Source organism: Nerophis ophidion, linkage group LG05, assembly GCF_033978795.1.
Source record: "Nerophis ophidion isolate RoL-2023_Sa linkage group LG05, RoL_Noph_v1.0, whole genome shotgun sequence".
NCBI lineage: Eukaryota > Metazoa > Chordata > Actinopteri > Syngnathiformes > Syngnathidae > Nerophis > Nerophis ophidion.
This window is the reverse complement of record NC_084615.1, coordinates 1,077,444-1,149,532: the sequence shown is the minus strand read 5'-3', so window position 1 is coordinate 1,149,532 and position 72,089 is coordinate 1,077,444. Positions and strand designations below refer to the sequence as shown.

The window sequence follows — 72,089 nt, the reverse complement described above, 5'->3', positions numbered from 1 at the left end:
AAATATATATTGTGATAACAAGTTTACAATGTTATTATAGTTATGAGTTCAGGGCGCACTAGCTTCATAACACAAAATAAAACACGGTTTCAGGGTTATTCACGCTGTGAGCGATTTAAGAGCAGGAACTTCCACGTCTTCTTCTTGTTGGACCAATAAAGTCATTTGTCACTTGTGATGTTGTGTATTACAAATGGAGCAAAGTAACTATTAAAGTAGAACAAAGATCTGCCACGCCCCATTGAGTGATGTGGTTTTATGGGCTTTATAATTAAACTCTGTTGTAAAAGGCGAGCAGGAACTGAAGCAAATATTTAAGATGACATCATCTCGACTACAGGGAAGAAAAACACAGCTCACAAAAGCGTAATCGAGAGCAAAGTGAACAATAGCCACTTGATAACAGTAACAGATTATGCCAGATTCTGCAATATGAGGAAATACATACCATTCTTTACAATCACCGATGATTTATTCCATGCATCCATCCATCCAACCATCTTCTTACGCTTATCCGAGTTGGGTCGCGGGGGCAGCAGCCTAAGCAGGGAAGCCTAGACTTCCGTCCCCCCAGTACAAGTGGCAACTTAGCTGCCAGTTTGTTTGTTTTTTCAATAAAAACAAATGTACCGTCTTTCCATTTACACTAATACACCGTTAAAAACAAGATTTTACAGTAAAAAAAAGGCAGCTCAGTCAGGTGAATTTTAATGCAAAAAAACCTAGTTTTACCATTGTTTTGTTTTTTGTTTTTCATGGAAAAAGCTGGATTTTTGTGTTAAATTGACATTGCTTTTTATTTCATGATATTGTTAATGGAAAAACAGTACAAGTTCCTTTTTTATTCTGTCAACAAAGCTGCCAGTTTTTTTTTTCCATAAAACAAATGTACCATCTTTCCATTTACACTAATACACCGTTAAAAACAAGATTTTACAGTAAAAAAAAAAAGGCAGCTCAGTCAGATGAATTTTAACGCAAAAAAACCCCGTAGTTTTACCATTGTTTTGTTTTTTGTTTTTTACAGAAAAAGCTGGATTTTTGTGTTAAATTGACATTGGTTTTTTTTACATGATATTGTTAATGGAAAAACAGTACAAAATCCTTTTTTATTCTGTCAACAAAGCTGGCAGTTTTTTTCTTTCTATAATACACCGTTAAAAACGAGATTTTACAGTAAAAAAAAGGCAGCTCAGTCAACAGAATTTTAATGCAAAAAAACCTAGTTTTACCATTGTTTTGTTTTTTGTTTTTCATGGAAAAAGCTGGATTTTTGTGTTAAATTGACATTGCTTTTTATTTCATGATATTGTTAATGGAAAAACAGTACAAGTTCCTTTTTTATTCTGTCAACAAAGCTGCCAGTTTTTTTTCTCCATAAAAACAAATGTACCATCTTTCCATTTACACTAATACACCATTAAAAACAAGATTTTACAGTAAAAAAAAAAAAAGGCAGCTCAGTCAAGTGAATTTTAGCGCAAAAAAAACTGTAGTTTTACCATTGTTTTGTTTTTGTTTTTTTATTGAAAAAGCTGAATTTTTGTGTTAAATTGACATTGCTTTTTATTTCATGATATTGTTAATGGAAAAACAGTACAAGTTCCTTTTTTATTCTGTCAACAAAGCTGCCAGTTTTTTTTTTCTCCATAAAAACAAATGTACCATCTTTCCATTTACACTAATACACCGTTAAAAACAAGATTTTACAGTAAAAAAAAAAAAAGGCAGCTCAGTCAAGTGAATTTTAACGCAAAAAAACCCCGTAGTTTTACCATTGTTTTGTTTTTTACGGAAAAAGCTGGATTTTTGTGTTAAATTGACATTGTTTTTTTTTACATGATATTGTTAATGGAAAAACAGTACAAAATCCTTTTTTATTCTGTCAACGTAGCTGGCAGTTTTTTTCTTTCTATAATACACCGTTAAAAACGAGATTTTACAGTAAAAAAAAGGCAGCTCAGTCAACAGAATTTTAACGCCCAAAAAATTTTAGTTTTATCATTGTTTTGTTTTTTGATTTTTACGGAAAAAGCTGAATTTTTGTGTTAAATTGACATTGCTTTTTATTTCATGATATTGTTAATGGAAAAACAGTACAAATTCCTTTTTTATTCTGTTAACGTAGCTGGCAGTTTTTTTCTTTCTATAATACACCGTTAAAAACAAGATTTTACGGTAAAAAAAAAGGCAGCTCAGTCAACAGAATTTTAACGCAAAAAAACCTGTAGTTTTACCATTGTTTTGTTTTTTGTTTTTTACGGAAAAAGCTGAATTTTTGTGTTAAATTGACATTGTTTTTTTTTACATGATATTGTTAATGGAAAAACAGTACAAAATCCTTTTTTATTCTGTCAACGTAGCTGGCAGTTTTTTTCTTTCTATAATACACCGTTAAAAACGAGATTTTACAGTAAAAAAAAGGCAGCTCAGTCAACAGAATTTTAACGCCCAAAAAATTTTAGTTTTATCATTGTTTTGTTTTTTGATTTTTACGGAAAAAGCTGAATTTTTGTGTTAAATTGACATTGCTTTTTATTTCATGATATTGTTAATGGAAAAACAGTACAAATTCCTTTTTTATTCTGTTAACGTAGCTGGCAGTTTTTTTCTTTCTATAATACACCGTTAAAAACAAGATTTTACAGTAAAAAAAAAGGCAGCTCAGTCAACAGAATTTTAACGCAAAAAAACCTGTAGTTTTACCATTGTTTTGTTTTTTGTTTTTTACGGAAAAAGCTGAATTTTTGTGTTAAATTGACATTGGTTTTTTTTACATGATATTGTTAATGGAAAAACAGTACAACATCATTTTTTATTCTGTCAACGTAGCTGCCAGTTTTTTTCTTTCTATAATACACCGTTAAAAACAAGATTTTACGGTAAAAAAAAAGGCAGCTCAGTCAACAGAATTTTAACGCAAAAAAACCTGTAGTTTTACCATTGTTTTGTTTTTTGTTTTTTACGGAAAAAGCTGAATTTTTGTGTTAAATTGACATTGTTTTTTTTTACATGATATTGTTAATGGAAAAACAGTACAAAATCCTTTTTTATTCTGTCAACGTAGCTGGCAGTTTTTTTCTTTCTATAATACACCGTTAAAAACGAGATTTTACAGTAAAAAAAAGGCAGCTCAGTCAACAGAATTTTAACGCCCAAAAAATTTTAGTTTTATCATTGTTTTGTTTTTTGATTTTTACGGAAAAAGCTGAATTTTTGTGTTAAATTGACATTGCTTTTTATTTCATGATATTGTTAATGGAAAAACAGTACAAATTCCTTTTTTATTCTGTTAACGTAGCTGGCAGTTTTTTTCTTTCTATAATACACCGTTAAAAACAAGATTTTACAGTAAAAAAAAAGGCAGCTCAGTCAACAGAATTTTAACGCAAAAAAACCTGTAGTTTTACCATTGTTTTGTTTTTTGTTTTTTACGGAAAAAGCTGAATTTTTGTGTTAAATTGACATTGGTTTTTTTTACATGATATTGTTAATGGAAAAACAGTACAACATCATTTTTTATTCTGTCAACGTAGCTGCCAGTTTTTTTCTTTCTATAATACACCGTTAAAAACAAGATTTTACGGTAAAAAAAAAGGCAGCTCAGTCAACAGAATTTTAACGCAAAAAAACCTGTAGTTTTACCATTGTTTTGTTTTTTGTTTTTTACGGAAAAAGCTGAATTTTTGTGTTAAATTGACATTGGTTTTTTTTACATGATATTGTTAATGGAAAAACAGTACAAAATCCTTTTTTATTCTGTCAACGTAGCTGGCAGTTTTTTTCTTTCTATAATACACCGTTAAAAACGAGATTTTACAGTAAAAAAAAGGCAGCTCAGTCAACAGAATTTTAACGCCCAAAAAATTTTAGTTTTATCATTGTTTTGTTTTTTGATTTTTACGGAAAAAGCTGAATTTTTGTGTTAAATTGACATTGCTTTTTATTTCATGATATTGTTAATGGAAAAACAGTACAAAATCCTTTTTTATTCTGTCAACGTAGCTGGCAGTTTTTTTTCTTTCTATAATACACCGTTAAAAACAAGATTTTACAGTAAAAAAAAAAGCAGCCCAGTCAACAGAATTTTAACGCCAAAAAAAACTGTAGTTTTACCATTGTTTTGTTTTCGTTTTTTTACGGAAAAAGCTGGATTTTTGTGTTAAATTGACTGCTTTTTATTTCATGATATTGTTAATGGAAAAACAGTACAAAATCCTTTTTTATTCTGTCAACGTAGCTGGCAGTTTTTTTCTTTCTATAATACACCGTTAAAAACAAGATTTTACAGTAAAAAAAAAAGCAGCCCAGTCAACAGAATTTTAACGCCAAAAAAAACTGTAGTTTTACCATTGTTTTGTTTTATGTTTTTTTACGGAAAAAGCTGAATTTTTGTGTTAAATTGACTGTTTTTTCTACATGATATTGTTGATGGAAAAACAGTAGAAAATCCTTTTTTATTCTGTCAACGTAGCTGCCAGTTTTTTTCTTTCTATAATACACCGTTAAAAACAAGATTTTACGGTAAAAAAAAATAAATGGCAGCTCAGTCAACAGAATTTTAACCCAAAAAAAACTGTAGTTTTACCATTGTTTTGTTTTCTGTTTTTTACGGAAAAAGCTGGATTTTTGTGTTAAATTGACATTGTTTTTTTTACATGATATTGTTAATGGAAAAACAGTACAAGTTCCTTTTTTATTCTGTTAACAAAGCTGCCAGTTTTTTTTTCTCCATAAAAACAAAAGTACCATCTTTCCATTTACACTAATACACCGTTAAAAACAAGATTTTACAGTAAAAAAAAAAAAGGCAGCTCAGTCAGGTGAATTTTAACGCAAAAAAACCTATAGTTTTACCATTGTTTTGTTTTCTGTTTTTTACAGAAAAAGCTGGATTTTTGTGTTAAATTGACATTGTTTTTTTTACATGATATTGTTAATGGAAAAACAGTACAAAATCCTTTTTTATTCTGTCAACGTAGCTGGCAGTTTTTTTCTTTCTATAATACACCGTTAAAAACAAGATTTTACGGTAAAAAAAAATAAATGGCAGCTCAGTCAACAGAATTTTAACCCAAAAAAACCTGTAGTTTTACCATTGTTTTGTTTTTTGTTTTTTACGGAAAAAGCTAAATTTTTGTGTTAAATTGACATTGTTTTTTTACATGATATTGTTAATGGAAAAACAGTACAAAATCCTTTTTTATTCTGTCAACAAAGCTGCCAGTTTTTTTTTTCCCTGAAAAAAAATGTACCATCTTTCCATTTACACTAATACACCGTTAAAAACAAGATTTTACAGTAAAAAAAAAGGCAGCTCAGTCAACAGATATTTAACGCAAAAAAACTGTAGTTTTACCATTGTTTTGTTTTCTGTTTTTTACGGAAAAAGCTGGATTTTTGTGTTAAATTGACATTGCTTTTTTTACATGATATGTGAATGTTGTCTGTCTATCTGTGTTGGCCCTGCGATGAGGTGGCGACTTGTCCAGGGTGTACCCCGCCTTCCGCCCGATTGTAGCTGAGATAGGCGCCAGCGCCCCCCGTGGATGGATACATATATATGTATATATATATATATATATATATATATATATATATATATATATATATATATATAATCCATCAAATCATTGTTAGGATTGTGATAAGGAAGTAAATATAACCATTTATTATTAGTTTCATTTCCTCAAAGGAGTGATTGACCCCCCTGAAGTAAATCAAATAAACCAGGAAGCTGCTGATTATGAAAACATCATCCGTCATTGATCGCAACAGATTAAGCGTTTTTTGTTTTTTTCTGCAGTTGTTTTGTTTTAAAATAATTGTTATAATTTTGTCTAATTATTTTTGTTACTTTAGTATGTCATGTGACATTGTTGAAATAAACGCTATGTTTTAGTCGACTTAATGTTTGTTTTCGTCGCAATGACATATATAAATAGATATTGTGATAACAAGTTTACAATGTTATTATAGTTATGAGTTCAGGGCGCACTAGCTTCATAACACAAAATAAAACACAGTTTCAGGGTTATTCACGCTGTGAGCGATTTAAGAGCAGGAACTTCCACGTCTTCTTCTTGTTGGACCAATAAAGTCATTTGTCACTTGTGATGTTGTGTATTACAAATGGAGCAAAGTAACTATTAAAGTAGAACAAAGATCTGCCACGCCCCATTGAGTGATGTGGCTTTATGGGCTTTATAATTAAACTCTGTTGTAAAAGGCGAGCAGGAACTGAAGCAAATATTTAAGATGACATCATCTCGACTACAGGGAAGAAAAACACAGCTCACAAAAGCGTAATCGAGAGCAAAGTGAACAATAGCCACTTGATAACAGTAACAGATTATGCCAGATTCTGCAATATGAGGAAATACATACCATTCTTTACAATCACCGATGATTTATTCCATGCATCCATCCATCCAACCATCTTCTTACGCTTATCCGAGTTGGGTCGCGGGGGCAGCAGCCTAAGCAGGGAAGCCTAGACTTCCGTCCCCCCAGTACAAGTGGCAACTTAGCTGCCAGTTTGTTTGTTTTTTCAATAAAAACAAATGTACCGTCTTTCCATTTACACTAATACACCGTTAAAAACAAGATTTTACAGTAAAAAAAAGGCAGCTCAGTCAGGTGAATTTTAATGCAAAAAAACCTAGTTTTACCATTGTTTTGTTTTTTGTTTTTCATGGAAAAAGCTGGATTTTTGTGTTAAATTGACATTGGTTTTTTTTTTACATGATATTGTTAATGGAAAAACAGTACAAGTTCCTTTTTTATTCTGTCAACAAAGCTGCCAGTTTTTTTTTCTCCATAAAACAAATGCACCATCTTTCCATTTACACTAATACACCATTAAAAACAAGATTTTATAGTAAAAAAAAAAAAGGCAGCTCAGTCAGGTGAATTTTAACGCAAAAAAACCCCGTAGTTTTACCATTGTTTTGTTTTTTGTTTTTTACAGAAGAAGCTGGATTTTTGTGTTAAATTGACATTGTTTTTTTTACATGATATTGTTAATGGAAAAACAGTACAGCATCCTTTTTTATTCTGTTAACGTAGCTGGCAGTTTTTTTCTTTCTATAATACACCGTTAAAAACAAGATTTTACAGTAAAAAAAAAGGCAGCTCAGTCAACAGAATTTTAACGCCAAAAAAAATTTAGTTTGATCATTGTTTTGTTTTTTGATTTTTACGGGAAAAGCTGGATTTTTGTGTTAAATTGACATTGTTTTTTCTACATGATATTGTTAATGGAAAAACAGTACAAGTTCCTTTTTTATTCTGTCAACGTAGCTGGCAGTTTTTTTTTCTCCATAAAACAAATGTACCATCTTTCCATTTACACTAATACACCGTTAAAAACAAGATTTTACAGTAAAAAAAAAAAAAGGCAGCTCAGTCAAGTGAATTTTAACGCAAAAAACCTGTAGTTTTACCATTGTTTTGTTTTGTTTTTTACAGAAAAAGCTGGATTTTTGTGTTAAATTGACATTGGTTTTTTTACATGATATTGTTAATGGAAAAACAGTACAAAATCCTTTTTTATTCTGTCAACGTAGCTGGCAGTTTTTTTCTTTCTATAATACACCGTTAAAAACAAGATTTTATAGTAAAAAAACAAAGAAGCAGCCCAGTCAACAGAATTTTAATGCCAAAAAAAACTGTAGTTTTACCATTGTTTTGTTTTTTACGGAAAAAGCTGGATTTTCGTGTTAAATTGACATTGTTTTTTTTCATGATATTGTTAATGGAAAAACAGTACAAGTTCCTTTTTTATTCTGTCAACAAAGCTGCCAGTTTTTTTTCCATAAAACAAATGTACCATCTTTCCATTTACACTAATACACCGTTAAAAACAAGATTTTACAGTAAAAAATAAAAAAAGGCAGCTCAGTCAGGTGAATTTTAACGCAAAAAAACCCCGTAGTTTTACCATTGTTTTGTTTTTTGTTTTTTACAGAAAAAGCTGGATTTTTGTGTTAAATTGACACTGTTTTTTTTTACATGATATTGTTAATGGAAAAACAGTACAAAATCCTTTTTTATTCTGTCAACGTAGCTGGCAGTTTTTTTCTTTCTATAATACACCGTTAAAAACGAGATTTTACAGTAAAAAAAAGGCAGCTCAGTCAACAGAATTTTAACGCCCAAAAAATTTTAGTTTTATCATTGTTTTGTTTTTTGATTTTTACGGAAAAAGCTGAATTTTTGTGTTAAATTGACATTGTTTTTTTACATGATATTGTTAATGGAAAAACTGTACAAAATCCTTTTTTATTCTGTTAACGTAGCTGGCAGTTTTTTTCTTTCTATAATACACCGTTAAAAACAAGATTTTATAGTAAAAAAACAAAGAAGCAGCCCAGTCAACAGAATTTTAACGCCAAAAAAAAACTGTAGTTTTACCATTGTTTTGTTTTTTACGGAAAAAGCTGGATTTTTGTGTTAAATTGACATTGTTTTTTTACATGATATTGTTAATGGAAAAACAGTACAAAATCCTTTTTTATTCTGTCAACGTAGCTGGGAGTTTTTTTCTTCCTATAATACATCGTTAAAAACGAGATTTTACAGTAAAAAAAAAGGCAGCTCAGTCAACAGAATTTTAACGCCCAAAAAATTTTAGTTTTATCATTGTTTTGTTTTTTGATTTTTACGGAAAAAGCTGAATTTTTGTGTTAAATTGACATGGCTTTTTATTTCATGATATTGTTAATGGAAAAACAGTACAAATTCCTTTTTTATTCTGTTAACGTAGCTGGCAGTTTTTTTCTTTCTATAATACACCGTTAAAAACAAGATTTTACAGTAAAAAAAAAGGCGGCCCAGTCAACAGAATTTTAACGCAAAAAAACCTGTAGTTTTACCATTGTTTTGTTTTTTGTTTTTTACGGAAAAAGCTGAATTTTTGTGTTAAATTGACATTGTTTTTTTACATGATATTGTTAATGGAAAAACAGTACAAATTCCTTTTTTATTCTGTTAACGTAGCTGGCAGTTTTTTTTCTTTCTATAATACACCGTTAAAAACAAGATTTTACGGTAAAAAAAAAGGCAGCTCAGTCAACAGAATTTTAACGCAAAAAACCTGTAGTTTTACCATTGTTTTGTTTTGTTTTTTACGGAAAAAGCTGAATTTTCGTGTTAAATTGACTGCTTTTTTCTACATGATATTGTTAATGGAAAAACAGTAGAAAATCCTTTTTTATCCTGTCAACGTAGCTGCCAGTTTTTTTCTTTCTATAATACACCGTTAAAAACGAGATTTTACAGTAAAAAAAAAGGCAGCTCAGTCAACAGAATTTTAACGCAAAAAAACCTGTAGTTTTACCATTGTTTTGTTTTTTGTTTTTTACGGAAAAAGCTGAATTTTTGTGTTAAATTGACATTGTTTTTTTTACATGATATTGTTAATGGAAAAACAGTACAAAATCCTTTTTTATTCTGTCAACGTAGCTGGCAGTTTTTTTTCTTTCTATAATACACCGTTAAAAACAAGATTTTACAGTAAAAAAAAAAGCAGCCCAGTCAACAGAATTTTAACGCCAAAAAAAACTGTAGTTTTACCATTGTTTTGTTTTCGTTTTTTTACGGAAAAAGCTGGATTTTTGTGTTAAATTGACTGCTTTTTATTTCATGATATTGTTAATGGAAAAACAGTACAAAATCCTTTTTTATTCTGTCAACGTAGCTGGCAGTTGTTTTCTTCCTATAACACACCGTTAAAAACAAAATTTTACAGTAAAAAAAAAGGCAGCCCAGTCAACAGAATTTTAACGCAAAAAAAACTGTAGTTTTACCATTGTTTTGTTTTCTGTTTTTTACGGAAAAAGCTGAATTTTTGTGTTAAATTGACATTGTTTTTTTTTACATGATATTGTTAATGGAAAAACAGTACAAGTTCCTTTTTTATTCTGTCAACAAAGCTGCCAGTTTTTTTTTTGTCCATAAAAACAAAAGTACCATCTTTCCATTTACACTAATACACCGTTAAAAACACGATTTTACAGTAAAAAAAAAGGCAGGTCAGTCAACAGATATTTAACGCAAAAAAACTGTAGTTTTGCCATTGTTTTGTTTTCTGTTTTTTACGGAAAAAGCTGGATTTTTGTGTTAAATTGACATTGTTTTTTTTTTCATGATATATTTATTGGACAAACAGTACAAGTTCCTTTTTTATTCTGTCAACGTAGCTGGCAATTTTTTTTTTCCATAAAAACAAATGTACCATCTTTCCATTTACACTAATACACCGTTAAAAACAAGATTTTACAGTAAAAAAAAAAAAAAAAGACCCGCAACATCATCTTTGTATACAAACTCTGCAAGACATTCCTACACTCAACAAAGTGTCCAGATTTTACACAGCAGTTCATGACCCTAGATGAGGAAAAGTCACCACATTTCAGCAAGAAAAAGAAAGGATAACCAGTACTTTGATCAACACAAAAACTGAAATGGGTCAAATTGACCCTCAACATAATAGAGGGGTTAAATATCATGTCTTTGCAGTCCATTCAACTGAATGTAAATAGAAAAGGATTTGGAAATCATTGTATTCTGTTTTTATTGACGTCTTATTGACGGGTTTTGTAACGGCCGTGTGCCTTTAAGAATGATCCATTGCGTTATCTTGAAAGCTGTTGTGCAGACATAATCATCCAATTCACATTCATCGTTTCCTGGAACAGATCATACGTTTGGAGTTTCCTGCCCGGCAACTGTTAGTAATCAGTAACTTCACGGAGAAAAGCCGACGACCAGTGAAACTGTGGTTTCAGGAAAAGTTATTTTTAATGTGAAATCCCAACAGAGGACAGTCGCTCCATGACAGACTTTTTACAACACAAGGAAGTGTTTGAAATGTGGACTAGAAACACAACAGGACCCCTTTTCTAGTTGCACGACATCAGAAGTGTGAGGCTAGCCAGGCTTCAACTACAGCAGGAACATTTGTGACTTTTATTGATGTATTCGATTTGTTCATTTGAGGTTTTATTGCTTTTCACTTTTAGCTCCAATCCACAACTCCCATTGAAATGATTGAAACTACAATAAGTTGATTGGCGCTTGGCCCGACAAGAAAACACCCCGTGAACATGTCACATGCCTTTTGAACAGAACAAACAAACTTTTACACAAATATATATGATGTACAATATCAACAACGATACAAAAAAATGCACGATAACAACTACAATCATTTGAATTAGTAATGTGTGCCCGATTGTAGCTGAGATAGGCAACAGCGCCCCCCCCCCCCCCGCCACCCCAAAAGCGAATAAGCAGTAGAAAATGGATGGATGGATAATAATGTACAGCATTTACCTTGGAACGTGGTATCTCTGTCAAACACACCATCAGCAGCTCTTCCATTTCTGCCTAGATAAATGTCTGCCTTTTTTTGATATTATTTTTAACATTCTTGGGTGCCGTTACTCATTTTGTTTCAGGGATATTTTGAATCGCCTCGGTAAATTAGTATATTTTTGATTATTTATTTCATTAATTCAATGAGTATCATCCACTTAATCTTCTCAGCAGTATACATATACATATGTATATACATATACATATGTATATGTATATATATATATATACATACACACACCATATTGCCAAAAGTATTTGGCCACCCATCTAAATGATCAAAATCAGGTGTCCTAAAAAAAAAAAATATATATATATATATATATATATTTATATATATATATGGCAAAATGATGAAGTATGACACATAGAATGGAGCTGCTATCCCCGTGTAAATAAGAAAATCTCATTTCAGTAGGCCTTTAAAGATCTAATCCAATCTAATCCACTTTATTTATATAGCACATTTAAACAAAGTGAAGTGAATTATATTTATATAGCGCTTTTCTCTAGTGACTCAAAGCGCTTTACATAGTGAAACCCAATATCTAAGTTACATTTAAAGCAGTGTGGGTGGCACTGGGAGCAGGTGGGTAAAGTGTCTTGCCCAAGGACACAACGGCCATAACTAGGATGGCACAAGCGGGAATCGAACCTGCAACCCTCAAGTTGCTGGCACGGCCACTCTACCAACCGAGCTATACCGCCCCAACAATAAACAACAATAACGTTTCCAAAGTGCTGCACAGCCGTGTTAAAAACAATTGTAAAAAAATAAATCAATATAAAACCAATAAAAACAATAGAAAAACGAATATGATTAAAAACTATTTTAAAGGGTAAAATCAATTAAAACAGTAAAATAGAAATCAAAGTGTATAAAAAACACAGAGGACCACACAACTCACGTAGTGTTAAAAGCCAAAGAATAAAACCAATAAAAACAATATAAAAACAAATATGATTAAAAACTATTTTAAAGGGTAAAATCAATTAAAACAGTCAAATAAAAAATCAAAGTGTATAAAAAACACAGAGGACAACAGAGGACCACACAACTCACGTAGTGTTAAAAGCCAAAGAATAAAACCAATAAAAACAATATAAAAACAAATATGATTAAAAACAATTTTAAAGGGTAAAATCAATTAAAACAGTAAAATAAAAAATCAAAGTGTATAAAAACCACAGAGGACAACAGAGGACCACACAACTCACGTAGTGTTAAAAGCCAAAGAATAAAACCAATAAAAACAATATAAAAACAAATATGATTAAAACTATTTTAAAGGGTAAAATCAATTAAAACAGTAAAATAAAACATCAAAGTGTATAAAAAACACAGAGGACAACAGAGGACCACACAACTCACGTAGTGTTAAAAGCCAAAGAATACAACCAATAAAAACAATATAAAAACAAATATGATTAAAACTATTTTAAAGGGTAAAATCAATTAAAACAGTAAAATAGAAATCAAAGTGTATAAAAAACACAGAGGACCACACGACTCACGTAGTGTTAAAAGCCAAAGAATAAAAGTGGGTCTTAAGACGAGACTTAAAAGAGTCCACTGTGGAAGCAGTTTGAACATGGAGGGGCAGAGTGTTCCAGAACTTAGGGCCGACCACAGAGAAGGACCTGTCTCCCCTGGTCTTAAGTCTGGTCTTGGGTACCACGAACTGGAACTGGCTCTCGGACCTCAGGAGTGTACATTTGGATGATGTCCGAGATATACTGAGGTGCCAGTCCATGTAAAGATTTAAAAACAAACAGCAATGTTTTAAAATCAATTCTAAAATGAACAGGGAGCCAGTGCAAACTCTGAAGAATTGGGAATCTAAGAAAATTTTTGGGGAATGTCCGGCGGGCCTTAATTAGCCCAGGTCTGGTTACCGTGGTTACCAAGGCAAGACACAGCAAACATGAATAAATACATTTTTTAAAAACGGCCATAGTTCGGCCCATTATTGATCGGCCCACCTAAAAGACTGAGTGTCGTCAATAAAGTGAGACAGCTTTTTTTTTTTCTCATTCAGGTGGGGGCGGGGGGGAATAACAAACATGTGGTCTGTTTTTATTTTGCTGAGCGTGGGTTGATTTTTATGGTGAGGCAAAAAAAAACACAAACATGTTTTCGTGCAAATACAAAACACTGCAGTGAGAAGCTAATTGAATGTTCTTGGCAGGGACCCCCAACATACCCCCCCATCCCCCCCCACCAAAGTGTGTCATGGCGGTCAGGCGTGTTAGTGGAACACTTGGGAGTCCAGACGCAGGGTTTAGGTCATGATGAGGAGAAAATACTTGCTGGTCTGCATGCCGTTGCTCAACATTTAATTGTTCATTTCAAAGCTGGCTTCCTGTCAAGACAGTTCAAGGCTGAGGACCAAGGAAATACTTTTCTTTCCCGCTAATGCAAGGCGACAATACATTCCGACTGATTAAGAAATCGCTGACGATAACAACGTTGATCGGAATATCTAATTGTGTGCTTCTCTCTTTTTTCCACCGAGCATCACCTCAAAAAAAAGCTCTCTGTGAAGACCAACCTTAAAAACACGGTAGCGTAGTAGCATGACTTGATTAACTTGAGTTGATACCAAAGTGGATACATGGATGATACAGCAGAGGATTGGGAGAATGTCATGTGGTCAGATGAAACCAAAGTAGAACTTTTTGGTGTAAACTCAACTTGTCGTGTTTGGAGGAAGAAGAATACTGAGTTGCATCCCAAGAACACCATACCTACTGTGAAGCATGGGGGTGGAAACATCATGCTTTGGGGCTGTTTTTCTGCTAAGGGGACAGGACGATTGATCCGTGTTAAGGAAAGAATGAATGGGGCCATGTATGGTAAGATTTGGAGCCAAAACCTCCTTCCATCAGTGAGAGCTTTGAATGGTTGACCAAATACTTATTTTCCACCATAATTTACAAATAAATTATTTAAAATTCCGACAATGTGAATTCCTGGATTTTCTTTTCACGTTCTGTCTCTCACAGTTGAAGTGTACCAATGCTGAAAATTACAGACCTCTGTCATCATTATAAGAGGGAGAACTTGCACAATCGCTGGCTGACTAAATACTTTTTTGCCCCACTGTATATATATATATATATATATATATATATATATATATATATTAGGGGTGTAACAGTACACACACATTTAGGTACGGTACATACCTCGGTTTAGAGGTCACGGTTTGGTTCATATTCGGTACAGTAAGAAAACAACAAAATATACATTTTTTAGTTATTTATTTCTTAAATTTGCAACATTTTCCACCAAAAATATTTTTCTTAGTGTAATATTTGATGTGAAGTAATAGGAACCTTGGATAGGTCAATAATTCATAATAACATTGATTTTGATTCAATATTATGTTTTTGAGCAATGACCGCTTTGTTTTATTAGTCAACGTTGCAACTTTTTCTAAATTACATACAAGTTTTAAGCTTTTTTACTTCACTTTTGTTATGTTTTTGTTTATTTTAATACTATTTGTAGAATGTGCCGTGGGCCTTTAAAACCGCAAATGGCCTCCGGGGCACACTTTTGACACTATAGATAATATTAAATAAAATCTGATAAATCAATGGGTAAAAAGTACAGCCTGGTGACACATGCGCATTCATCATAACTTTCTCGCTCTCTCTGTCTCTGCCCCTCCCTCACCTATGCTGCTGCGTGCACAATTTGTTTTGTTTTCAACCCCTTCTTAACCCTGAACGTACATTGAAAATACACGCAACCCTAACTTAAAACGCCGGACATTTGAAGCATTTAAGAAACTCCACCCGGACAGCCCGGCAAAAGAGGACATATCCGGTGAAAAGAGGAGGTATGGTCAGTCTGTCGTAGCTCGGTCGCTGCTAGCATGCAGTGTGTGTGCCTCGGTGTGCATTGTTAACACAACGTGCAGTACGCTACTTAAAATGTCCATGTGGAAACTCGTTCGGTACACCTCCGAACCGAACCGAAACCCACGTAACGAAAGGTTCAATATTAATACATGTACTGTTACACCCCTAATATTAGGGGTGTAACGGTACCCACACATTTAGGTACGGTACATACCTCGGTTTAGAGGTCACGGTTTGGTTCATATTCGGTACAGTAAGAAAACAACAAAATATACATTTTTTAGTTATTTATTTCTTAAATTTGCAACATTTTCCACCAAAAATATTTTTCTTAGTGGAATATTTGATGTGAAGTAATAGGAACCTTGGATAGGTCAATAATTCATAATAATATTGATTTTGATTCAATATTATGTTTTTGAGCAATGACCGCTTTGTTTTATTAGTCAACGTTGCAACTTTTTCTAAATTACATACAAGTTTTAAGCTTTTTTACTTCACTTTTGTTATGTTTTTGTTTATTTTAATACTATTTTTAGAATGTGCTGTGGGCCTTTAAAACATTAGCTGTGGGCCGCAAATGGCCTCCGGGGCACACTTTTGACACCCCTGCTAGAGATAATAAAAAATTAAATCTGATAAATCAATGAGTAAAAAGTACATATATATATATATATATATATATATATACATATATATATATATATATATATATATATATATATATATATATATATATTAGGGGTGTAACGGTACACACACATTTAGGTACGGTACATACCTCGGTTTAGAGGTCACGGTTTGGTTCATATTCGGTACAGTAAGAAAACAACAAAATATACATTTTTTAGTTATTTATTTCTTAAATTTGCAACATTTTCCACCAAAAATATTTTTCTTAGTGGAATATTTGATGTGAAGTAATAGGAACCTTGGATAGGTCAATAATTCATAATAACATTGATTTTGATTCAATATTATGTTTTGAGTTGCAACTTTTTCTAAATTACATACAAGTTTTAAGCTTTTTTACTTCACTTTTGTTATGTTTTTGTTTATTTTAATACTATTTGTAGAATGTGCCGTGGGCCTTTAAAACCGCAAATGGCCCCCGGGGCACACTTTTGACACTATAGATAATATTAAATAAAATCTGATAAATCAATGGGTAAAAAGTACAGCCTGGTGACACATGCACATTCATCATAACTTTCTCGCTCTCTCTGTCTCTGACCCTCCCTCACCAATGCTGCTGCGTGCACAATTTGTTTTGTTTTCAACCCCTTCTTAACCCTAAATGTACATTGAAAATACACGCAACCCTAACTTAAAACGCCGGACATTTGAAGCATTTAAGAAACTCCACCCGGACAGCCCCGCGAAAGAGGACATATCCGGTGAAAAGATATGGTCGGTCTATCGTAGCTCGGTCGCTGCTAGCATGTAGTGTGTGTGCCTCGGTGTGCATTGTTAACACAACGTGCAGTACGCTACTTAAAATGTCCATGTGGAAACTCGTTCGGTACACCTCCGAACCGAACCGAAACCCGCGTAACGAAAGGTTCAATATTAATACATGTACTGTTACACCCCTAATATTAGGGGTGTAACAGTACACACACATTTAGGTACGGTACATACCTTGGTTTAGAGGTCACGGTTTGGTTCATTTTCAGTACAGTAAGAAAACAACAAAATATACATTTTTTTAGTTATTTATTTCCCAAATTTGCAACATTTTCCACCAAAAATATTTTTCTTAGTGGAATATTTGATGTGAAGTAATAGGAACCTTGGATAGGTCAATAATTCATAATAACATTGAGCTCCCTCCATCAGTGTGTGAATGTGTGTGTAAATGTGTGTGTGAATGTGGAAGTAGTGTCAAAGCGCTTTGAGTACCTTGAAGGTAGAAAAGCGCTATACAAGTACAACCCATTTATCATTTATAATATTGAATCAAAATCAATGTTATTATGAATTATTGACCTATCCAAGGTTCCTATTACTTCACATCAAATATTACACTAAGAAAAATATTTTTGGGAGAAAATGTTGCAAATTTGGGAAATAAATAACAAAAAAATGTATATTTTGTTGTTTTCTTACTGTACCGAATATGAACCAAACCGTGACCTCTAAACCGAGGTATGTACCGTACCTAAATGTGTGGGTACCGTTACACCCCTAATATATATATATATATATATATATATATATATATATATATATATATATATATATATATATATATATGTACTTTTTACCCATTGATTTATCAAATTTTATTTTTTATTATCTATAGCAGGGGTGTCAAAAATGTGCCCCGGAGGCCATTTGCGGTTTTAAAGGCCCACGGCACATTCTACAAATAGTATTAAAATAAACAAAAACATTACAAAAGTGAAGTAAAAAAGCTTAAAACTTGTATGTAATTTAGAAAAAGTTGCAACGTTGACTAATAAAACAAAGCCGTCATTGCTCAAAAACATAATATTGAATCAAAATCAATATTATTATGAATTATTGACCTATCCAAGGTTCCTATTACTTCACATCAAATATTCCACTAAGAAAAATATTTTTGGTGGAAAATGTTGCAAATTTGGGAAATAAATAACTAAAAAATGTATATTTTGTTGTTTTCTTACTGTACTGAAAATGAACCAAACCGTGACCTCTAAACCGAGGTATGTACCGTACCTAAATGTGTGTGTACCGTTACACCCCTAATATATATATATATATATATATATATATATATATATATATATATATATATATGTATATATATATATATGTGTACTTTTTAACCATTGATTTATCAGATTTTATTTTTTATTATCCATAGCAGGGGTGTCAAAAGTGTGCCCCGGAGGCCATTTGCGGCCCACAGCTAATATTTTAAAGGCCCACGGCACATTCTACAAATAGTATTAAAATAAACAAAAACATAACAAAAGTGAAGTAAAAAAGCTCAAAACTTGTATGTAATTTAGAAAAAGTTGCAACGTTGACTAATAAAACAAAGCGGTCATTGCTCAAAACATAATATTGAATCAAAATCAATGTTATTATGAATTATTGACCTATCCAAGGTTCCTATTACTTCACATCAAATATTCCACCAAGTAAAATATTTTTGGGGGAAAATGTTGCAAATTTGGTAAATAAAAAACTAAAAAAATTTATATTTTGTTGTTTTTTTACTGTGCCGAATATGAACCAAACCGTGACCTCTAAACCGAGGTATGTACCGTACCTAAATGTGTGTGTACCGTTACACCCCTAATATATATATATATATATATATATATATATATATATATATATATATATATATGTGCTTTTTACCCATTGATTTATCAAATTTTATTTTTTATTATCTAAAGCAGGGGTGTCAAAAGTGTGCCCCGGAGGCCATTTGCGGCCCACAGCTAATATTTTAAAGGTCCACGGCACATTCTACAAATAGTATTAAAATAAACAAAAACATAACAAAAGTGAAGTAAAAAAGCTTAAAACTTGTATGTAATTTAGAAAAAGTTGCAACGTTGACTAATAAAACAAAGCGGTCATTGCTCAAAAACATAATATTGAATCAAAATCGATGTTATTATGAATTATTGACCTATCCAAGGTTCCTATTACTTCACATCAAATATTCCACTAAGAAAAATATTTTTGGTGGAAAATGTTGCAAATTTGGTAAATAAATAACTAAAAAAATGTATATTTTGTTGTTTTCTTACTGTACCGAAAATGAACCAAACCGTGACCTCTAAACCGAGGTATGTACCGTACCTAAATGTGTGTGTACCGTTACACCCCTTATATATATGTATATATATATATATATATATATATATATATATATATATATATATATATATACATATATATATATATATGTGTACTTTTTACCCATTGATTTATCAGATTTTATTTTTTATTATCCATAGCAGGGGTGTCAAAAGTGTGCCCCGGAGGCCATTTGCGGCCCACAGCTAATATTTTAAAGGCCCACGGCACATTCTACAAATAGTATTAAAATAAACAAAAACATAACAAAAGTGAAGTAAAAAAGCTTAAAACTTGTATGTAATTTAGAAAAAGTTGCAACATTGACTAATAAAACAAAGCCGTCATTGCTCAAAAACATAATATTGAATCAAAATCAATGTTATTATGAATTATTGACCTATCCAAGGTTCCTATTACTTCAAATCAAATATTACACTAAGAAAAATATTTTTGGTGGAAAATGTTGCAAATTTGGGAAATAAATAACTAAAAAAATGTATATTTTGTTGTTTTCTTACTGTACCGAAAATGAACCAAACCGTGACCTCTAAACCGAGGTATGTACCGTACCTAAATGTGTGTGTACTGTTACACCCCTAATATATATATATATATATATATATATATATATATATATATATATATATATATATGTATATATATATATATATATATATATATATATAAAAATATGTACTTTTTACCCATTGATTTATCAAATTTTATTTAATATTATCTATAGTGTCAAAAGTGTGCCCCGGAGGCCATTTGCGGTTTTAAAGGCCCACGGCACATTCTACAAATAGTATTAAAATAAACAAAAACATAACAAAAGTGAAGTAAAAAAGCTTAAAACTTGTATGTAATTTAGAAAAAGTTGCAACGTTGACTAATAAAACAAAGCCGTCATTGCTCAAAAACATAATATTGAATCAAAATCAATGTTATTATGAATTATTGACCTATCCAAGGTTCCTATTACTTCAAATCAAATATTACACTAAGAAAAATATTTTTGGTGGAAAATGTTGCAAATTTGGGAAATAAATAACTAAAAAAATGTATATTTTGTTGTTTTCTTACTGTACCGAAAATGAACCAAACCGTGACCTCTAAACCGAGGTATGTACCGTACCTAAATGTGTGTGTACTGTTACACCCCTAATATATATATATATATATATATATATATATATATATATATATATATATATATATATGTATATATATATATATATATATATATATATATAAAAATATGTACTTTTTACCCATTGATTTATCAAATTTTATTTAATATTATCTATAGTGTCAAAAGTGTGCCCCGGAGGCCATTTGCGGTTTTAAAGGCCCACGGCACATTCTACAAATAGTATTAAAATAAACAAAAACATAACAAAAGTGAAGTAAAAAAGCTTAAAACTTGTATGTAATTTAGAAAAAGTTGCAACGTTGACTAATAAAACAAAGCCGTCATTGCTCAAAAACATAATATTGAATCAAAATCAATGTTATCATGAATTATTGACCTATCCAAGGTTCCTATTACTTCACATCAAATATTCCACTAAGAAAAATATTTTTGGTGGAAAATGTTGCAAATTTGGGAAATAAATAACTAAAAAATTTATATTTTGTTGTTTTCTTACTGTACTGAAAATGAACCAAACCGTGACCTCTAAACCGAGGTATGTACCGTACCTAAATGTGTGTGTACCGTTACACCCCTAATATATATATATATATATATATATATATTTTCTCTATTTTTTTTGTCTACCGGTTATGAATTGGTGACGTTATAACACAGAATCAAATACGTTTCTTCCTCCTAATTTTCAGACACAATCAATCGAGCAAGAGTAAACGTCAACATGCAGCCTGTTCAGCATTTTCAAAACAACTGAAACCTCCATTGAGATGAAAACAGACGACTCGGCAAAAATGAAGACTTTTCTGGATTGCAGCTGCATGCTTTATTAGTAACGACAAATGCTCTTCCTTCCATTCTAAATTCTATGACATAATCCGAAATGATGTCATTCCATTTCTTAATACACTAATAAGTCTGCATCACACTCTGGTAGAGCGGTGATAACAACAACAAAAGAAGTGCACTAATTTAAAGCTCACAGTTGTGTTAAACATTTATTGCATTACTGTTTGTCCACGGCTAGAAATATACATTTGGAGCCAAGTTCTGCCTCAGCGCCGTAACAACAACAAAAGAAGAAAAAAACGTTTTATTACCGGGTTTTATTCATTGAGTTCTTCTTTATTAGCCCGTGTTCATCAAATGGATGTGAAAAAAAAAAAGAAGCAGATATTTACCTCGCCTTTTCAAATATTTAGTTGAATGTAAAACATCTAAACAGATTTGGATCACCGGACAGACAAAACAAAAGTAGTTCCGAGGATGCAATAATCCATCCATTATGAGGCTTAAAATGTGTGTGTGTGTGTGTGTGTGTGTGTGTGTGGCCTCAAAAGTGGACTTGGGGAGAAGAAGCGCTTTCCGGGTCGTTCTCACTGATTCCAGGTCACTAAATGGCGGTCAAGATTTGGCGGATTATGTTCTCAGTCATCTACTTTCCAGGTGAGAATCATGACTTATTTGTTTTATCTCCTGCTGGCCCTCTTATGGACTGGACTCTCACTAGTATGTTAGATCCACTATGGACTGGACTCTCACTATTATGTTAGATCCACTATGGACTGGACTCTCACTATTATGTTAGATCCACTATGGACTGGACTCTCACAATATTATGTTAGATCTACTATGGACTGGACTCTCACTATTATGTTGGATTAGATCCACTATGGACTGGACTCTCACTATTATGTTAGATCCACTATGGACTGGACTCTCACTAGTATGTTAGATCCACTATGGACTGGACTCTCACTAGTATGTTAGATCCACTATGGACTGGACTCTCACTAGTATGTTAGATCCACTATGGACTGGACTTTCACTATTATGTTAGATCCACTATGGACTGGACTCTCACTATTATGTTAGATCCACTATGGACTGGACTCTCACTACTATGTTAGATCCACTATGGACTGGACTCTCACACTATTATGTTAGATCCACTATGGACTGGACTCTCACTATTATGTTAGATCCACTATGGACTGGACTCTCACTAGTATGTTGGATCCACTATGGACTGGACTCTCACTATTATGTTAGATTAGATCCACTATGGACTGGACTCTCACTAGTATGTTAGATCCACTATGGACTGGACTCTCACTAGTATGTTAGATTAGATCCACTATGGACTGGACTCTCACTAGTATGTTAGATTAGATCCACTATGGACTGGACTCTCACTATTATGTTAGATCCACTATTGACTGGACTCTCACTATTATGTTAGATCCACTATGGACTAGACTCTCACTATTATGTTAGATCCACTATGGACTGGACTCTCACTATTATGTTAGATCCACTATGGACTAGACTCTCACTATTATGTTAGATCCACTATGGACTGGACTCTCACACTATTATGTTAGATCCACTATGGACTGGACTCTCTCTATTATGTTAGATCCACTATGGACTGGACTCTCACTATTATGTTAGATCCACTATGGACTGGACTCTCACACTATTATGTTAGATCCACTATGGACTGGACTCTCACTATTATGTTAGATCCACTATGGACTGGACTCTCACTATTATGTTAGATCCACTATGGACTGGACTCTCACTATTATGTTAGATCCACTATAGACTAGACTCTCACATTATTACACTAGACCCCCTGGACGTCCATTGCATTTGGTCTCCTAGATGTGGGTCACCCACATCAGCGGTCCTCTCCAAGGCTTCTCATGGTCATTCACATTGACATCGCACTGGCTTGTGAGTTTTTCTTTGCCCTTATGTAGGATGTGAACCGAGGATGTTGTTGTGGCTTGTGCAGCCCTTTGAGACACTAGTGATTTAGGGCTGTATAAATAAACATTGATTGATTGATTGATTATTATGTAGAATAGGCATGGGCAATTATTTTGATTCAGGGGGGCCACAAAAAAAAAAAAAAAAAGGTGTCCTGGGGGCCGGTATATCTGATTTTTAGGAACATTAATACAAAACCTCACAATAATGTCTGATTGAATGCTAAAAATGTTATGACAGATTGCCTTAAAAAAATGGAATGGAATTTTATGTTTGTTTTTTTTTTACTGAATGAGACACACAGAACATACATGAAAATAATGTGGTATTTACAATATTAACTATGAATGATAAAACAGTGAATATTGACAACATATGAACTTCACAGTGGGGCCAAAAAGTATTTAGTCAGCCAGCGATTGTGCAAGTTCTCCCACTTCAAATGATGACAGAGGTCTGTCATTTTCATCATAGGTACACTTCAACTGTGAGAGACAGAATGTGAAAAAAAAATCCAGGAATTTTTAATAATTTATTTGTAAATTATGGTGGAAAATAAGTATTTGGTCAACCATTCAAAGGAGGTTTTGGCTCCAAATCTCAGGATACATGGCCCCATTCATTCTTTCCTCAACACGGATCAATCGTCCTGTCCCCTTAGCAGAAAAACAGCCCCAAAGCATGATGTTTCCACCCCCATGCTTCACAGTAGGTATGGTGTTCTTGGGATGCAACTCAGCATTCTTCTTCCTCCAAACAGGACCAGTTGAGTTGATACCAAAATGGATACATGGATGATACAGCAGAGGATTGGGAGAATGTCATGTGGTCAGATGAAACCAAAATAGAACTTTTTGGTATAAACTCAACTGGTCGTGTTTGGAGGAAGAAGAATACTGAATTGCATCCCAAGAACACCATACCTACTGTGAAGCATGGGGGTGGAAACATCATGCTTTGGGGCTGTTTTTCTGCTAAGGGGACAGGACGATTGATCCGTGTTAAGGGACAATGTTGATTGTCATGTCATGTTCGGATGTACATTGTGTACGCAGGCTTCGCTCCACAGTAAGTCTTTGCTGTCGTCCAGTATTCTGTTTTTGCTTACTTTGTAGCCAGTTCAGTTTTAGTTTTGTTCTGCATAGCCTTCCCGAAGCTTCAATGCCTTTGCTTAGAACAGGGGTCACCAACCTTTTCAATCAATCAATCAATGTTTACTTATATAGCCCTAAATCACTAGTGTCTCAAAGGGCTGCACACCAAGAAAACCAAGAGCTACTTCTTGGGTACTGATTAATGGAAAGGGCTACCAGTTTGATACACACTTCAATAAATTGCCAGAAATAACCAATTTGCTCAGTTTACCTTTAATAAATAAATCCATCTATATATAAAAATGGGTATTTCTGTCATTCCGTCGTACATTTTTTTTCCTTTTATGGACGTTTTTTTAGAAGAGAATAAATGATGAAAAAAAAACGACTTAATTGAACGGTTTAAAAGAAGAGAAAACACGAAAAAAATAAAAAATACATTTTGAAACATAGTTTATCTTCAATTTTGACTTTTTAAAATTCAAAATTCAACCGGAAAAAAAATGAAGGGAAAAACTAGCTAATTCGAATCTTTTTGAAAAAATAAAAAAAACACTTTATAGAACATCATTAGTAATTTTTCCTGATTAAGATTCATTTTAGAATTTTGATGACATCCAATCTGCACTTTGTTAGAATATATAACAAATTGGACCAAGCTATATTTTTAACAAAGACAAATCATTATTTCTTCTAGATTTTCCAAAACAAAATTTTTAAAAGAAATTCAAAAGACTTTGAAATAAGATTTAAATTTGATTCTACAGAATTTTAATCATGAATTTGAAGACATTTTTCACAAATATTCTAGTGAAGAATTCAATTAAAATGTATTTATTATTCTTTACAATAAAAATTTACTTGAACATTGATTTAAATTGTCAGGATTTCATTATTAACAATTTCATTATTTAAATGGTTTAAATAATGAATTCATTCAAACAATTGAAGGTCAAGTCTTTAAAATATTTTCTTGGATTTTCAAATTCTATTTGAGTTTTGTCTCTCCTAGAATTAAAAATGTCAAAATGAGCAAAGCGAGACCAGCTTGCTAGTAAATAAATACAATTTAAAAAATAGAGGCAGCTCACTGGTAAGTGCTGCTATTTGAGCTATTTTTGGAACAATCTGGTCCTTACGGGCTACCTGGTGCTCGCGGGCACCGCGTTGGTGACCCCTGGCTCAGGGCATTAGACACCTTTTTACCTGCACACTGCCTTCCACTGTTTCCGACATCTACAAAGCCATTAACTACCGGCTGCCACCTACTGATATGGAAGAGTATTACACGGTTACACTGCCAAGTTCTAGATAACACCAACACTCAACAAAAACAACAACACATCATTTGCAGATTATATTTACTGGTTTGCAAAAAAAAAACATTTTTAACCCAAATAGGTGAAAATAGAATATCTCCCACGGCACGACAGTTGTTGAAAATAATAATAATATGCATGGGTGTCAAACTCTGGCCCGCCGTGTAATTTCATTTGGCCCTTGAGGCAATATCTAATTAACATTAGAGCTGGCCCACCAGTATTATACAGTGGTGGTGTTGCTGTAGCACCGCATTCAACGCTAATTCTCATACTTGCCAACCCTCCCGATTTTTCCAGGAGAATCCCGAATTTCAGTGCCCCCCCCCCCCCGAAAATCTCCCGGGGCAACCATTCTCCCGAATTTCCACCCGGACAACAACATTGGGGGCGTGCCTTAAAGGTACTGCTTTTAGCATCCTCTACAACCTGTCGTCACGTCCACTTTTCCTCCATACAAACAGCATGCCGGCCCAGTCACGTAATATATGCGGCTTCTACACACACACAAGTGAATGCAAGCACACTTGGTCAACAGCCATACAGGTCACACTGAGGGTGGCCGTATAAACAACTTTAACACTGTTACACCACACTGTGAACCCACACCAAACAAGAATGACAAACACATTTCAGGGGAACATCCGCACTGTAACACAACATAAACACAACAGAACAAATACCCAGAAGCCCTTGCAGCATTAACTCTTCCGGGACGCTACAATATACACCCCCGCTACCAAAAAAACTCCATCCATCATCTTCCGCTTATCCGAGGTCGGGTCGCGGGGGCAACAGCCTAAGCAGGGAAACCCAGACTTCCCTCTCCCCAGCCACTTCGTCTAGCTCTTCCCAGGGGATCCCGAGGCGTTCCCAGGCCAGCCGGGAGACATAGTCTTCCCAACGTGTCCTGGGTCTTCCCCGTGGCCTCCTACCGGTTGGACGTGCCCTAAACACCTCCCTAGGGAGGCGTTCGGGTGGCATCCTGACCAGATGCCCGAACCACCTCATCTGGCTCCTCTCCATGTGGAGGAGCAGCGGCTTTACTTTGAGTTCCTCCCGGATGGCAGAGCTTCTCACCCTATCTCTAAGGGAGAGACCCAAACTCATTTGGGCCGCTTGTACCCGTGATCTTATCCTTTCGGTCATGACCCAAAGCTCATGACCATAGGTGAGGATGGGAACGTAGATCGACCGGTAAATTGAGAGCTTTGCCTTCCGGCTCAGCTCCTTCTTCACCACAACGGATCGATACAACGTCCGCATTACTGAAGACGCCGCACCGATCCGCCTGTCGATCTCACGATCCACTCTTCCCTCACTCGTGAACAAGACTCCTAGGTACTTGAACTCCTCCACTTGGGGCAGGGTCTCCTCCCCAACCCTTTTCCGGGCGAGAACCATGGACTCGGACTATGAGGATAGGTGGAAGGAATACCAACAAAACTGGATTTTACATGTCACTATAAAGTTATATAAGCCTTGGTTGTTCAATATTCGATGCAAAACTTGTTTGGGTCCCTATTAAAAGGTTAAGTTGTTCAACTTTGGCACTCGGCTTTGTTCTGTTTAGAATTTTGGCCCACTCTGTATTTGAGTTTGACACCCCTGCCTTAGAGAATCTGCACAATAAAACATGTTATGAAAATATATGACCTAAATATGCATTGTTTATTTCCAAAATAAAACATGACAAACGCGGTGCTTGACTGCTATCACAAAGCAACATTAAACTGTGTTCGGTGTCCAACTTTTCACACCCTGTTGTCTGTTGATGAAGGGTTTTCCACCTCTGTTTCTGAATGATGGGTTTCAAACGCTGGGTTGGTCTGCCCCCGCGTGTGCCGCTTCTGAACCTCCTCGAAAATTTGAAGAACCTTTGGGGCGCAGAAAGACCAATTAGTCTGAGGGCTGACGGGCCTGAGAGAAATGTATACGGAGATATGCAAATGACCTTGGATTTCGGGATGAGACCCACTCGGAAGAAGCCGATGTGTCCCGTGTCAATCTTAGTGCAATCCACCACAGTGGACGCGATGTTCTCCGGGGAGGGCCCGTCACATAAAACACCGTCCACCTGACCCAAGTAAATAAACACACACGCCGTTTGTCTTTATGTCACCAAAAGGAGGGCTCGATTTACGGCGTTCACCTTCTTGCCCAACTTGGCGTAGACCTGGTTGTGGTGAGTGGTGTCTGCTTCTCCTGTGGGGTTGGCTGAGGTCACAGCCACGGGTCCCACCTGAAGGGAAAACACTTTCAATGGCACCCAATCATCAATAGAGCTTAACCTTCCTCTTGTGTTAGCGTTCTCTTACCATCTGTTATGTTAATGCAGGGGTGTCAAACTCAAACACAGAGTGGGCCAACATTTAAAACTGAACAAAGCCGCGGGCCAAGGTTGAACTAAGTCACTTTTTAATAGGGACCCAAACAAGGTTTTTGCGTTGAACATTGAACAAGCAAGGCTTATATAACTTTACAGTGACATGCAAAATCCAGTTTCAAATAATAATTAAAGCTGCAAGCAGCGTTGGTCGGGTCCGCCGTTGGCCGCCGCCGCCGCCGCCGTGTCCCGAGTCCTGATCTTAGTCAGACCAACATAGAGGTCTTTGTTTCATGTCTCTACGACATTCCTAACAGAAGTTACAAGCAGTTTTGTCTGGAAAAAGGTGACGGCTTTTTACAAAACTTTTATTTTGAAGGGGTCATTGCCAACTTCCTGTTGATTTTAACTGAAAGATGCCACCTATCAAAATGTAGGTCCAAGTGAGACCAACATAGGGGTTTTTGTTTCATGTCTGTCCGACATTCCTACCAGAAGTTACAAGCAGTTTTATCCGTTTCCTCTTCCTAGGAGCAGTTTTTTCTGTGTTTTTTTCAAAAATTGCAATAGAGCGCAATTTTGAGTTTTAAGGTTTGGTTTTTTCACTAGATCGCAATTTCTGCCAGTCCTGATGTGTGTGCCAAGTTTGGTGAGTTTTGAAGCATTTTAAGGGGGTCAAATTACAGCTCAAAGAGGCAAAAATAGCATTTTTCGCGTAAATGTTGCTTTGAATGAGTTTTTGCAAAATTTCTGTTGATTTTTCAGACCTACACAGAAGTTTTTGTTTCATGTCTCTACGACATTCCTATCGGAAGTTACAAGTAGTCTGTGTTTTGTGTCTTACTAGGGGGCGCTAGCGCGCAATTTTCATTTTTGGGGTTTGGTTGCTTAATAAGTTGGTCTGCCGCTCCATACCGATGTGAGTGTCAAATTTGGTGAGTTTTGAAGCATGTTAAGGGGGTCAAATTAGGGTGCGAAGGTGCGAGCGCGCCTTGGGTTGCTGCCCCCGAGCCCCAGGGCTTAAGACGCCTTCGTCCCACTATTTAATGCATTGTGAAAGTAATGCAGTTGTTGTATTGAAGTGAAAATATCAAACTTCCTGTTGATTTTTGCTAAATTATGTTGATTATTAAAATGTAGGTCTAAGTGAGACCTACATAGTGTTTTTGGTTTCATGTCTCTCTGACATTCCTACCGGAAGTTACAAGCAGTTTTGTCTGTGTTTTCTTCCTAGGAGCAGTTTGTCCGTGTTGTATTCCTAGGGGGCGGTAGAGCGTAATTTTGAGTTTTGAGGTTAGGTTTTTTCATCAGATCGCAATTTTTGCCAGACCTGATGTGTGTGTCAAGTTTGGTGAGTTTAGAAGCATTTTAAGGGGGTCAAATAACAGCTCATAGAGGCAAAAATGACATTTTTTAGGAGACTTTGCACAGGAGTTCTTTGAAGGCGCGTAAAATCAAAACCTGAGAACTTATCAAAACTCTGTTCTATACTTTTAATCAGAAGGGTTCAATCTCTCTCCTGTGCGAGTTTGAAGCCAAAACAACAAACGCACTCAGAGGAGATAATGTTTGAAGAAAGTTGACCGGTTTTTACAAAACTTTTGTTTTGAAGGGGGGATTGCAAACTTCCTGTGGATTTTTGTTGGGGGTTGTCAATCTATGAAATGTAGGTCTAAGTGAGACCTACATAGAGGTTTTTTGTTTCATGTCCCTCCGACATTCTTACCGGAAGTTACAAGCAATTTTGTCTGTGTTTTCTTCCTAGGAGCAGTTTTTCTCAGTGTTTTATTCAAAAAAAGCGCTAGAGCGCAATTTTGAGTTTTGGGGTTTGGTTTTTTCATTAGATCGCAATATTCGCCAGTCCTTATGTGTGCGCCAAGTTTGGTGACTTTTGAAGCATTTTAAAGGGGTCAAATTACAGCGCAAAGAGGCAAAAATTGCATTTTTTTGCGAAAATTTTATCTTGAAGGGGTTTTTGCCAACTTCTTGTAGATTTTTGCTGAAAAAAGTGAGTGTATGAAAATTGGGTCTAAGTCAGACATACATAGGAGTTTTTGTTTCATGTCGCTATGACATTCCTAACAGAAGTTACATGCAGTTTTGTCTTTAATTTTTTCCTAGGGGGCGCTAGAGCGCAATTTTCATTTTGGGGGATTGGTTGCTTAATATGTTGGGAAGGTTTGCTATACCGACGTGTGTCAAATTTGGTGAGTTTTGAAGCATGTTAAGGGGGTCAAATTACAGCGCGTAGGTGCGGAATAATAATAAAACACAGCAGTTTCAATAGGGTCCTTGGACCATGGCAAAGGACTCCACAGGAGTCCTTTGCCATGGGCCAAGGACCCTAATAATAATATTCAAAAAATATCAATGGCATATCAAATAAAATTTAAATACAAATTTAATGCCCATTTTCTATTTGCAGCCTTCTTAGGTAAATATCAAAATATATTGGAGCGTGCCGAAAAAGTTAGTGCTGCAAGGGCGTCTGGCTATTTTTTCTGTTGTGTTTATGTTGTTACAGTGCAGATGTTCTCCCGAAATGTGTTTGTCATTCTTGTTTGGTGTGAGTTCACAGTGTGGCGCATATTTGTAACAGTGTTAAAGTTGTTGATACGGCCACCCTCAGTGTGAGCTGTATGGCTGTTGACCAAGTATGCCTTGCATTCACTTATGTGTGTGTAATAGCCGCAAAAATGATGCGAGTGGGCCTGTTTGTATGGAGGAAATGCGGACGTGGGGACAGGTTGTAGAGAATACTACAGGCAGTGCCTTTAAGGCACGCCCTCAATATTGTTGTCCGGGTGGAAATCGGGAGAACGCTTGCCCCGGGAGATTTTCGGGAGGGGCACTGAACTTCGGGAGGATTGGCAAGTGTGAGAAAGTGCGGTGTTACAGCTGTAATGTTAAGTAGATATTGCTTCCAGGGCCAGAGTTTGACACCCGTGTGTTCATGGGTCAGTTTAGACCCATGTCTTAAATCAGCTGTGAAATACACTAAAAACAATGATCTAACATCCAATTTGTTTCTCATCTCTTGGTTACCTTGTTAGGCTTCCTTACCCATGAAGATATTGGTTTTAATATTTTTGGTGTGGGCCATTGGGCCTTTTATTTGTCAGTATAACAGCTCGATTTCAATTTAAAAAATGGTCAAATGAACCTCAAGAGAATCGTGTAAATAAATAAAAGGTTGTTGTGTTACCTGACTATTACTGAAGGGTATTGGAACACATCCCTTCAATACATTATTTGTATTCCATCCATCCATTTTCTACCGCTTATTCCCTTTTGGGGTCGCGGGGGGCGCTGGCGCCTATCTCAGCTACAATCGGGCGGAAGGCTGGGTACACCCTGGACAAGTCGCCACCTGATCGCAGGGCCAACACAGATATTTTTCATTTGAATAATTTTGTGCTGAATTGACCTCATATGTCTTGAAATGCCCACGTCTTTGTTTGTTTTGGTACTGGATAAGAAGGTCAAATGAGAATCCCCTGGAACTCACATGGTTGGTAGAGGAGTGGGTTCAGTTCTGGCTCTAATTATTGCTTGATAATCTTGTTTTTAGAACTGGGTCAAAACCGACCTTTACAACACCAAGGTAATCATTTTAACCAGAGCATTTTATAAGTTAGTGAAAAAAAACATAATAATACATTTTATTTTGTTGAAATAAAAGTTCCTGACAAAACGGGTCGGACACAAGACAAAGGTTATTCTGACTCTGTGTCAAACTCCTTCTTGTCAATTATGGCTGTAATTATTTATGACTATAAACACATAATAGTCTGCTTACGCAATTTTCATAGGCAACTGTGTTTACTATTATTATATTATTGGTTTTAAATTGCAAGTTAAATTATGCTTGTTTTCAGAATAAAATACTTATTTCTCATGTAAAAGTCTTGCTAATTTCTGGATATCTTGCCGACTGTATTGTACCATATGTCCCGGCAAGAAATCTGCGTTCAAAGGACTCCGGCTTATTAGTGATTCCTTAAGCCCAAAAAAAGTCTGCGGGCTATAGAGCGTTTTCCATTCGGGCTCCAGTACTCTGGAATGCCCTCCCGGTAACAGTTCGAGATGCCACCTCAGTAGAAGCATTTAAGTCTCACCTTAAAACTCATCTGTATACTCTAGCCTTTAAATAGACCTCCTTTTTAGACCAGTTGATCTGCCGCTTCTTTTCATTTTCTCCTCTGTCTCCCCCTCCCTTGTGGAGAAAGTCCGGTCCGATGACCATGGATGAAGTACTGGCTGTCCAGAGTCGAGACTCAGGATGGACCGCTCGCCTGTGTATCAGTTGGGGACATCTCTACGCTGCTGATCCGACTCCGCTTAGGATGGTTTCCTGTGGACGGGACTCTCGCTGCTGTCTCGGATCCGGTTTGAACTGAACTCTCGCGGCTGTGTTGGAGCCACTATGGATTGAACTTTCACAGTATCATGTTAGACCCGCTCGACATCCATTGCTTTCGGTCCCCTAGAGGGGGGGGGGGGTTGCCCACATTTAAGGTCCTCTCCAAGGTTTCACATAGTCATCATTGTCACTGGCGTCCCACTGGGTGTGAGTTTTCCTTGCCCTTTTGTGGGTTCTTCCGAGGATGTCGTAGTCGTAGTGGTTTGTGCAGTCCTTTGAGACATTTGTGATTTAGGGCTATATAAATAAACATTGATTGATTTGATATAGAAATCTTGTTAAGTCAAATTAATTAACTGCACAGAGAAATAATTTCACCATTTTTTTTAGTAATTGTTTCTCCTAAAATCTGGTCTTTTTATCATCTATTTTGTCAGATCTTTTTTTGCAGTGGGGGCTTCACGGTGGCAGAGAGGTTAGTGCGTCTGCCTCACAATACGAAGTTCCTGCAGTCCTGGGTTCAAATCCAGGCTCGGGATCTTTCTGTGTGGAGTTTGCATGTTCTCCCCGTGACTGCGTGGGTTCCCTCCGGGTACTCCGGCTTCCTCCCACTTCCAAAGACATGCACCTGGGGATAGGTTGATTGGCAACACTAAATGGTCCCTAGTGTGTGAATGTTGTCTGTCTATCTGTGTTGGCCCTGCGATGAGGTGGCGACTTGTCCAGGGTGTACCCTGCCTTCCGCCCGATTGTAGCTGAGATAGGCGCCAGCGCCCCCCGCGACCCCGAAAGGGAATAAGCGGTAGAAAATGGAATGGATTTTTTGCAGTGTAAAAATATCAATACTACATCAGACCAAAACTACGCAGTACTGTACAGTACCTGTTTACATAGTTTACAGCAGTGGTTCTCAAATGGGGGTATGCGTACCCCTGGGGGTACTTGAAGGTATGCCAAGGGGTACGTGAGATTTTTTTTTAAATATTCCAAAAATAGCAACAATTCAAAAATCCTTTATAGATATATTTCTTGAATAATAAAATATGAATGTAAGTTCATAAACTGGGAAAAGAAATACAACAATGCAATATTCAGTGTTGACAGCTAGATTTTTCGTGGACATGTTCCATAAATATTGATGTTAAAGATTAATTTTTTTGTGAGGAAATGTTTAGAAGTAAGTTGATGAATCCAGATGGATCTCTATTACAATCCCCAAAGAGGGCTCTTTAAGTTGATGATTACTTCTATGTGGAGAAATCTTTATTTATAATTGAATCACTTGTTTATTTTTCAACAATTATTTATTTATTTTTATACCTTTTTTTCCAAATAGTTCAAGAAAGACCACTACAAATGAGCAATATTTTGCACTGTTATACAATTTAATAAATCAGAAACTGATGACATAGTGCTGTATTTTACTTCTTTATCTCTTTTTTTTCCAACCAAAAATGCTTTGCTGTGAAAAAAGGTTGAGAACCACTGGTCTACATCTTCACTATAGCACAAGATAGAACAAGTTGCAGTACTTCCACAGGTCAGTGGTGGAGTTAAAGAACCGTGCGTGCTAGAGTCTTAGTATGTCCTGCTTTCTATTAGTATGTCAACCATAATGCATATTGAATTAAACCTCGGGCTTTAGTGCCGCCCCAGTGGCTCCCTGGAGCATTTTTAAAAAAAGATTGAAAATGGAGGAGACCCTGCCCCAAGTGGAGGAGTTCAAGTACCTAGGAGTCTTGTTCACCAGTGAGGGAAGAGTGGATCGTGAGATCGACAGGCGGATCGGTGCGGCGTCTTCAGTAATGCGGACGTTGTACCGATCTGTTGTGGTGAAGAAGGAGCTGAGCCGGAAGGCAAAGCTCTCAATTTACCGGTCGATCTACGTTCCCATCCTCACCTATGGTCATGAGCTTTGGGTCATGACCGAAAGGATAAGATCACGGGTACAAGCGGCCCAAATGAGTTTGGGTCTCTCCCTTAGAGATAGGGTGAGAAGCTCTGCCATCCGGGAGGAACTCAAAGTAAAGCCGCTGTTCCTCCACATGGAGAGGAGCCAGATGAGGTGGTTCGGGCATCTGGTCAGGATGCCACCCGAACGCCTCCCTAGGGAGGTGTTTAGGGCACGTCCAACCGGTAGGAGGCCACGGGGAAGACCCAGGACACGTTGGGAAGACTATGTCTCCCGGCTGGCCTGGGAAAGCCTCGGGATCCCCCGGGAAAAGCTAGACGAAGTGGCTGGGGAGAGGGAAGTCTGGGTTTCCCTGCTTAGGTTGTTGCCCCCGCGACCCGACCTCGGATAAGCGGAAGATGATGGATGGATGAATGAAAATGTTAAAATATGAAGGGAAAATCTTTTTTTTTTTTTACTATGTTTTTTGTTTGAGAACAAACATGAGACAAACCTTCCCAATTGTTAGAAAGCCCAATGTTTAACATGTTTGTGAATATGCTTCACTGATGAGAGTATTTGGTGAACATCGTTTTGTCCTACCAATTTTGGCGGTTCTTGAACTCACCATAGTGTGAACTGTGAGGCAACAGTTTGTTTCCATGTAAAATCTTCCACTGCTTCCTTGTCTCATTGTGTCCACCCCAAAGTTTTATGCTGTGCGTGAATGCACAAAGGTGCGCTTTGTTGAGGTTATTGACTTGTTGGCGTGCTAATCAGGCATATTTACACTAGCTGTATGTACATAATGCATCATCATTCCTCTTTTGTTGGTATATTTGAGCTCATTTAATATCCTTTACTTTTATCCTCTTTATATACTGTACAATTTAGTTTTGCATGTCTCTCGACACATTATCTGTATGTAACATTGGCTGCATTTCGGATGGTTGTTGTTCCAGACCACAGCAAACGTTACTTAGCTTGCCAAAGATTGTAATAAATCCATTTAAAAGAAGACAGCCTTCCATTTCCTTTAACTTGGTCACACACATCTTTTACCTTTTGACCATTAAAGGCCAGTCATTTCCAAGAGTTATCTTACCTTCTAAGTAGCTTCTGATTTACTAATGTTTTTAGTGTTGTAAAAATGTGTAGAATAAATATTACATTTCAACATTTCTGTCAACAAAGATTTGCTTCAGCCAGCAACACATAGTCATTTTGATAGTAGGCTGTTATAGCTAATAGACACTTACGTCATGTGTTATCATTATAACACTTATACCAGACTTTTAAAGTCATTTTGATAGTAGGCTATTATAGCTAACAGACACTTACGTCATGTGTTGTCATCATTATAACACTTATATAAGACTTTTAAAGTAATTTTGATAGTAGGCTAATATAGCTAATATAGACACTTACGTCATGTGTTGTCATCATATTAACACTAATATAAGACTTTTAAAGTCATTTTGATAGTAGGCTATTATAGCTAATATAGACACTTACGTCATGTGTTGCATTCATTATAAGACTTATATCCATCCATCCATTTTCTACCGCTTATTCCCTTTCGGGGTCGCGGGGGGCGCTGGCGCCTATCTCAGCTACAATCGGGCTTATATAAGACTTTTAAAGTCATTTTGATAGTAGGCTAATATAGACACTTACGTCATGTGTTGTCATCATTATAACACTAACATAAGACTTTTAAAATCATTTTGATAGTAGGGCTATTCTAGCTAATATAGACACTTATGTCATGTGTTGTCATCATTATAACACTTATATAAGACTTAAAATCATTTTGATAGTAGGCTATTATAGCTAACATAGGCACTTACGTCATGTGTTGCATTCTTTATAAGACATATAAGTCTTATATAAAAGACTTAAAAAGTAATTTTGATAGTAGGCTATTATAGCTAATATAGACACGTCATGTGTTGTCTTCATTATAACATTTATACAAGACCTGCAAAGTCATTTTGATAGTAGGCTATTATAGCTAACATAGACACTTACGTCATGTGTTGCATTCATTATAAGACATATAAGTCTTATATAAAAGACTTATAAAGTAATTTTGATAGTAGGCTATTATAGCTAATATAAACACTTATGTTATGTGTTGCATTCATTATAAGACTTATATAAGACTTTTGAAGTCATTTTGATAGTAGGCTAATATAGCTAATAGACACTTATGTCATGTTTAGCATTCATTATAAGACTTATATGAGACTTTTAAAGTAATTTTGATAGTACGCTATTATAGCTAATAGACACGTCATGTATTGCATTCATTATAAGACTTATATAAGACTTTTAGAATCATTTTGATAGTAGGCTATTATAGCTAATATAGACACTTACGTCATGTGTTGCATTCATTATAAGACTTATATAAGACTTTTAAAGTCATTTTGATAGTAGGCTATTATAGCTAATATAGACACTTATGTCATGTGTTGCATTCATTATAAGACTTATATAAGACTTTTAAAGTCATTTTGATAGTAGGCTATTATAGCTAATATAGACACTTACGTCATGTGTTGCATTCATTATAAGACTTATATCTGGCTTTTAATTTTTCGCGGCTCCAGACAAATGAGTTTTTTTGTATTTTTTGTCCAATATGGCTCTTTTCAACATTTTGGGTTTCCAAATAGGAACGTAAAGTCAACTATGTGGGTGCTATTTTATATCCAGAAGGCACTCAAAATAGGTTGTTTTGATGTTTCAGCTCCAAAAATATTTGATTTATGACCAATAATACCTACTTTGCAGAAATACATTTACCAGGGCCAGGCCAATTAACCGTGATAAACGAGGGTTTACTGTGATGAGGACAGAGTAAAACAACTTGCACTGAGCCTAGTTTATAAAATCCGCTACACCTCCTTGATCCCGAAGTACATGTCAAACTACTTCCTTAACGTAAATGACCGCCATAACCACAACACCAGGGGGAGCTCCACAAACCACGTTAAACCCAGATTTCGATCTAACAAAGGTCTTAACTCATTCTCTTTCTATGCCACATCAATGTGGAATGCACTCCCAACAGGTATAAAAGTAAGTGCATCTCTATATTCCTTCAAAACCGCTCTAAAACAACACCTCCAGGCAACTTCAACACTTTACTAATACCCTCCTCCATTCACATCCCATCTCCACGGATTATAAACAACTCAAATGTACTTCTAATGTATATACTTGTTCTTATGCTATGTGAACTCACTATGTTCTCTGCTGGCTGTACATATCCTACTAAATAAGACCTACACTGTTTCAATGTCCACATTTCTCTGTTGATGCAATTGTTGATGACTGAAGTTCTGATATCAACCAAAGCTCCTCATCCCACCCCCCGGATTGTAAATAATGTAAATAATTCAATGTATATACTATGATGATTAACTTGTGTGATGACTGTATTATGTTGATAGTATATATTTGTACCATGAATTGATTAACGTGGACCCCGACTTAAACAAGTTGAAAAACGTATTGGGGTGTTACCATTTAGTGGTCAATTGTACGGAATATGTACTGAACTGTGCAATCTACTAATAAAAGTATCAATCAATCAATGAGTTTTTAAATTTTGCCTGCTCCCAATTAATTTCCCATCCTTTTTGCACTAAAATGCGTTTATGGACTATGAATTATGTGGCTGTTTTTTTTTTTTTTTTGCAAGTGGTCAGTGATTCCTGCCCTTGGCCCCTTACTAGATCGATGAGGTGGGTGGCCACAGCACAGTCTGGGTTCCTGATAGCAATGCTTTGGGGAGTCCCGATGTGTTCGGCAGCGTCTCCTAAACCAAACGTGTCCATCCATGGGCCTGAGAGGGAGAGAACACCAGATGATGTTTAATTCATTTCAATGGGCTTTAACACATTGACCATCACTATTACTCTACTTCACCTATTTCTCCATTCCATTACGAAATGAGGGTTTGGTATCAAATATAAAAACAATTAAAGCTGCAAGCAGCGATGGACGGGACCACTTTGGTTGATGCCCCCGCGACCCAAGCCCGGATGAGCGTTAGCTAGCCGGCAGCCATCTTAACAAATATTTCACACGAGGGCGAAGCACAACTAATGTTAATATTATTCAAATATTGTGTCACTGGCGCGTTTATGCCATTGATAAGATTAAATACTGGGAGCGGTAGGAAAAAAAAAGAAAAACGTCTAACTCTCAGTGTGAGCGCACGGCGGTTCTTTGAAGGCTAATAAAATCAAAACCATCGTCTTTACCGTAGCATACAAAGTGCAGATGGCCTTAAAGGGGAACATTATCACAATTTCAAAAGGGTTAAAAACAAAAATAAATCAGTTCCCAGTGGCTTGTTTTATTTTTCGAAGTTTTTTCAAAATTTTACATCTCCCGGAATATCCCTAAAAAAAGCTTTAAAGTGCTTGATTTTCGCTATTTGCGACGCGGCTGTCCATTTCCCTGTGACGTCATACAGTGTTGCCAATACGAACAAAAAATGGCGGATACCACAGCAAGATATAGCGACATTAGCTCGGATTTCAGCGGCTTAAGCGATTCAACAGATTACGCATGTATTGAAACAGATGATCGGAGTATGGAGGCAGATAGCGAAAACGAAATTGAAGAAGAAACTGAAGCTATTGAGCCAATAGCTATTGACGCTATTCGGCCATAGCATGGGTGTACCTAATGAAGTGGCCCATAGCATGGCTGCCTTATTAGCATCGCCGGTAAAATGTGCGGACCAAACGATCAGGACTTTCGCATCTTGTGACACTGGAGCAACTTAAATCCGTCGATTGGTAAGTGTTTGTTTCGCATTAAATGTGGGTATCTAGTTTCAAATGTACATACAGGTAGCGTAAATAGCATGTTAGCATCGATTAGCGTAGCATGTTAGCATCGATTAGCTGGCAGTCACGCTGCGACCAAATATGTCTGATTAGCACAGAAGTCAACAACATCAACAAAACTCACCTTTGTGATTTTGTTGACTTTATCGTTGTAAATGCATCTGCAGGTAATCCATACATCTCTGTGCCATGTCTGGCTTAGCACCGCCGGTAAAATTAGCAGACACTCCAGCACATTCAATGGGGGTCTGGCGGAAGATTTCTTGCCACTTTGGCATCTTCGGGCCAGTGGTGCAACTTGAATCTCTCCCTGTTAGTGTTGTTACACCCTCCGACAACACACCGACGAGGCATGATTTCTCCAAGGTTCCAAACAATAGTGGAAAAAACGGAAAATAACAGAGCTGAGACCCGGTGTTTGTAATGTGAAAATGAAAATGGCGGCTGTATTACCTCGGTGACGTCACGTTCTGACGTCATCGCTACAAGACCGATAAACAGAAAGGCGTTTGATTCGGCAAAATTCACCCATTTAGAGTTCGGAAATCGGTTAAAAAAAATACATGGTCTTTTTTCTGCACCATCAAGGTATATATTGACGCTTACATAGGTCTGCTGATAATGTTCCCCTTTAAAACGCCACAACAGTCAGGCACCATATGTAAGTACCCAAAATAAGGAATGGTTGTTTTTACGATATGCAAATTTAAAACATACCGGCTTAGCAACATCTTGGTATAGACGATCACAACCCCTATCCCTCGAATGTTGGTGCGTGCGCAACAGCAGCAGACAGTAGGGGAAAAAAACTAAAAAAAAACCCGTCTCCCTCACTGTCTGCGCACGGCGGGCATCTTTGAAATAGTTTTCAGCGCAGCCGTTCTTTGAAGGCTGATAAAATCAAAACCGTAGCAGTGATTAAAACTATTTAATCAACTTTTAATCAGAAGGGTTCAATCTCTCTTCTCTTGCCCATTTAAAGCCGAAACAACAAACGGCCTCAGGGGAGATAATGTTAGAAAAAAAGGGACATTTTTTTAGCCATCTTTTGTATTCAAGGGGGAATCGCAAACTTCCTGTTGATTTTAGCTGGGAGATAAGAGTGTAGGCCCTGCGATGAGGTGGCGACTTGTTCAGGGTGTAACCCGCCTTCCGCCCGAATTAAACTGAGATAGGCTCCAGCGCCCCCCCATAACCCTGAAGTGGTAGAGAATGGATCCAAACATCCCAGAATAAGCTAGTCCGGTTACTTTTAGACCTCCACCCCAGATCACACCTCAATCCAACCCACTTCTCCAAAGTGGGCTGGCTCAGGGTGGAGGACAGAGTCAAACAACTTGCACTGAGCCTGGTCTATAAAATCCACTACACCTCCTTGATACCGAAGTACATGTCAAATTACTTCCTTAACGTAAATGACCACCATAACCACAACACCAGGGGGAGCTCCACAAACCACGTTAAACCCAGATTCCCATCTAACAAAGGTCTTAACTCATTCTCTTTCTATGCCACATCAATGTGGAATGCACTCCCAACAGGTATAAAAGTAAGTGCATTTCTATATTCCTTCAAAAGCGCTCTAAAACAACACCTCCAGGCAACTTCAACACTTTACTAATACCCTCCTCCATTCACATCCCATCTCCCCGGATTATAAACAACTCAAATGTACTTCTAATGTATATACTTGTTCTTATGCTATGTGAACTCACTATGTTCTCTGCTGGCTGTACATATCCTACTAAATAAGACCTACACTGTTTCAATGTCCACATTTCTCTGTTGATACAATTGTTGATGACTGAAGTACTGATATCAACCAAAGCTCCTCATCCCACCCCCCGGATTGTAAATAATGTAAATAATTCAATGTATATACTATGATGATTAACTTGTGTGATGACTGTATTATGTTGATAGTATATATTTGTACCATGAATTGATTAACGTGGACTTAAACAAGTTGAAAAACTTATTGGGGTGTTACCATTTAGTGGTCAATTGTACGGAATATGTACTGAACTGTGCAATCTACTAATAAAATGATCAATCAATCAATCAATGGATGGATAAGAGTGTATGACATATAGGTCTAACTGAGACCTACATAGTGTTTTTTGTTTCATGTTTCTACGACATTCCTACTGAAAGTTAGTGACAGATTCGTCTGTGTTTTCTTCCTAGGGGGCGCTACAGCGCAATTTTGAGTTTTGTTTTTTTGATTAGATCGCAATTTTCGTCAGTCCTGATGTGTGTCAAATTTGGTGGGTTTTGAAGCATGTTAAGGAGGTCAAATCACAGTCAATCATCAATCAATGTTTATTTATATAGCCCCAAATCACAAATGTCTCAAAGGACTGCACAAATCATTACGACTACAACATCCTCGGAAGAACCCACAAAAGGGCAAGGAAAACTCACACCCAGTGGGCAGGGAGAATTCACATCCAGTGGGACGCCAGTGACAATGCTGACTATGAGAAACCTTGGAGAGGACCTCAGATGTGGGCAACCCCCCCCCCTCTAGCTCAAAGAGGCGGCGGTAAAATAAAGGATAATAATAAAACCTTAGAAATTCAATAAGGTCCTCTGTCCCAAAGGGACATTTGGTCCCTAAAAACCCCAGAATGAAGGACAAAAACAAACCAAGACACACACCTCGAGGTATAACCATGCTGATGGAGGACGGCCAGGCGGCCTCCATGAAGTCCAGCAGCAAGGGGCTCAGCAGGTGTCTGACGGGGTCAAGCTGCCTGATGGAGGACAGCCACATGGACATGGGTCTGTCCTGAGCCTGCTTCTTCACCCTGTCAACAAGCACACCACTTGTCTTCTTACTTTCAGTGCATTAGTTACATTACATTACAGTTACTATTACTATAGAGCAGGGGTCACCAACGCGGGCACCAGGTCGCCCGTAAGGACCAGATGAGTCGCCCGCTGGCCTGTTCTAAAAATAGCTCAAATAGCAGCACTTACCAGTGAGCTGCCTCTTTTATTTTTTATTTTATTTATTTACTAGCAAGCTGGTCTCGCTTTGCTGGACATTTTTAATTCGAAGAAAGACAAAACTCAATAGAATTTGAAAATCCAAGAAAATATTTAAAGACTTGGTCTTCACTTGTTTAAATACATTCATTTATTTTTTTACTTTGCTTCTTATAACTTTCAGAAAGACAAGTTTAGAGAAAAAAAGACAATCTTAAAAATTATTTTAGGATTTTTACACACATATACATTTTTACCTTTTAAATACCTTCCGCTTCTTTCCTGACAATTTAAATCAATGTTCAAGTAAATTTGTTTTTATTGTAAAGAATAATAAATACATTTTAATTTAATTCTTCATTTTAGCTTCTGTTTTTTCGACGAAGAATATTTGTGAAATATTTCTCCGGGTACTCCGGCTTCCTCCCACCTCCAAAGACATGCACCTGGGGATAGGCCCCTCCCACTTCCAAAGACATGCACCTGGGGATAGGTTGATTGGCAACACTAAATGGTCCCTAGTGTGTGAATGTTGTCTGTCTATCTGTGTTGGCCCTGCGATGAGGTGGCGATTTGTCCAGGCTGTACCCCGCCTTCCGCCCGATTGTAGCTGAGATAGGCGCCAGCGCCCCCCGCGACCCCGAAAGGGAATAAGCGGTAGAAAATGGATGGATGGATTTCTTCAAACTTATTACGATTGAAATAAAATAAAAATATTCTTACAAATCCAAAAAATCTTTAAAATCAAATTCAAATCTTATTTCAAAGTATTTTGAATTTCTTTTAAAATGTTTGTTCTGGAAAATCTAGAAGAAATAATGATTTGTCTTTGTTAGAAATATAGCTTGGTCCAATTTGTTATATATTCTAACAAAGTGCAGATTGGATTTTAACCTATTGTCATCAGAATTTTAATAATTAATCTTAATCAGGAAAAATTACTAATGAGGTTTCATTAAAAAAACGTTTTTATTTTTTCAAAAAGATTCGAATTAGCTAGTTTTTCTCTTCTATTTTTCGGTTTAATTTTGAGTTTTAAAGAGTCGAAATTAAATTTTCATTTTCTTTCCTGTTTTCTCCTATTTTAAACCGTTTTTTTCATCATTTATTCTCTACAAAAAACCTTCCGTAAAAGGAAAAAAAAAATGTACGACGGAATGACGGACAGAAATACCCATTTATATATATATATATATATATATATATATATATATATAGATTTATTTATTAAAGTTAAATTGAGCAAATTGGTTATTTCTGACAATTTATTTAAGTGTGTATCAAACTGGTAGCCCTGTGCATTAATCAGTACCCAAGAAGTAGCTCTTGCTTTCAAAAAGGTTGGTGACCCCTGCTTTAGAGAGCAGAATAGTTTGACCGTATTCAACACTTCTGTTAGGTTTTGCCATTGAAATTCAATATTGGCTTCATAGAAAAAAAAACATATTTTTCTTACTTTTCTTCAATTTTTTTGCTCTTAATTTTTCTTTTTTAACTTTCAACTGAATGCCGGTGTTTTGGCATGGAGTGGGCGCATTCACGTGGAAGGGCGAGAACAGGGGTGTCAAACTCATTTTCATTAGGGGCCACATTGTAGCAATCGAAAATTATTTTAACGTCTAATTATGCAAAAATATATTATAATAGAAAAAAATACTACTAATAATGATTTCAAAGCAAGTCATCTGTCAAATTGTGCAATGTAAAAGTAGCAATAGATTTCATAAAATTCTGAAATTAACCGTATTTTTCAGACTATAAGTCGCAGTTTTTTTCATAGTTTGGCCAGGGGTACGACTTATACTCAGGAGCGACTTATGTGTGAAATTATTAACACATTACCGTAAAATATCAAATATTATTATTTAGCTCATTCACGTAAAGAGACTAGACGTAGAAGATTTAATGGGATTTAGCGATTAGGAGTGACAGATTGTTTGGTAAACGTATACCATGTTCTATATGTTATACAAACCCTGTTTCCATATGAGTTTGGAAATTGTATTAGATGTAAATATAAACGGAATACAATGATTTGCAAATCCTTTTCAACCCATATTCAGTTGAATGCACTACAAAGACAACATATTTGATGTTCAAACTCATAAACTGTATTATTTTTTGCAAATACTGTAATACCTTAGAATTTCATGGCTGCAACACATGCCAAAGTAGTTGGGAAAGGGCATGTTCACCACTGTGTTACATCACCTTTTCTTTTAACAACACTCAATAAACGTTTGGGAACTGAGGAAACTAATTGTTGAAGCTTTGAAAGTGGAATTCTTTCCCATTCTTGTTTTATGTAGAGCTTCAGTCATTCAACAGTCGTATTTTATGCTTCGTAATGCGCCACACATTTTTGATGGGAAACAGGTCTGGACTGCAGGCGGGCAGGAAAGTACCCACACTCTTTCTTTACAAAGCCACCCTGTTTTAACACTTGTCTTGCTGAAATAAGCAGGGGCGTCCATGATAACGTGGCTTGGATGACAACATATGTTGTCCCAAAACCTGTATGGACCTTTCAGCATTAATTGTCCCTTCACAGATGTGTAAGTTACCCATGCCTTAGGTACTAATACACCCCCATACCAGATCACAGATGCTGGCTTTTGAACTTTGCGCCTATAACAATCCGAATGGTTATTTTACGCTTTGTTCTGGAGGACACCACGTCCACAGTTTCCAAATATAATTTGAAATGTGGACTCGTCAGACCACAGAACACTTTTCCACTTTGCATCGGTCCATCTTGGGCGAGCTCGGGCCCAGCTAAGCCGGCGGCGTTTCAAGATATTGTTGATAAATGGGTTTGGCTTTGCATAGTAGAGTTTTAACTTGCACTTACAGATGTAGCAACCAACTGTAGTTATTGACAGTGGTTTTATGAAGTGTTCCTGAGCCCATGTGGTGATATCCTTTACACACTGATGTCGGTTTTTGATGCAGTACCGCCTTAGGGATCAAAGGTTCGTAATATCATCGCTTACGTACAGTGATTTCTCCAGATTCTCTGAACTTTTTGATGATTTTACAGACCGTAGATGGTAAAATCCCTAAATTCCTTGCAATATCTCGTTGAGAAATGTTGTTCTAAAACTGTTCGACAATTTGCTCACAAAGTGGTGACCCTCACCCCATCCTTGTTTGTGAATTACTTACCATTTCATGGAAGCTGCTTTTATACCCAATCATGGCACCCACCTGTTCCCAATAAGTGTGTGATGAGCATTCCTTAAACTTTATCAGTATTTATTGCCACCGTTCCCAACATCTTTGTCACGTGGTGCTGGCATCAAATTCTAAAGTTAATGATTATTTGCCCCAAAAAAACGTTTATCAGTTTGAACATCAAATATGTTGTCTTTGTAGCATATTCAACTGAATATGGGTTGAAAATAATTTGCAAATCATTTATATTTACATCTAACACAATTTCCCAACTCATATGGAAACGGGGTTTGTAGTTATTTGAATGACTCTTACCATAATATGTTAGGTTAACATAGCAGTTGCTTATTTATAGTTAATATTGTAAATCCCACTTTTTTTTATTTTCATGCACGTTTTGGGTGTCCCATTCCATGAAAAAACTGTAAAATTCCATTCTGTTTTTTCGAGGTGAAGTGAATTATATTTATATAGCCCTTTTCTCTAGTGCAGGGGTGCCCACACTTTTTCTGCAGGCGAGCTACTTTTCAATTGACCAACTCGAGGGGATCTACCTCATTTATATATATCATTTATATTTATTTATTTATGAAAGAGACATTTTTGTAAACAAGTTAAATGTGTTTAATGATAATACAAGCATGTGTAACACATATAGATGTCTTTCTTTCACAAAGACAAGAATATAAGTTGGTGTATTACCTGATTCTGATGACTTGCATTGATTGGAATCAGACAGTAACGATGATAACGCCCACATTTTCAAATGGAGGAGAAAAAAAGTGGTCCTTTCTGTACAATACCACATGAAAGTGGTTGGTTTTTGGCATCTAATTCATCCAGCTTCCATACACTTTACAAGAAAAACATTGGCGGCAAATTCCGTAGCTTGCTTGATTGACATTCACGGCACCCGAGGGTCTTGTGAGATGACGCTGGCTGCTGCCAGTTCATTATTATGAAAAAATGACAGAGAGGAAGGCGAGAAACACTTTTTATTTCAACAGACTTTCGCACCGTCCCTTCCGTCAAAACTCTAAAGGCCGACTGCACATTTCCTATCTTCACAATAAAAGCCCTGCTTCATGCTGCCTGCGCTAACAAAATAAGAGTCTCGGAAAGCTGGCGTGCACAAGTGATGTGCACGCCAGCTTTCTGAGGGATCGCTTGTGCACGCCAGTTTTCCGAGACTGTGTATTTAGTTAGCGCAGGCAGCATGAAGCAGGGCTTTTATTGTGAAGATAGGAAATGTGCAGTCGGCCTTTAGAGTTTTGACGGAAGGTACGGCGCGAGAGTCTGTTGAAATAAAAAGTGTTTCTCGCCTTCCTCTCGGTCATATTTTCATAATAATGATCTTGCAGCAGCCAGCGTCATCTCACAAGACCCTCCGGTACCGTGAATGTCATTTAAGTGACGTCTTGGTGAAGATTGATGATCACTCATTTTTAGGTCTATTTTTTTTAAAAAGCCTGGCTGGAGATCGACTGACACACCCCCCGCGGTCGACTGGTAGCTCGCGATCGACGTAATGGGTGACTCAAAGCGCTTTACATAGTGAAACCCAATACCTCAGTTACATTTAAACCAGTGTGGGTGGCACTGGGAGCAGGTGGGTAAAGCGTCTTGCCCAAAGACACAATGGCAGTGACGAGGATGGCTGAAGCTGGGATCGAACCTGGAACCCTCAAGTTGCTGGCACGGCCGCTCTACCAACCGAGCTATACCCCACCAGGTGGTCTTTTTGTAACGTTTTTATAATTCCATCAGACATTGTGACTTTTGGTATCAGTGTTCCTGAAAAAAACATACATACTATACAGTGGAGTTTTACAGCTAAATGTGTATATTTCATTTACACACACAAACAATTTGGCCCCAGACACATTTTTTTCTCTCAATGTGGCCCCCAAGTCAAAAAAAAATTGCCCAGCTCTGATTTAGTGGTACACCAAAGAATCACTTAAGTGATTAGTGCTTCATTTTCCCACATTCAAACACAGTTTTACTGTTCAAACTGTACGTAATTTTACAGTGTTGTGTTTTGCCTTTTCCCTGTCTTTTTCTTGTTTTTGGTGTCTGTTTTTGCTTCAGTATTAGTCCCCAGCGAGGCACACCTGCAACAAATCACTATCCAGTACTATTTAAGTTCGTCACCGCCAACTGTTCCCTGCCAGTTATTGTTTCCTGTACCTTCCTTGTGCAGACGCCCGCTTTTCCTCACCAGCCTTGGTATGTGGTTGTACCTTATTCCTACAATTCCTCACCTCTTTGTGTTTGCTTTCTAGGCTCCCTAAAGTTCAGAGGATTTTTGTGTTGGACATTTTGTGCTCCAGTGCGCCCAGGCCAATTCCCCTGCCTAGAGTTGTTTTATTCATGGTGTGCACTTCTGCCTCCATCGCCTTTTGTTGTACTTTTGGACTCATTAAATTATTCTTTTGTCATAATTCTACCTGGCCTCCCGTCTCTGCATCCTGGGGTCATTTCCTTGATCCGTACGCAACACAGAGACCAACATATTGAATATACTTGTTAAATCAAACCACTGCCTTGTTTTCAGTGAATACTTAGGCCTATTATGCTTCTGTGTTTGAATGTTACTCATTATGGTGGCACTTGGGAGTGTTTTCTGAGGTAGTACTTGGTGAACCACTGCCAACTTATAACAACTGAGTTCAAAATCAACCGTGCAATAAGTGCAAACTTAAATAGACATGACAGGTGTTCTGCGCAAAGACATAATAGTAAGCAGGAAGCAATTACTGTCATCCAAATTATTGAAAGGAATAAAAAGGAATACATTAATAGAAAGTGCTTAATTGAGCCAATTAAACATTCAGTCAATGACTCACTCTTCAATTTCAAACAAAGGCCTGAGTGCTCGCTGCTGGATGGTAAAAACGTGCAGACAAAACCCACACATTCATAACTCACTTGAATGCTTTGACAACAGCATCGGGTCTGTTGCAAGCTGCCACCAGCACATAGACCGTGTCAGTCGGCATGCCGCACGTGCCGCCATTTTTCATGATGTCTGCAGAAGAGAGTGGCTTATGAAATATGAGCGCCATAAAAAAAATAAATAAATCCAATTCTATTACCTGCAATCTGCTGAACTGATGTGGCCTTTCGGGCTGGCAGGTGCGGACAGATATGCGCCCCTCCCCCGACCCCGCTTAGTCTTATCAAAGGTCTCCCCAGGGGAAGCTGGGGGGACTGGAAGGTGCTGTTGAAAAGATGAGCCCCGAAACAGTAAAAGCTGACGAGGCCGAAGATAATGGTGACTCCTATGTCGTAGCCAAAAGGCAAAACATCGAGGGCGTCCAGCAGGAAGCTGATGATGATGAGCTGGAAGGCGAGCGCATACACGAACCAGGCGAGGCTCACAAACAGAGCCGCCGCCGCCACCAGGGCGTTGAACATCAGGAAGGCGATGATCCCCACGGCCACGTTGAAGCCTCTCGTCTCGCCGTACAGCCCGCCGTACCGAGTCAAGCCCCACACGCTCCACATGACCCCGTAGAGGGTGAAAACGGTGCTCTCGAAGGTTTTCCCCCGGGAGAAGGCGACCGAGCCGCAGAGCAGCTGGAGGACACCGCCGGCGACGACCACCCAGGGGAGCACGAGCACGGACAACACCGCTCTGTCGCCGACCGTTGCCGTGACGGCGAACGTAGCCAGGACACTACAGGCGTGACCTAACACCTCTGCATCGGCATATTTGGAGTAGCCCAGGTGAGGCGCGTGAAGGTCTTTATCGTGGACGCGGAGTGTGAGGCCCCTCGTCTTGTTTACCAACGCTTTAAAAATGCCCCGTCCGGTAGGGATGGTTTTGGAGGCGACTATGTTATAAGTGGTTATTAGAAGCACGAATGCAGAGCCGACAAATATGGCCGCTTGGACGCCCTGGGTGCCTTCCTGGAAGAAGCCTTGAGGTTGAGCAGCAATGGCTATACAGTAGGCCACAAATAGTAAATGGTAGAGTCCCTCCAGCAGGCTTTTCTGACAGCTGAACAGAGTCAGGATGAAGAAAAGCACGGCGAAGACGACTGGGAAGGGAACAGGGGAGAAGGGTTGTATGGAATAGAAGGACAGGAGGGCGCTGTAGCCTTCCGCGAACCTGAGCACCGACATAAAACCGTAAAAGGCAGCAGAGAGCGGGTCCATGGATCGGTAGAATAGGACGCACAACCCGAGCTGGTACACACCGGCTGTCCATAGCCAGGGGACGTGGCCGACAAAGAGCTGAGGAACCACACCTAACAGGGGACAGGCTAACACTGAGGCCGCCAACAGGTTCATCACCACACCCACTAACACTGCGTCAGAACAACAGTGCGTCTCAGACTTCAGCTTGCCTTTTGTCCGCAGGCTAATCCCGGGAAGATCCACTTTCCCATGCGTAACAGTGGACAACAAACGCCCCGCACCGAAGTAGCCGCCCACCAGAGACACCAGAAGGTAGTTGGCAGCCGTGGCAGATTGGCCGAAACCTTCTGCGGACAGGCCGGCGATTTGGTGCGCACAGGCCAAGCTGATGCAGATGGCGACGATGAACAGAACAGCCTTTTTAACTAGTAGAGCTACGCTGCCTATGATGAACAAAGCCAAGGCAAAGGCGGCCAAGCCGGGGACTAATGAGGATCTTAGGTCTTCGGGTTTAAGGACCTTCTGTCCGGTCAGGATGTAGACCAGACTGGAGCCAAACCACAAGGCTGAGACTGTCAGACACAGCGAGGAGAAGAGCTGCGAACTGGACAAGCTCCGACAGACGCCTGCGAAAAAACCCAAAATGACATGAAGTTGAAAGCAACAAACAGTTTTATTTAGGGCGGGGGGACAGAATGCAAGCAAACCTGCGTAAGCGACGATGGCAGCGATGATGAGGAGCAGAACTCCAAGTGCAGTAGGAGGGATGAGGTCGTTTTGAGGAGTGCTGCCATAGTTGTTTACCAACAGTAACAGGGAACCTTCAAAAGGAATAATGACATATTTTATTCGGGTAAATAAATTTACATGAATAAGAACATATATATATCAATAACTACTGTATATATGTTGGAATTCCTTTCATTTATAATGCGGACGTTGTACCGATCCGTTGTGGTGAAGAAGGAGCTGAGCCGGAAGGCAAAGCTCTCAATTTACCGGTCGATCTACGTTCCCATCCTCACCTATGGTCATGAGCTTTGGGTCATGACCGAAAGGATAAGATCACGGGTACAAGCGGCCCAAATGAGTTTCTCTCCCTTAGAGATAGGGTGAGAAGCTCTGCCATCCGGGAGGAACTCAAAGTAAAGCCGCTGCTCCTCCACATGGAGAGGAGCCAGATGAGGTGGTTCGGGCATCTGGTCAGGATGCCACCCGAACGCCTCCCTAGGGAGGTGTTAAGGGCACGTCCAACCGGTAGGAGGCCACGGGGAAGACCCAGGACACGTTGGGAAGACTATGTCTCCCGGCTGGCCTGGGAACGCCTCGGGATCCCCCGGGAAGAGCTAGACGAAGTGGCTGGGGAGAGGGAAGTCTGGGCTTCCCTGCTTAGGCTGTTGCCCCCGCGACCCGACCTCGGATAAGCGGAAGATGATGGATGGATTTATTTCAAACACAACAAACAAAAAATACTCTCCATCTACACAAGTCACACGAAATAGCATCAACAATACAACGTCGTCGTCTGAAAAAAACAATAGTAACAACAAAACACACACATATACATATACATATATATATATATATATATATATATATATATATATATATATATATATATATATATATATACATTTTTTTTAATTTTTTTTTTTCCCAAGATGGCGCTGCTGTAGTGGCTGCTGTTGGCAGGAGCTCTGTGCTCTTGTGTCATCCTTTTGTGTTTCCCTCTTGTTTTCATGTCTTATTATATTTTTTTGCCTTTTGGTCCGGGACCCTTTGGGACTGTGTGACAAGGGGTGCCACTTTTGTGACCTCTGTGGTGCTTTTTTCTGTGGACTTCTGGATCTGCCTCCCGGGAGCCTTTTGGCCATGGAGACCAGCTGCTGGGTGTCTGCCACACCGGAGTCGGTTTGGAGGGACTGGAGGAGATGCGGATGAGGGGACAGGACTGCGGAGCTAGCACTGAGCGCTGGGACGAAGAGGCTTTGGGGTGTCTTGGCTGGGTGAGCAGGTGTCGGACACCTCAGTCACCTTGGACGTATCCTCGCTCATCCATGCGGACTGGACACTGGCCGAGAGTGGAGTCTGCTGTCTTGGTTGCTTTGTTGGGTCTGCTCCTGTCTCTGGCCATGCTCCCTCCACCCCAGCGGATGATGGCGTGGAACACCACAGAGGCCACCACAGTGTATATGTTTCTTTTACGTTTTATTCATAGCTGTATGTAGAAGTGTCTGCTTGTATCTGCTGCTTTAATGTCTTTAATGTCCTCTGTGTTCTTTGATGTTTGATGTTTCCCTCTTACACACATGGAAGATGGATGTGTACCATGGCTATGAGTTGTTTTTTTTTGTTTTTTTCCCCTTGGCCTCAGTCTGCACCTCCTCTCCAGGGCCCAGGCTAAGACCGATTTTTTTATTTTATTTTAATCTTCTATTTTTTTCTCCCATCCCCCCCCTCTTTGTTTACCTTTATCTCATCTTTTTTGTAAGGGGCGCTGGAAGCCGGCAGACCCGTCAGCGATCCTGTTCTGTCTCCCCGTAATGTTTGTCTAAACTTGAATGGTATTGTGCTGAAAATTTTAATTTTCCTGAAGGAACTCTCCTGATGGAATAAATGAAGTACTATCTAATCTAATATATATATATATATATATATATATATATATATATATATACTTATATATGTGACATTTCCTGTGGTGTTTCGGTAGCATCGTGGTGCGTGTTTGCGTTCTCTCGTGGTTGCAGCGAAGATGGAACACAGCGTAAGGTAGGAATGATTTATTTACACTATAAAACAAGCTAAGAACAAAAACACTTGCACGAAGGCACTAACAAACAAAAACAAACAGAACTAGCGTAGGAGCTAGAAGGAACTAAGAACGCTAGCACGTGAACTAGGAATATAAACAAAGGAATAGTGTGGAAGTTAACAAGTACAAGAATAGTTTCCACAATACGGGAATGCGACGTCACCTGTTGCGTGTAGCAAACTACAGTCCGAGAACGAATGTCAAACAAAGGCGGTCTTAAATAAGGAGATGATCGCAGATCAGGTGCGTGTGAACAAACGGAAGGCAGGTGACACAAATGCGTTGCTAAGACAACAGGAACAAAACAGGAAGTACCACCGGGAACTAAAGACGTCAAATACAAAACAGGGTGATAACAACAAAACCAGAACATGAAATGGTTCAAAACGTGGACCATGACAATATATATATATATATATATATATATATATATATATATATATATATATATATATAAATATTCCTCGCACACCGAGAGTAACAAGCGGTAGAAAATGGATTACAAAAGACAGAATTAAAAAAAACAAAAAAAAACAAGGTTTTGTCTTTTTATTTTATTTCTTTAAACTTGGGACTTCGCGTGGACCGGATTTTGGACGCTGGCGGGGCGGTTCCGGCCCGCAGACCATAGTTTGGGGACCTCTGGCTTATAATATTCTGCCCCATCACTCAGATACTTCTTTCAAACAGGAAGTGAACTTAATGTGAACATGTAAAAGTTATTGGTGTTAATCAGTAAAAGACAAGGAGAAGGAGCAGCAATAGAATATAAGCTTTACTTCTTCCTACTCCTTTTCAGATATGTTAAAATGGGCAAATGTGACCATATGAGGTTCATTGATGAAACTTGTTAAACATGTCTGAAACAAATAATAATAATAATAATAATAATAATAACAAATGAAACTTGTTAAACATGTCTGAAACAAATAAGCCACATCAGGACCAAAACAATTGGATTCTTGAGAAATAATAAAATATATAATGACCTCACACAGGGGTCCCCAAACTTTTGGACTTTTGGACCTTGGGTTAATACAATTTGGCCGGGGGCCAGGCTGTGTGTGTGTGTATATATATATATATATATATATATATATATAATTAAAACTAAAAGAAAAACTTTTTCTTTTTTAACTTGGGATTTCCCGCGGGCTGGATTTTGGATGGTGGCCGCCGTAGTTTGGGGATCCCTGACCTAAGACAACAATATTTAGTATATCATTACAGGATATACAATACACACAATAATAAACCCACTCGTCATTTCATCAAATGGAGTTGATATAAATACATTAAAATTACAATACACATATTTTATGTATCATCCTCCGTGTTGTACTGTTTTTTTTACATCATTTTTAAAATATTTAATAATGTAAATAAGCCTGATTTTGAGCTTTTACATGTTGTACTGAATGAAATATTCACGATAAAACATATTTTGACACACGGCAGCATTATTAAGACAAAATAAACTTGTTCATTTGCAATTAAAAAAAAACTTAGCTCAACACATTCAATATTCCAACATTTCATTTTTAATATAAGTTTTTACATTTTAATATAAAGTTTACAATGCAAGTTTTCTTAATAATACAATTATTATTAATAAATATACATCTATCCCATCCATTTTCTACGGCTTATTCCCTTTTGGGGTCGCTGGCGCCTATCTCAGCTACAATCGGGTGGAAGGCGGGGTACACCCTGGACAAGTCGCCAGCTCAACGCAGGGCCAACACAGATAGACAGACAACATTCACACACTAGGGACCATTTAGTGTAGCCAATCAATTCAGTTTCAGTTTATTTCGAACATACATACGACATATATATATATAAAATATACATACATATATAATTGTATTCTTCCTTCGAGTCAATGCTTGATAAGAAAAAGTATTTGTCATATATCAACATAATGTTAGTACTTGAAATTGGACTAAATTAGACCACATTTTATATTATTGGCGTGTATTTATGGAAGCATATATATATCATTATATACACATAATTGGTCACTTCGAAGCTCCAGCTGGACTAAGCACATGCTTAGCGTTACACCATACCATATTCCGTCATGACATTTTGTAACGTGGCTTAGCTCTTTCATCAAATATTTAGTTGAAATGTGTACGAATAATGTATTTAGTAAGTCTTACCGCCGGAGATGGCCAGTATGCCCACAGACACATGTAGCGGCGCCATGGCAGCGAGAGGCAGTGACAAGACGCCCAGGTGCTTTTCAGCTCTTGTAGGCGTGCGTGTGACGTCATCACGCAACACCAGGAAGTGTCAGTTTACCGTAAAAACAGACAAATGAGGAAATGAAATACGTGCCAAAAAAGAGTTTTCTGACGGTAAGTAATTTGTATAAATTTCAAAATAACACAACAAAAAACTGTATGAAAGGTTCAATTGTTGACTTTAGCCAGCTTTTTATTCCTTTTTTTTTGTAAACAAGCAAGTGACAGTGAGTGGCAAAGAAAATGTGTGTTAAACGTCGTATAAACAATAGCAAACAATTGAATCATAAAATATGGCAACAAGTTAAAACATAAATAATAATGATAATAATACATGGAAAAACGGATATTAGATGTTTTTTTTTAAAATAGTGCAAATGTTCAATGAATACTAGGAACTGTAAGCATGACTTGGCATTTTTTTGTGTGGGTTACCGAATAGTGAGTGGGGGGAAAAAGTGTTCCTTCGAATGACGTCATCCTTTATAGAGGGAGGAGACTGGAAAGCAAATAAAAAGGAGAGTGTAAGTCACAAGTGTCACATCTCTTTCTAGGGAGCAGAAACACACATCGGGCAGACAGAATACCTGCAGATCTTCCCAAGGTGAGGCTTTTTATGTGTTTCTTTAACTGTTTAGATAGATTTTTTTTTTTCCCTTGGCCTCAGTCTGCACCCCCTCTCCAAGGCCCAGGCTAAGACCGATTTTTTTATTTCATTTTAATCAGCGAGGTGTGGGCCCAATGAATCACCCGGGGACGCAGCTCAATGGGGACAAACAATCGATTATCAGGACATCCCCTAGGTGGCGGGGCCACACCGTTAGCTTGCTTTACCTCAGTTTCTATTGGCCAAGTTACCGCTCCCACCACACAGTTCAGTGGAAGGATGGTCTCAGATTGCTTGGCCTCAGGCTCGGGGTCGAATAGTCGTGACCGGGCATCTGGCTTGACGTTGCGGGACCCCGGTCTGTAGGAGAGCGAAAAGGAAAAGCGATTTAAAAAAAAGCGCCCACCTGGCCTGGCGACAATTGAGTCTCGTAGCCTTCTTGATGTATTCCAGATTTTTGTGATCAGTCCAGACGATGATGGGTGTTCGGCCCCCTCAAGCCAATGCCGCCATTCCTCCAAGGCGAGCTTTACCGCCAGCAATTCATGATTGCCAACATCATAGTTTCTTTCAGCTTTGGACAGACGCCGCGACAGAAAGGCACAGGGATGCATCTTGCCGTCCTGATGAATGATTGATTGATATCTGGCCCGCGGGCCAAATTTGTCCCGCCGTGTAATTTAATTTGGCCCTTGAGGCAATATCAAATTAACATTACTGAAGTTCAGTGCCCCTCCCGAAAATCTCCCGGGGCAAGCATTCTCCCGATTTCCACCCGGACAACAATATTGAGGGCGTGCCTTAAAGGCACTGCCTTTAAGTATTCTCTACAACCTGTCGTCACGTCCGCATTTCCTCCATACAAACAGCGTGCAGGCCCACTCGCATAATTTTTGCGGCTATTACACACACATAAGTGAATGCAAGGCATACTTGGTCAACAGCCATACAGGTCACACTGAGGGTGGCCGTGTAAACAACTTTAACACTGTTACAAATATGCGCCACACGGTGAACTCACACCAAACAAGAATGACAAACACATTTCCGGGGAACATCTGCACTGCAACATAACATAAACACAACAGAAAAAATAGCCAGAAGCCCTTGCAGCACTAACTTTTTCGGCACGCTACAATATGTTTTGATATTTACCTCAGAAGGCTGCGAATAGAAAAGAGGCATTAAATTTGTATTTAAATTTTATTTGATATGCCATTGATATTTTTAAATTTGTATTATTATTATTTGAAACTCCATTTTGCATGTCACTATAAAGTTGTATAAGCCTTGCTTGTTCAAATGTTCAATGCAAAACTTGTTTGGGTCCCTATTAAAAGGTTACTTTGTTCAACTTTGGCCCGCGGCTTTGTTCAGTTTTAAATTTTGGCCCACTCTGTATTTGAGTTTGACACCCTTGTTGTAGATGAGAATAACTGTTATTGTGTTTAAGATATGTAATTAGATTAGAATGCCAATTTCCCATGAATTGATTAACGTGGACTTAAACAAGTTGAAAAACTTATTGGCTTATTAGTGGTCAATTGTACGGAATATGTACTGTACTGTGCAATTCACTAATTTAATCAATTGTTATTTACTAAACGTTGGATTACCATTCCTTTTTGGATTGAATGTAATCAACCATAATAAGAAAAGTGTGAAATAAACTGAACTATGACATTTTTGTCCAAACCCTATTCTATACAGATATTAAAGTGTGTCTAAACCAGGGGCGCCCACACTTTTTCTGCAGGCGAGCTACTTTTCAATTGACCAAGTCGATTAGATCTACCTCATTCCTATTTATAATTTATATTAATTTATTTATGAAAGAGGCATTTTTGTAAACAAGTTAAATGTATTTAATGATAATACAAGCATGTTTAACACACATAGATTCCTTTCTTTCATGAAGACAAGAATATAAGTTGGTGTATTACCTGATTCTGATGACTTGCATTGATTGGAATCAGACAGTGGTGCTGATAACGTCCACATTTTCAAATGGAGGAAAAAAAAAATTGTCCTTTCTGTACAATACCACATGAAAGTGGTTGGATTTGCATACTCCTTTTTAAACACTTTGTTAAGTTAAATGTATTTAATGATAATACATGCATGTTTAACACACATAGATTCCTTTCTTTCATGAAGACAAGAATATAAGTTGGTGTATTACCTGATTCTGATGACTTGCATTGATTGGAATCAGACAGTAATGATGATAACGCCCACATTTTCAAATGGAGGAGAAAAAAAAGTTGTCCTTTCTGTACAATACCACATGAAAGTGGTTGGATTTGCATACTCCTTTTTAAACACTTTGTTATGAGAGTAGCATATGTGTGTGGCCCTTTTAATGTCTGGCAGCAGGTGAGTGACGCCAGTGAGTGTGCGGGTGGGCAAGCAAGTGAGAAAGCGGTCGCTGAGGGCGGGGGAGAAATACATTGGCATCAAACTCCGTAGCTTGCTAGCTTTCTGAGACTCTTATTTTGTTAGCACAGGCAGGATGAAACAGGTCTTTTATGCTGAAGACAGGAACTGTACAGTCGGCCTTTAGAGTTTTGACAGTAGGTACGGAGTCTCTAGAAATAAAATGTGTTTCTCTGCGTCCGCCCCTGTTAGTGATTTTTTTCTTAAATATGAGCTCGCAGCAGCCAGCGTCATCTCACAAGATCCTCGGGTGCCGAGAATGTCAAACAACTGACGAAAGTGAAGTCTTGCTATGATTGATGATTGCTCATTTTTATGTACATTTTTTAATGCCTGGCTTGAGATCGACTGACACACCCTCCGAGATCGACCAGTCGATCACGATCGACGTAATGGGCACCCCTGGGCTAAACAGTTGACTGCTACTGTACAAGAGGAAGGGGGTTTATGGCGCCTGATTGCATTTGTTTGTTTGAGCAGCACCATGGCAAAGCGTGTAGCTGTTATTCTCTCGGGCTGCGGCGTGTACGATGGCACAGAGATCCACGAGGCCTCCGCCGTCCTCGTTCATCTGAGTCGCGCTGGAGCCAAAGTAAGTACAGTAGTAGTACTCCACTACTATGTGTGTAGTTTCCTAACGCGGGGGCACGTCGGAATAATAACCACATGGCATCCTCCCTCAGGTGCAGATGTTTGCTCCAAATGCAGATCAGATGCACGTTGTCAATCATTGTGAGGGGAAGCCGACAGAAGAGAAGAGAAACATCCTACAGGAGAGCGCCCGTATCGCCAGGGGTGATGTTACAGATCTGGCCAAGCTCGATGTTTCAGCTTTTGATGCTCTCATCATCCCTGGTAGGCTTTAGATTCATATATTATATCACTTTTCCCAACATATCCATCCATTTTCTACCGTTTATTCCCTTTGGGGTCGCTGGTGCCTATCTCAGCTACAATCGGGAGGAAGGTGGGGTTCACCCTGGACAAGTCGCCACCTCATCACAGGGCCAACACAGATAGACAGACAACATTCACACTCGCATTAGATGCCATATGTTAGATATAAGAACAAAACATTAAAAGGGACCTCTGATGATTTTTAATCTACATTTAAAACATATAGTGCCTATCTCAGCTACAATTGGGCGGAAGGCGCGTACACCCTGGACAAGTCGCCACCTCATCACAGGGCCAACACAGACAGACAACATTCACACTCACATTAGATGCCATATGTTAGATATAAGAACAAAACATTAAAAGGGACCTCTGAGGATTTTTAATCTACATTTAAAACATATAGTGCCTATCTCAGCTACAATCGGGAGGAAGGTGGGGTTCACCCTGGACAAGTCGCCACCTCATCACAGGGCCAACACAGACAGACAACATTCACACTCACATTAGATGCCATATGTTAGATATAAGAACAAAACATTAAAAGGGACCTCTGATGATTTTTAATCTACATTTAAAACATATAGTGCCTATCTCAGCTACAATTGGGCGGAAGGCGCGTACACCCTGGACAAGTCGCCACCTCATCACAGGGCCAACACAGACAGACAACATTCACACTCACATTAGATGCCATATGTTAGATATAAGAACAAAACATTAAAAGGGACCTCTGAGGATTTTTAATCTACATTTAAAACATATAGTGCCTATCTCAGCTACAATCGGGAGGAAGGTGGGGTTCACCCTGGACAAGTCGCCACCTCATCACAGGGCCAACACAGACAGACAACATTCACACTCGCATTAGATGCCATATGTTAGATATAAGAACAAAACATTAAAAGGGACCTCTGAGGATTTTTAATCTACATTTAAAACATATAGTGCCTATCTCAGCTACAATCGGGAGGAAGGTGGGGTTCACCCTGGACAAGTCGCCACCTCATCACAGGGCCAACACAGACAGACAACATTCACACTCGCATTAGATGCCATATGTTAGATATAAGAACAAAACATTAAAAGGGACCTCTGATGATTTTTAATCTACATTTAAAACACATTACTAATAATAATAATAATGGATTATATTTATATCGCGCTTTTCTATTGTTATATACTCAAAGTGGGAACCCATCATTCATTCACACGATGGTGGTGGTAAGCTACATCAGTAGCCACAGCTGCCCTGGGGTAGACTGACGGAAGCGTGGCTGCCAGTTTGCACCTACGGCCCCTCCAACCACCACCTATCATTCATTCATCATTCATTCACCAGTGTGAGCGGCACCGGGGGCAAAGGGTGAAGTGTCCTGCCCAAGGACACAACGGCAGCGGTTTGGATGTCCATAGGTGGGAAGCGAACCTGCAACCCTCAGGTTTCTGGCACGGCCGCTCTACCCACTACGCCAGGGGTCGGGAACCTTTTTGGCTGAGAGAGCCAAGAAGCCAAATATTTTCAAATATATTTCCGTAAGAGCCATATAATATTTTTTTTTAACACTGAACACAACTAAACAAGTGCATTTTTAAGTAAGACCAAAATATATATATATAATATAATAGGTCTCTTATTCTTTGTAATAACTTTGTTATTCTGAAGCTAACTGTGGAGGGGCGTGGCCTGCGGGCTTGCAGCGAACTGGGATGTGCCAGGACCGGCTTCGAAATCAGCGACAGGTGCGTAGAAGGCCCACCTGGGCCTTGTTATCTAATCACCTGTCGCTCTGTTATAAGCAGCAGCCAGGAGGAGAGACAGGGTTGGGGCTGGAAATACAATTGCTGGAAAACAACTGAGAGACTTATTGAAAAATAAAACAATATTGTAACCCTGAAACAGGCTCTCATGTCGGTGCTTGGTGGTCTGAAGAACCCCCAGGAGGGCAAACCCCACACTAACCAATAATAAATAACTTCTTAACATTACGCAACTTCTTGAACAGATGCGGTAGAAAACGGATGGATGGATTAAAAATGCATTAGAATGTTTTATATTTTGAACATTATTTTTAACACTGTGATTACAAGTGGAATTATTCATTACTTATCGTGTTAAGCAACGTCAGTTCAGATTTATCTGAGAGCCAGATGCAGTCATCAAAAGAGCCACATCTGGCACTAGAGCCATAGGTTCCCTACCCCTGGTCTACGCCATGCCGCCCTTACGTTGTCGTTTGGATAATATATTTTGGATATGCTTTTCTGTTAATTTGGCGTAATTCTTGCTCACTTATGACCCGTTTTTTGAGTCTCTCTGCAAGATGTGCGTAGAATGCAAATGAAACCATGCCCCTCCCTCTCAAAAAGTATCATAATGTATCTTTTATAAATGTACAGTGCTTAAATATATATTATCCATATATATGTCTTAATTAGAATTATCCAGAGAATATCGATCAATCAATCAATCAATGTTTACTTATATAGCCCTAAATCACTAGTGTCTCAAAGGGCTGCACAAACCACCACGACATCCTCGGTAGGCCCACATAAGGGCAAGGAAAACTCACACCCAGTGGGACGTCGGTGACAATGATGACTATGAGAACCTTGGAGAGGAGGAAAGCAATGGATGTCGAGCGGGTCTAACATGATACTGTGAAAGTTCAATCCATAATGGATCCAACACAGTCGCGAGAGTCCAGTCCAAAGCGGATCCAACACAGCAGCGAGAGTCCCGTTCACAGCGGAGCCAGCAGGAAACCATCCCAAGCGTAGGCGGGTCAGCAGCACAGAATTGTCCCCAGCCGATACACAGGCGAGCAGTACATGGCCACCGGATCGGACCGGACCCCCTCCACAAGGGAGAGTGGGACATAGAAGAAAAAGAAAAGAAACGGCAGATCAACTGGTCTAAAAAGGGAGTCCATTTAAAGGCTAGAGTATACAAATGAGTTTTAAGGTGAGACTTAAATGCTTCTACTGAGGTAGCATCTCAAACTTTTACCGGGAGGGCATTCCAGAGTACTGGAGCCCGAACGGAAAACGCTCTATAGCCCGCAGACTTTTTTTGGGCTTTGGGAATCACTAATAAGCCGGAGTCCTTTGAACGCAGATTTCTTGCCGGGACATATGGTACAATACAATCGGCAAGATAGGATGGAGCTAGACCGTGTAGTATTTTATACGTAAGTAGTAAAACCTTAAAGTCACATCTTAAGTGCACAGGAAGCCAGTGCAGGTGAGCCAGTATAGGTATATATGTATGTATATATGTATATAAAGGTATATACAGTATAGGTATATATGTATGTATATATGTATATAAAGGTATATACAGTACAGGTATATATGTATGTATATATGTATATAAAGGTATATACAGTATATGTATATATGTATGTATATATGTATATAAAGGTATATACAGTATAGGTATATATGTATGTATGTATATATGTATATAAAGGTATATACAGTATAGGTATATATGTATGTATATATGTATATAAAGGTATATACAGTATAGGTATATATGTATGTATATATGTATATAAAGGTATATACAGTATAGGTATATATGTATGTATATATGTATATAAAGGTATATACAGTATAGGTATATATGTATGTATATATGTATATAAAGGTATATACAGTATAGGTATATATGTATGTATATATGTATATAAAGGTATATACAGTATAGGTATATATGTATGTATATATGTATATAAAGGTGTATACAGTACAGGCGTAATGTGATCAAACTTTCTAATCTTTTAATGCTAGATACCGTGGTAGAGTGCAATATATGTATGTGTGGGGAAAAAAATAAATAAAAAATAAAATCACAAGACTACTTTATCTCTACAGAACTGTTTCATGAGGGGTTCCCTCAATCATCTCTTGATGATTGAGGGAACCCCTCATGAAACAAGACGAAAATGATTACAAGTCCCCTTTAAGGCAGAGCACTGACGTTAGCATAATATCAATCAATCAATCAATGTTTACTTATATAGCCCTAAATCACTAGTGTCTCAAAGGGCTGCACAAACCACTACGACATCCTCGGTAGGCCCACATAAGGCACTGTAATCTTTTAATGCTAGACATGGGGAGACCCGAAAATAATACGTTACAGTAATCGAGACGAGACGTAACATACGCATGGATAATGATCTCAGCGTCTTTAGTGGACAGAATGGAGCGAATTTTAGCGATATTGCGGAGATGAAAGAAGGCCGTTTTAGTAACGCTTTTAATGTGTGACTCAAAGGAGAGAGTTGGGTCGAAGATAATACCCAGATTCTTTACCGTGTCGCCTTGTTTAATCGTTTGGTTGTAAATTGTTAAAGTTGTATTATTAAATAGAGGTCGGTGTCTAGCAGGACCGATAATCAGCATTTCCGTTTTTTTGGCGTTGAGTTGCAAAAAGTTGGCGGACATCCATTGTTTAATTTCATTAAGACACGCCTCCAGCTGACTACAATCCGGCGTGTTGGTCAGCTTTAGGGGCATGTAGAGTTGGGTGTCATCAGCATAACAGTGAAAGCTAACACCGTATTTGCGTATGAAAATAATGTGTGCAAGTGCTAACATGCTACAGCTAACAACCCAAAGTGATAAATGCTTCCATGTTTGTATCTGCTTGACCAATGCCTCTTCATACACGCAAGTGACATGGGGGGCGACATTTAGCGTGAAGCGGCGCATGGAAAATGTCTAGAAATGAATGACGGGCTGCTTCATATGAAGTCAAATCTATTCCCAGCTCCTTCCTGCTCCATCACTAATAGCAATATAAGAGAAAATTATCCCATGAGTCAGTCATAGTTAACGCTCTGGTCTTGTAAGACCGATATACTGGGTTTGATTTCCTGTGGCATTTGTGGCAGAGGCTTAGCAATTTGTGATTTAATTGTATACAATTTGTTATTTTGCACTACAAAATAAGATATTGAACAATTAATTTCCCATGAATTTGTTTTCATTGGAAACATGCATTTAGTGAAAGGCCTACTGAAGTGAGATGTTCTTATTTAAACGGGGATAGCAGCTCCATTCTATGTGTCATACTTGATCATTTTGCCATATTTTTGCTGAAAGGATTTAGTAGAGAACATCCACGATAAAGTTCGCAACTTTTGGTCGCTCATAAAAAAGCTTTGCCAGTGATGGGCGATTCGGACCGAGAAAGCGACAATTTCCCCATTAATTTGAGCGAGGATGAAAGATTCGTGGATGAGGATAATGAGAGTGAAGGACTAGAAAGAAAAACCAAAAAAGGCGAGGGCAGTGGGAGCGATTCAGATGTTATTAGACACATTTACTAGGATAATTCTGGTAAATCTCTTTTATCTGCCTATTGTGTTACTAGTGTTTTAGTGAGATTATATAGTGGGGCGGTATAGCTCGGTTGGTAAAGCGGCTGTGCCAACAACCGTACAGCAGTTCGTCTGCCGTAAACAGCAATGTTGTGACACTCTTAAACAGGACAATACTGCCATCTATAGCTCGGTTGGTAAAGCGGCTGTGCCAACAACCTAAGGGTTGCAGGTTCCATCCCAGCTTGCACCATCCTAGTCACTGCCGTTGTATCCTTGGGCAAGACACTTTACCCACCTGCTCCCAGTGCCACCCACACTGGTTTTAAATGTAACTTAGATATTGGGTTTCACTATGTAAAGCGCTTTGAGTCACTTGAGAAAAAAGCGTTCTATAAATATAATTCCCTTCACTTCACTACCTGAAAGTCGGAGGGATGTGGCGACTGCAAGTCTCTCTGAGGGAAGCCACGCACCTGCAGCAGGACGCAAGTTCCGCTGATGTCCACGGTAAGAGCCGACTTATCACCACAATTTTCTAACCAAAACCTGCCGGTTGACATGTGGTCGGGATCCATGTTCGCTTGACCGCTCTGTTCCTTCGGGAATTTTAAACAAGGAAACACCGGCTGTGTTCCATCCATCCATCCATCAATTTTCTACCGCTTATTCCCTTTCGGGGTCGCGGGGGGCGCTGGCGCTTATCTCAGCTACAATCGGGCGGAAGGCAGGGTACACCCTGGACAAGTCGCTACCTCATTGCAGGGCCAACACAGATAGACAGACAACATTCACACTCACATTCACACACTAGTTTGTGATGCTAAAGGCAGCTGCAATACACCGCTTCCCACCTACATCTTTCTTCTTTGACGTCTCCATTATTAATTCAACAAATTGCCAAAGATTCAGCAACACAGATGTCCAGAATACTGTGTAATTATGCGATTAAAGCAGACTGCTTATAGCTTGGATCGGGCTGGAAAATAATGTCCGCTTCAACCCGAGACGTCATAAGCGTCATCATTCCGCAACGTTTTCAACAGGACACTTGGCGGGAAATTTAAAATTGCAATTTAGTAAACTAAAGCGGCCGTATTGGCATGTGTTGCAATGTTAATATTTCATCATTGATATATAAACTATCAGACTGTGTGGTGGCTAGTAGTGGCTTTCAGTAGGACTTTAAATTCAGGTTTGAGTCAAATTGTTTCACGCAAACAATGTGTTTTTATAATAATGGGGTTGGGGGCTCCAAATAAAACTCCACTGTGACTGACTAAAATCTCCAGGCTTTATTTTAAGATGTGTAGTGAACCCTGGTGGATGTATAAACTGGGCAAGCTCACCTGTAGGTCGGTTAGGTCAGAGGCAATATGTCTACAAGTGGAGGAGTTCAAGTACCTAGGAGTCTTGTTCACGAGTGAGGGAAGAGTGGATGGTGAGATCGACAGGCGGATCGGTGCGGCGTCTTCAGTAATGCGGACGTTGTACCGGTCCGTTGTGGTGAAGAAGGAGCTGAGCCGGAAGGCAAAGCTCTCAATTTACCGGTCGATCTACGTTCCCATCCTCACCTATGGTCATGAGCTTTGGGTCATGACCGAAAGGATAAGATCACGGGTACAAGCGGCCCAAATGAGTTTGGGTCTCTCCCTTAGAGATAGGGTGAGAAGCTCTGCCATCCGGGAGGAACTCAAAGTAAAGCCGCTGCTCCTCCACATGGAGAGGAGCCAGATGAGGTGGTTCGGGCATCTGGTCAGGATGCCACCCGAACGCCTCCCTAGGGAGGTGTTTAGGGCACGTCCAACTGGTAGGAGGCCACGGGGAAGACCCAGGACACGTTGGGAAGACTATGTCTCCCGGCTGGCCTGGGAACGCCTCGGGATCCCCCGGGGAAGAGCTAGACGAAGTGGCTGGGGAGAGGGAAGTCTGGGTTTCCCTGCTTAGGCTGTTGCCCCCGCGACCCGACCTCGGATGGGCGGAGGATGATGGATGGATGGAAGTTTTTTTTCCCCTACAAAGTTACTTTGGATCTTTTTCTAACATTTACATGTGTATCTTTATATCTCTGACTTCCAGGTGGATTTGGTGTGGCAAAAAACCTCAGCGATTGGGCAGTAAAAAATAAAAACCTCACCGTCAAACCAGCCGTGGTGAAAATTCTCCAGGACTTCCACAAATCCGGAAAGCCGCTGGGCTTGTGCTGCATCTCCCCGGTCCTTGCCGCCAAAGTCCTGCCCGGTTGTGAGCTCACAGTGGGCCACGACACAGAAAGCGACATGTGAGTGATGAGATTCTACTTGTGGTCACAACCAATGAACGATGCTCACTCTTGTCCCCGCTCAGGTGGCCGCACGCCCAGACCGCCCTCGCCTTGAAGGAGATGGGCTGCAAGCATGTGAACAAAAACGTGGATCAGGCACATGTTGACCTCAAAAATAAACTCGTCACCACACCCGCGTTCATGGGCAACGCTCCCATTCATAAAGTTTTTGATGGAATCGGCGTTATGGTTCAAGAAACCCTTAAACTTGCATAAGATGTCTGCACACTGTATGCCTTGTATATGAATAAACATGATGGGAAATCATTGCTTTGTCTGATACTTCTCAGAACTTATCAACAATGGTGAAGTAATGCAATGTTTGCAGAAGGAATGCTATCCATCAAACTGTACTGTATATATAAATACTGCAAAGGCTTCAATTATAGTATAGAATAGGAGCTAAATAGATTGCAATTAACTGTCAATATTAATAACTACTTTTCTCCAGAACACTGTTACGACTCGGAGTAAGGAGAGGACCAAGATGCAGAGAGGCGGTATAGCTCGGTTGGTAGAGTGGCCGTGCCAGCAACTTGAGGGTTGCAGGTTCGATTCCCGCTTCCGCCATCCTAGTCACTGCCGTTGTGTCCTTGGGCAAGACACTTTACCCACCTGCTCCCAGTCCTGGTTTAAATGTAACTTAGATATTGGGTTTCAATCAATCAATCAATCAATGTTTATTTATATAGCCCCAAATCACAAATGTCTCAAAGGACTGCACAAATCATTACGACTACAACATCCTCGGAAGAACCCACAAAAGGGCAAGGAAAACTCACACCCAGTGGGCAGGGAGAATTCACATCCAGTGGGACGCCAGTGACAATGCTGACTATGAGAAACCTTGGAGAGGACCTCAGATGTGGGCAACCCCCCCCCTCTAGGGGACCGAAAGCAATGGATGTCGAGCGGGTCTAACATGATACTGTGAAAGTTCAATCCATAGTGGCTCCAAGACAGCAGTGAGAGTCCCGTCCACAGGAAACCATCTCAAGCGGATCAGCAGCGTAGAGATGTCCCCAACCGATACAGGCGAGCGGTCCATCCTGGGTCTCGACTCTGGACAGTCAGTACTTCATCCATGGTCATCGGACCGGACCCCCACCATAAGGGAGGGGGGGACATAGGAGAAAGAAAAGAAGCGGCAGATCAACTGGTCTAAAAAGGAGGTCTATTTAAAGGCTAGAGTATACAGATGAGTTTTAAGATGAGAATTTCACTATGTAAAGCGCTTTGAGTCACTAGAAAAAAGCGCTATATAAATATAATTCACAGGAAGATAAAAAAATAAAGCTTTTATTTTGAAATAACTTTTTACTTCCAGTGCAAAAAGTATTTCGCAAGAATCATTACAATACGCGGAAAATAATTCCGAGAGTAAACAGGTCAATCAAAATCACTCCCAAAAATAAGGAGCAATACTAATCTAAGAAAAACTTAACAAAAATAGACTTAACTATAAGAATTAAGGGGCTTCACGGTGGCAGAGGGGTTAGTGCGTCTGCCTCACAATACGAAGTTCCTGCAGTCCTGGGTTCAAATCCAGGCTCGGGATCTTTCTGTGTGGAGTTTGCATGTTCTCCCCGTGAATGCGTGGGTTCCTTCCGGCTTCCTCCCACTTCCAAAGACATGCACCTGGGGATAGGCTCCTCTCACCTCCAAAGACATGCACCTGGGGATAGGCCCCTCCCACCTCCAAAGACATGCACCTGGGGATAGGTTGATTGGCAACACTAAATGGTCCCTAGTGTGTGAATGTTGTCTGTCTATCTGTGTTGGCCCTGCGATGAGGTGGCGACTTGTCCAGGGTGTACCCCGCCTTCCGCCCGATTGTAGCTGAGATAGGCGCCAGTGCCCCCCGCGACCCCAAAAGCGGTAGAAAATGGGTGGATGGATATAAGAATGAACCAAAAGCGCTCCTACAGGAGGAAAAAACACAAACTATCTATATATATTCACCAAATAGGAATAAACAAAAATCGCAATCAATGAGGCAAACTATACCCAATTTGGAAAAACAAAAAACTCACCAATTAAGTAGACGAAGGATAAGAAAGTGCGCTGGAGGGAGGAAAAAGTCAACTCAAAATTACAGCAAACGACTGCTTGATCCAAAAAGGGGAACCAGGGAAAAAGGAGCAAGACAAGGTTTTCATGGACATGGACAAAGATGCTAGAAAGGCACGTTAGACGAGACGATCTGGCACAGGACAAGAGGAGGCGTGAGCTTAAATAGGATATGGGTATGATGGGAAACAGGTGGAAACAATCAGGGATCAGGGATGAAGTCAGACTGAAGACACAAAAGAAAGGGCCCGTGATAGGAAACAAGAGGGTAGCTTTTCAAAATAAAACATGTGAACCGCAAGACAGAAAAACCAAGATAGGACTTCCCTCACCGAGGTGTGACAAACAAAGTCTGCTGGTCAGTAACACTGAGAAAAGAATAGACCATAACACAAATGTCCATTACACCAGTTTTCAGGAAGACATGCAAACCAGCAGGTAGCGTCAGATAACTTCTACCAAAACAAGTCTGAGCTTTTCTTCTTGTAACTCACACAAACAAGTAACTTGGATTAATGCAGTTACCAAACATGCAAAGTGGTACCTCGGTTTTGTCATCAATAATGTTCCAATGTTACGCAAATACGGTATTAGCTTTCACTGTTATGCTGATGACACCCAACTCTACATGCCCCTAAAGCTGACCAACACGCCGGATTGTAGTCAGCTGGAGGCGTGTCTTAATGAAATTAAACAATGGATGTCCGCTAACTTTTTGCAACTCAACGGCAAAAAAACGGAAATGCTGATTATCGGTCCTGCTAGACACCGACCTCTATTTAATAATACAACTTTAACATTTGACAACCAAATAATAAAACAAGGTGACTCTGTAAAAAATCTGGGTATTATCTTCGACCCAACTCTCTCCTTTGAGTCACACATTAAAAGCGTTACTAAAACGGCCTTCTTTCATCTCCGTAATATCGCTAAAATTCGCTCCATTTTGTCCACTAAAGACGCCGAGATCATTATCCATGCGTTTGTTACGTCTCGTCTCGATTACTGTAACGTATTATTTTCGGGTCTCCCCATGTCTAGCATTAAAAGATTACAGTTGGTACAAAATGCGGCTGCTAGACTTTTGACAAGAACAAGAAAGTTTGATCACATTACGCCTGTACTGTATATACCTTTATATACATATATACATACATATATACCTATACTGTATATACCTTTATATACATATATACATACATATATACCTATACTGGCTCACCTGCACTGGCTTCCTGTGCACTTAAGATGTGACTTTAAGGTTTTACTACTTACGTATAAAATACTACACGGTCTAGCTCCAGCCTATCTTGCCGATTGTATTGTACCATATGTCCCGGCAAGAAATCTGCGTTCAAAGGACTCCGGCTTATTAGTGATTCCTAGAGCCCAAAAAAAGTCTGCGGGCTATAGTGCGTTTTCCGTTCGGGCTCCAGTACTCTGGAATGCCCTCCCGGTAACAGTTCGAGATGCTACCTCAGTAGAAGCATTTAAGTCTCACCTTAAAACTCATCTGTATACTCTAGCCTTTAAATAGACCTCCTTTTTAGACCAGTTGATCTGCCGCTTCTTTTCTTTCTCCTATGTCCCCCCCTCCCTTGTGGAGGGGGTCCGGTCCGATGACCATGGATGAAGTACTGGCTGTCCAGAGTCGAGACCCAGGATGGACCGCTCGTCGGGACCCAGGATGGACCGCTCGCCTGTATCGGTTGGGGACATCTCTACGCTGCTGATCCGCTTGAGATGGTTTCCTGTGGACGGGACTCTCGCTGCTGTGTTGGAGCCACTATGGATTGAACTTTCACAGTATCATGTTAGACCCGCTCGACATCCATTGCTTTCGGTCCCCTAGAGGGGGGGGTGGCTTGCCCACATCTGAGGTCCTCTCCAAGGTTTCTCATAGTCAGCATTGTCACTGGCGTCCCACTGGATGTGAATTCTCCCTGCCCACTGAGTGTGAGTTTTCCTTGCCCTTTTGTGGGTTCTTCCGAGGATGTTGTAGTCGTAATGATTTGTGCAGTCCTTTGAGACATTTGTGATTTGGGGCTATATAAATAAACATTGATTGATTGATTGATTGACTCGGGGGGGGGGGGCCACATTGAGAGAAAAAGTGTGTCTAGGGGGCCAATGTGTGTATAAATGATGTATACACAAATCTAGCTGTAAAAATCTGCTGTACAGTATGTGTGTTTGTGTACCTTTTTTTCAGGAACTCTAATACCAAAAGTCACAATGTCCCATACAATTCTAAAACCGCAAAAATGGAATGGAATTTGACAGTTTTTTACTGAATGGGACACCCAAGATGTACATTGAAATAAAGAAAGTGGGATTTACAATATTAACTATAAACAATAAAACACTAAATATTAAAAAGATATGAACGCCGCTCCTCTTTGACTTCTCAGACCAGCTCCTCGATAGTTGTGTACTTCTTACAATCAAGCAAAACTCAACAAAAATGTAACAAACAGCAAAATATGAATGCAGAGGGTAATAAACATCTACAATATGATAAACTAGCAGGTCAAAATCAGCTTCTACATTCTGACACACGTGCTTTGGGCTGGCAGCTCTGAGAACAAGCCCCGCCCACTCTGCTTTGTTCCTCGTCTACGCTGCTGTGACGTACATTACCGTAATAACTCGCCCGGCTGGCCGCTTTGAAAATCATAACGGGCCGAATTTTGCCGAGATCTGTTCCAAAGGGTCCTTTGAAAAAACCAAATTGTATGAAAACTTGAGCATTTTTTCCCCTATAGAAAACAATGCTAATCTAAAACAGGGGTGTCCAAAGTGCGGCCTGGGGGTCATATGCAGTCCGCAGCTAATCGTTTACCGGCCCGCCACACATGCCGATTGTATTGTACCATATGTCCCGGCAAGAAATCTGCGTTCAAAGGACTCCGGCTTATTAGTGATTCCCAAAGCCCAAAAAAAGTCTGCGGGCTATAGAGCATTTTCCGTTCGGGCTCCAGTACTCTGGAATGCCCTCCCGGTAACAGTTCGAGATGCCACCTCAGTAGAAGCATTTAAGTCTCACCTTAAAACTCATTTGTATACTCTAGCCTTTAAATAGACTCCCTTTTTAGACCAGTTGATCTGCTGTTTCTTTTCTTTTTCTTCTATGTCCCACTCTCCCCTGTGGAGGGGGTCCGGTCCGATCCGGTGGCCATGTACTGATTGCCTGTGTATCGGCTGGGGACATCTCTGCACTGCTGATCCGCCTCCGCTTGGGATGGTTTCCTGCTGGCTCCGTTGTGAACGGGACTCTCGCTGCTGTGTTGGATCCGCTTTGGACTGGACTCTCGCGACTGTGTTGGATCCATTATGGATTGAACTTTCACAGTATCATGTTAGACCCGCTCGACATCCATTGCTTTCCTCCTCTCCAAGGTTCTCATAGTCATCATTGTCACCGACGTCCCACTGGGTGTGAGTTTTCCTTGCCCTTATGTGGGCCTACCGAGGATGTCGTAGTGGTTTGTGCAGCCCTTTGAGACACTAGTGATTTAGGGCTATATAAGTAAACATTGATTGATTGATTGATTGACATTCTGCAAAAATTGCAAAATTGATAGTATTGCAAAAATAAAAAATAAAACATTTTAAAAAAGTGGAAGGAGGTGAAATCTAATGAGAAAAAGCGGCAATGTTGACACAAAGTTGCCATGCAGGCCGTTTTTTTTTCCCATCCATCCATCCATCATCTTCCGCTTATCCGAGGTCGGGTCGCGGGGGCAACAGCCTAAGCAGGGAAACCCAGACTTCCCTCTCCCCAGCCACTTCGTCTAGCTCTTCCCGGGGGATCCCGAGGCGTTCCCAGGCCAGCCGGGAGACATAGTCTTCCCAACGTGTCCTGGGTCTTCCCCGTGGCCTCCTACCGGTTGGACGTGCCCTAAACACCTCCCTAGGGAGGCGTTCGGGTGGCATCCTGACCAGATGCCCGAACCACCTCATCTGGCTCCTCTCCATGTGGAGGAGCAGCGGCTTTACTTTGAGTCCCTCCCGGATGGCAGAGCTTCTCACCCTATCTCTAAGGGAGAGACCTGGAAACTCATTTGGGCCGCTTGTACCCGTGATCTTATCCTTTCGGTCATGACCCAAAGCTCATGACCATAGGTGAGGATGGGAACGTAGATCGACCGGTAAATTGAGAGCTTTGCCTTCCGGCTCAGCTCCTTCTTCCCCACAACGGATCGG

At 38.8% G+C, this 72,089-nt stretch overlaps 2 protein-coding genes across 3 annotated transcripts; one reads left to right on the top strand and one right to left on the bottom strand.

Moving 5' to 3' along the window:
- Window positions 1-27,043: 27,043 nt before the first annotated feature.
- On the bottom strand, window positions 27,044-54,236 carry si:ch211-153b23.4 (uncharacterized protein LOC335392 homolog). Its single transcript, XM_061899671.1, has 9 exons — window positions 54,134-54,236; window positions 49,861-49,974; window positions 48,106-49,779; window positions 47,939-48,038; window positions 41,504-41,652; window positions 37,715-37,827; window positions 27,544-27,633; window positions 27,346-27,468; window positions 27,044-27,268 (listed from the first exon to the last, which is right to left on the bottom strand). The coding sequence occupies exons 1-9, from the start codon at window positions 54,177-54,179 to the stop codon at window positions 27,146-27,148; spliced, it is 2,532 nt and encodes an 843-aa protein (XP_061755655.1). The 5' UTR covers window positions 54,180-54,236; the 3' UTR covers window positions 27,044-27,145.
- A 1-nt stretch (window position 54,237) lies between these two features.
- si:ch211-153b23.5 (uncharacterized protein LOC321177 homolog) lies at window positions 54,238-66,080 on the top strand. 2 transcript variants are annotated; one of them, XM_061899672.1, is made up of 7 exons: window positions 54,238-54,331; window positions 54,772-54,821; window positions 57,741-57,852; window positions 57,944-58,115; window positions 63,920-64,000; window positions 65,570-65,771; window positions 65,837-66,080. In XM_061899672.1, the coding sequence occupies exons 1-7, from the start codon at window positions 54,299-54,301 to the stop codon at window positions 66,027-66,029; spliced, it is 843 nt and encodes a 280-aa protein (XP_061755656.1). In that variant the 5' UTR covers window positions 54,238-54,298; the 3' UTR covers window positions 66,030-66,080. The 2 variants fall into 2 exon arrangements, with proteins under 2 accessions (XP_061755656.1, XP_061755657.1); XM_061899673.1 differs by lacking the exon at window positions 63,920-64,000 and having other exon boundaries at window positions 54,253-54,331.
- Window positions 66,081-72,089: the final 6,009 nt, after the last annotated feature.

What these genes read in the sequence shown, in the direction of transcription:
- si:ch211-153b23.5 (XM_061899672.1), top strand. Translation starts at nt 54,299, where the DNA reads ATGAAATACGTGCCAAAAAAGAGTTTTCTGACG. An exon ending in CAAAAAAGAGTTTTCTGACG is followed by an intron (nt 54,332 to 54,771) that starts GTAAGTAATTTG and finishes ATCTCTTTCTAG; the next exon opens with GGAGCAGAAACACACATCGG. An exon ending in TACCTGCAGATCTTCCCAAG is followed by an intron (nt 54,822 to 57,740) that starts GTGAGGCTTTTT and finishes TTGTTTGAGCAG; the next exon opens with CACCATGGCAAAGCGTGTAG.
- si:ch211-153b23.4 (XM_061899671.1), bottom strand. Translation starts at nt 54,179, where the DNA reads ATGGCGCCGCTACATGTGTCTGTGGGCATACTGGCCATCTCCGGCG. An exon ending in CCACCCACCTCATCGATCTA is followed by an intron (nt 27,634 to 37,714) that starts GTAAGGGGCCAA and finishes TTTTCCCTTCAG; the next exon opens with GTGGGACCCGTGGCTGTGAC. An exon ending in GTCTCATCCCGAAATCCAAG is followed by an intron (nt 27,269 to 27,345) that starts GTCATTTGCATA and finishes TGCGCCCCAAAG; the next exon opens with GTTCTTCAAATTTTCGAGGA.